The sequence below is a fragment of the Podarcis melisellensis genome (assembly GCF_964234715.1).
Source record: "Podarcis melisellensis genome assembly, chromosome: 8".
In the NCBI taxonomy this organism is placed as follows: Eukaryota; Metazoa; Chordata; class Lepidosauria; order Squamata; family Lacertidae; genus Podarcis; species Podarcis melisellensis.
The window spans coordinates 71674649-71734705 of NC_138540.1; the positions used below are offsets into that span (position 1 = coordinate 71674649).

Sequence of the window (60057 nt, forward strand, 5' to 3'; positions counted from 1 at the left end):
GCTGCCTCAGAACCCATTTTGCCCAGCGCTCTTTGATTACCTGTAAGTCTCTCCATTTAAAATCCACATAAATGGTTAAAACTTTTTTAAAAAATAAAAATCACACTGGTTGGAATGTGGGAAGTTTCAGCCAGAGAGGAAACCCCTCCCAGCTACCGAATACATAGGTTTTTTACCTGAGGCAAGGACAGATGACCCCCCCCCCACTTTCATGAATATTACTTCATTACTGAGGTAGAAAGAAGCTCTTAAGGTTTCTGCTAGCTGCCATTTTATTTGCCCAATACTAATACTACTAATTTTTATTATTGTTATTGTTGTTATTATTATTAACCACCTTTCACCCTAAGGTCCAGGGTAGGTTACAACATTAAAACACAATATTAAAAACAGTTTAAAACAACTTACAATCACAGAAAGGGGGGGGGAGGTGTCTTTAAAATATTCACCTAGAGCAGGCATAGGCAAACTTGGCCCTCCAGATGTTCTGGGACTACAACTCCCATCATCCCTAGCTAACAGAACCAGTGGTCAGGGATGATGGGAGTTGTAGTCCCAAAACATCTGAAGGGCCGAGTTTGCCTATGCCTGACCTAGAGTGTCAAATACCAGGATGGAGAGCTTCATCTTCAGTATTTGCTAGAAGCTTTAGAGAAGGAGTTACACGACTTAGGGGCTGTCACAGAGAACGCCCTCTGCTGGGCCACCACCACCTTGTGCATCTTGGGGGCCAAAGGAACTTCCAAGAGCCCCCCGCCCTTGCCAATCTAAGCACCTGAGAGGGTCTGTATGGAAGAAGGCGGTCTTCTAGATATTTGGGGGGCCTGAATCATTTAAGGCTTTAAACATAAAATGAGCACTCTGCAGTCGGCTCAGAAACCAGTGAAGCTGTTTTAAAACAGAGCTCAGAGCTGGCCTAAAGATGAGGCAGGGGAAAGCACCAGCCTCACATGGTGGAAGCACGGCAGGCACTATCCTGCCCATCCCATTGCTTCTACCACTAGCAGAACGCCAACCCCCTCGTGAGAGGAGAGGCATTCCAGCACACTCTGTTGCCACTCATCCTCCCAGCCCTGGGGTGGAGAAGGTGAACCCAAACACTTTGCAGAACACCCCTTCTCTGGGAAAGTTTGGCAGGAGAAGGGACGTTGTGAAGGACAGGCAGGAGCCCGAAGGGGGGGGCAGAGGAGGAGGAGGGCGGGCATGAGGTAATCAAGGGGAAGGGGCCAGTGATTTGTGGGGTTCTGTGCCACCTGTGAAGCAGGGGAAACAGGAAGAGGCCAGGCAGCCAGAGATGGGAAGAGAGGTGAGGCAGACGATAGAGTTGCAGGAAGGCACAGAGGTGGGAGTGCCTGGCCATTAGAATCTGCTGAAGCTGCCATGCAGGAGAAGTGGCTGGCTGCTTGCATGCATGCGCCATGTCAGAAGAAGGCGTTTAATGTGCTGGTGGAGATGAAGTCACACTGCTGCTCCAACTGTCTGGGTTGGAGCACAGGTCTGAAGACACAGACGCCCAGCTAGCTATTTAGCAGAAGCAGTGCATGCGATTATTTTGCCTTAGAAGCTGATGTAACCAAGTGCCTTGCCAATAAAGAACTAAACCAGGGGTCGGCAACCTAAGGCCCATGGGCCACAAGCGGCCCACGGGGGTTGTTTAACCGGCCCATGAGCCGCCCCCGAACCAAGTGGCCCACTCGGCAAGTCCCCGCGCGTCTACACAGACGCAGATGCTGGAAATCGCAGGTGTGATCTGGCCCACAGAGGGATCTCTGCTGGAGTGAACCGGCCCAGACAACGTAAACCTTTCCAACCCCTGAACTAAACTTTCAATGGTGCGTCCTCATTAGGGAGGCTGGTGTGCTCAGAACAGGCATTCTGGAGTGCTGCGTTGCCAGTGATCTTCCTGCCTCTGGGCTGGAGAAGGCGAGTGAGAGCACCTTGCAGAACATCCCTCCTCTTGCTGAGTTTGGTGAGGTGGGGTGTTCTGATAACAGCAGAAGTGAGGGGTTGCAGCGTGGCAGGGGAGCAGGGCAGGAGGCAGCACTTCCCTCAGGTGGTGAAATGGGAGAGTTATACGAGATCTAAACAGAACCCCAGCCAGCAATCTGGCTGCTGCATTTTGGACAAATTGACGTTTCCAAGTTATATTCAAGGACCACTGCAAGTAACAGTGTATTGCTGTACTCCAGTCTGGAAGTTACCAGAGCATGGAGGACAGCGAACATGTCATCTCTTGCTCAACAAAGAGTGTAGCCAGCAAATCAGCTGGACCTGGAGGGAAAGGTGCTGCTACCACTAAGGCCACCTGAGCCTCCAGACAACAGTCTTGCAGCCAGAGGCATCCGCAAACTGTTAACCTGCTCTTTCCAGGGAAGTGCCACCCCATTCAGGGCAGGTCACGTGAAAACTTGAGACACATGTCACCTCCATCTTTTTGAGATTCACCTTCAGCTTATTGGTCCACATCCAGCCCATCACTGCCCCAGCACAGGCCTAAGACATCAACAACCTCTTCTGGTTCAGTCGGAACAGAGATGGTACCCCGAGTATAACATCATTTTGGGGAGCTTCTAAGGGTGGTTCCAACCAGAAGGAAAACCACTCAGCGCCTCCCAATACATTTCGCTGCCTAAGGCAAATGATAAGATGGCACCCTTCCTCCTCATCTTACCTCCTTCAACTGACAGGACTGGCAATGGAATCTTACTTCAGCACTGGGTTAAGAGAGGCCCTTAAGTTCACTCCTGGCTGCCATCTTATTTTCCCCCAAGATGCCCTGGATGTAGTAACACCATCCTGGTTGGGGAAACGGCAGTCTTCACTGAGGGTAATTAATTAATTAATTAATTAAGTAAGTAAGTAAGTAAGTAAATGTCAGCGGTGGAGGAAAACAGATAAGACTCAAATTACCACAGGTAAGCCCCTCAAACCCTTAAGAAATTTCATGGCTCCCCTTCTGAGGAACTGAATATGGGACAGAGAATTAGGGAGGTGCACTCTGTGACTACTCAAACAGCCATGAATGTCAGGGGCTGGCTGGCTGAGGAAGAGTGGTGGAAACCACCCAACCAAGAGCCGCCACCCCAGGGAAGGCACAGAGGAAGAGGAACCTGGGGACTGGTGGTGGGACATTGGCCACACCTCAGAGGAGGGGATGAGCTGGGAAGTGCTATCAGCAGGGCACTTGAGGGTAAGTAAAGAGACAGAAACTGGCAGAAACTGTCCCAGCACAGGACACAGTGAGGAGGCTTCCAGTTTGGATGCAGGCGCCAGCAGCGATGACAGAGGAGAGGTAGACCCAGCAGTTCTCCCTCAGAGCCACTCTGACAGCTTCTCTGCTCACAGTTTGCTGCTCCGCCATTCCTAGAACGAAGTGTTTGTTGCTTGTTGCCAAGCAGTGAGTCAGGCAGACACAGAGGGAGTCCCCTGGAGCTCACTGGAGCAAAAGATCACAGAGGGAGCAGCCTGATGCAGGGGGCTAGAGAGTGAAGGAGGGGCTACACTCCAGTTTCAAACAACTTCATTGGGCCGCTTTACCTTTTAGAAATCTCTGTTCTTTGTTTTGCAAGTTAACCAAGCATATCTCTCTCTCTCTCTCTCTCTCTCTCTCTCTCTCTCTCTCTCTCTCTCTCTCTCTCTCTCTCTCTCTCTCTCCATGGCCGTTGGCTAATGCAAATAAAGTTTATCTTATATCTTATCTTATCTTAATCTTATTATCTTATCCTATCTTATCCTATCTTATCCTATCCTATCCTATCCTACCCATCATCTTCTCTTCTCTTCTCCTCTCCTCTCCTCTCCTCTCCTCTCCTCTCCTCTCCTCTCCTCTCCTCTCCTCTCCTCTCCTCTCCTCTCCTCTCCTCTCCTATCTCTCTCTCTCTGTCTCTCCTGTGAATGACCTGCTCTGCCTGTCGGCTCCCTGACACCGGAAGGATACACATTTCCAAAATCAACAAATAACAACAACTTAGGAACATAACAAAGAGACCTTATAGATCAGCCCTTCTATTCCACATCACAGTGGCCAACCAGATGCCTATGGGTAGCCTGAAAGAAGGATCTGAGCAGAAGACCACTTCCCATTTGCGATTCCCAGCAACTATTCTCATTGCTCCCAACACTATAGGCACAACAAGGGGGGAAAGGGAAAAAGAAGAAAACAGTGAGCATCGAGCCGTTGCTGCCCCCATGCCACTTTGCTTATTTCCTTACCTCCAGAGCTCATCAGGAGCAGCCCAAACGCCAACAGCTTCATCCTTGCACTGGCAGATCAAGAGACCAGTCTTCCCAAGGAACTTGCTGCAGGGTAAAACATTTACGGTGAACAATTGTGATGGATGGATGTCAGATTGAGTCACTGATACCGGTACCACAGCACACACCCAAATGACGATAATGAACAACATTATCATCAGTAATTGTTTATGTAAACAACTCACCAGTAGTTATTATTCATGATACATTATTGTTAGCGCTTATGCTGAAGCAAACATCAAGCTAAATGCTTCCTGTTTGGTTGAGGACACGTGTGACCCCCCCAGCAGAGTCAGGGCTGAATGGAAAAGAGGATGCGATTTCTTTCCTATCAGCCTAACAACAACACTAATAAAATAAATGAAGGAGGAAAGCAATGATAACAACAGAATAGAAGAATTGCTATGTTGGTTTAACTGGTTGCTAGTTGTTTTGGAGACTGAAGAGCAGAATGAAAAGTTATAAAATGAATAACAAACGCAAGACAAAGCTTTTAAAGCATTTTTAAAATCAGATGTGTTGTCCCTTAGGGTGGTGCATTATTATGAACCAATGCTAGTTCCACTCAGACCAGACCTATTGAAATTAATGGACATGACTAACTTAGGTCAATTGATGTCAATGGTCTACTCTAGGTGGAACTTAGTTGGATGCAACCCCAGGGCAGAGACATTGAAATTAGTGGACCCAAGTTAACCATGTCAATTAATTTCAATGGGTGTACTCTGATGATGGTCAACACTAGATGCAACCCCAGGAATCCAAGTGAGAAAAAAGTGGGGCAGTGTGAAGTGATGAGAGAAAGGTTGGGCAACTTGGGGCCCTCCAGGTGTCGTTGGACTACACCTCTCATCATCCCTGATGAGATGACAGTAGGATAGACAGTAGATACATTCTGTCTGCAGGCAGATGCAAATTCCAGCGGAGTATCATTGCAATCAGGTTGTAATCAGAGAGTATTTTTCATTCAACATCCCTGGTAATTGGGGGAGTAATTTTATGAGAGACAGAGCACTCTGGATTTACCTTGAAGCAGTCACATGGTGAAGAGGCTGCATGGTCAAAATGCAGGTGACTGCTAAAAGCTTTGTTTATTTACATTATGCTGTTGAAGTGAATTCCCTCCTGTCCTTTAATCTTACCTGATTAGTGTATTTAGGAGCTCTTTGATCTTATTGTTATTTTATTGATGTTTAATTATATATTGAGTGCGATCTGGAGGACCAGATGTTGTTGCCCATCTCTGTGTTAAAAGCCCTGGATAGGGGCAAGCCTGGGGACCCTGTGACCCTCTCATTGGTGTTCATCTGGTAGGTTGGGACCTACTGCTGGGTTGCAGCTTAATCTAAGGCAATCTGAGACACAACAGCAGTACTACCACCATACAAATACAAGGGTGAATTATGGAGATGGGGATCCCCCAATGCATGTTTGGACTAAAGGTGGGTCTCAGATCTGAAAAAGTTAGGGAAATCCCTAACTCACCGAGGCTTCGACTACCCTCACGTGGTTTAGTCGGCCAGTTGAAGCCATTCCCAGGGTGTGGCTGCTGTTGCATCTGGACAGCTTCTAGAAGCCACAGGTGAAAGCTAAGCACAGGGTGGGGACCTAAGGTAGACAAGCTACCGCAGAAGGAACTGCCTCTCCCCCACCAGAGGAACTACCTCTCCCCTAACTCCTCATAAGTAAAGGTAAAGGTACCCCTGCCCGTACGGGCCAGTCTTGCCAGACTCTAGGGTTGTGCGCTCATCTCACTCTATAGGCCGGGAGCCAGCGCTGTCCGCAGACAGTTCCAGGTCACGTGGCCAGCTTGACAAGCTGCATCTGGCAAGCCAGCGCAGCACACAGAATGCCGTTTACCTTCCCGCTGGTAAGCGGTCCCTATTTATCTCCTTGCACCCGGGGGTGCTTTTGAACTGCTAGGTTGGCAGGCGCTGGGACCGAACGACGGGAGCGCTCCACGCCGCGGGGATTTGAACCGCCGACCATGCGATCAGCAAGTCCTAGGCGCTGAGGTTTTACCCACAGCGCCACCCGTGTCCCTCCTCATACACCCCTGCTTATATAACTCCTGCGTATTTATAGGCGCACTCTGTATCTAGCAGAAATTCACCCCTACTGAAAGCAAACTAAATTCCAACAAAGGCCCACAGTATAATTACGAAGCATAATTCCAAGAATTAGACAACTTCTTATCCAGGGGTCCATCAATACAACTGTCAATGGTGACCAGAAATGTAATTCTAGTGAACTGAAGGGAAAGCCTGTAGTAAACGCCACTGTGGGAATGATACTTGGGAATATGGTATTATTTTAAAAGCCACTTGGCGGGAGAGAAAGGGGTGGGGAGAGAGAAAATCTTTCAAAGTGACTGTGTCTTTTACCCTTTGCCTTCTGCAATAGTGGCCAAGGTTGCTTTTACTAATAGATAGATAGATAGATAGATAGATAGATAGATAGATAGATAGGCTGCCATTTTGTGGTAGCCACACAGCTTGGCATTCATCAGGCCAGCCAAAAGTTTCAATCAATCAATCAATCAATCAATCAATGATTACGATCACAGATCAGCCATACACATGACATATTTAAAACATTGTCACACCACTTTAACATTCATGGCTTCCTCCCCAAAGAATCCAATGGAATCGTAGTTTGTTAAGGGTTCTTGGAACTGTAGCTCTGTGTGGGGTAAACTATAGTTCCAATGATTCTTTGGGGGAAGCCATGATGGTTAAAGTGGTATAAATGTGTTTCAAATAGAAGGTGTGGAAGTCACTGCAGCCAACTGTGAAAGTTCAGACTCATCTGAATTTTGTGATGCAAGTCTCCAAATCATGTATTTGAAAATTCACAGGCAAAATGGGCATAAATGCATATATTTGGATTTCAGAATTTCACATTTTGGGTTGCACATTCCAACAGAACAATCCAGCAGATGCCTACTCAGAAGTAGGTTCCATTCAGTTCATTAGGGCCTATTCTAAGGGATAGCGTAGCAGTCTAAATCCATGTTCTTATTTTGGAGTAGAATGAACACACACACAGGGAGAGACTACACATATTTTTGTGCCAAGACTTGAGTCCCCAAAACAACAAGAGTAGCAGTGAACAAAACAACCAAATTTCACCAAAATTCCCAGTATGATGATAATCTTAAGAAATTCGTGCATTATGAAATCTCATTGGGATGCTGTAATCATCTGAGTCATCCTTCAGTAAGGAACTCTGAAAACAATGGTGTATGGGTGGTATTCTCAAGTATCAGCTTCATTTCAACTCTGAACTCTGAACTTCAAATTGGAAACATTCACCAGACTCACACACAATGTCGCTTCAACTCTTTGGCTCCAACTACCCTTCGATAAGATCAACCCACCTGTAAGATCAACCCCCTGTAGCTCCATGTTGCATTTCTATCATCCAACTGTATAATCCACGTAGAAGCCAGCTGTGGCATTAAGCAGCATATAAAATAAATAAATAACTACCAGGATATATTTTTTTAAAAGCAACGAAACACAGGGATTTCCCCTTGCAAAATTGCCTTCCAACATCCTGAGAAACAGTAGCCAAGAATGACTCCCAATCTCTCCTATTGTTTGACTGCCAAGGCTTCAAGAGAAGGAAATGTAACATAGGCATGGATGGCGTGATGGATGCCTTTGCAGCTTAGCTCCTTGACAGCCGTGATGACGGATGGGTGTTTTAATTATTTATTTGAGGCTCTCCATCGAAGAGCTCCCCAACGGCAGCCAGCGATATGCCGTTTCATATTTTAAATAGCACTCCCGACGACACACACAGATAACCGGAAATAGCTGAAACAAGAATTGCCTGCTGATTAATAAGCACAGTTTCTTTGCCTCCTGGTTAACATTCTAAACATAACCCTAAGAGCGAATCTATATGTAGGCTTACCTGCCGTTCCTGACGGAGAAGCCCTGGGTGGAAGGAGCTTCAACAGTGATGTCTGGTAGGAGAGCAGGTGAATAACTAGTGGAGAAGTTAGCATTTAAATGCCAGGGGAGCAGGGCGGCCTTGATGGATTCCCTTCCTGGTGCATCACAGCTTTGAAGGCTCTCGCTGTGACTCAAAGCCACGGCTGTCTATCTTCTGATCTCTGAACTTCATCAAGAAAACCCACGTTAAGAGCTGAACGGGCCAGGCTGCTGATGGGTCCACCCTCCACCTCTTCATATGATTGCTCTTGCAGCCTTGCCAAGGGGCATTTGCAGGCAGGGCTCATCCCAGGATATTTATGGCACTATATGCAATGCATGCCCAAGAGATCAGTGGCACCTCCACTGTACCTTTTTCCAGGGAAGGGTGGCGGAGGAAAGGGAAATATGAAAACCATCCTTTGCACTCCTGAAAAGATTGGCACTCGAGAAACCTGAAAGGCAGGCTCTCCTTCACCTCCAAAGGAAAATCTAGATCTCTTGCATGCCCATCGATTTCAGGTATACAATCCACCCTTGTTAGAAGTTTCTATTACGCATGTCTATTTTTCGTTTTCTGCACAGAGCAATGCTTCAGAAGAGACCTGGGCTTTTATCAATGTTCCAGCTAGACTCTTAGTGCAGTTGGATGAACAGTGATTAGGAGGTGACCATCTATTGGAGCATCATGCCTTCAGGTTAAGACTTACAAGATGATTTCTGCATCTTCTGTTCACAGCAGGCATGGTGGGACCTATGCAGCTTTGCTTATCACCTGTGAACACTAGCCATGCTGGCTAAGGATGGGAGAGAACTGTGATTCAGTTCCCATTCAGAGGTATATTGCGTATTGCCACCATAACTTGTTGCAATTTATAAGACTCACCCTCTGTGATTTTGCCTAATCCGCTTTGAAAGCTGTGGTTTTGCCTAATCCGCTTTGAATGCTATCAACACATCTTGCAGAAGCAAATTCCATAACACTGAACCCGTAAAATAATGATACATTGTGTGAATCCTGAGTCTTTTGCCAGCCAGTTTCATTGGATGGTCCCAAGGTCTTCTTTCGTAAGTGTCTAATGAGAAGCCCTTCAAATTGAAGCAGCTGAGTGGTGAAATGGAAGTTGCGATGAGCTGAGTCAACAACCCTGGGCAAAATCAGGAGCTGCTGACACATCCATGCCAGGATGAGAGATGGAGAAGAAAAAGCTGGTGGCTGTCTTTGGTGAGCAGCGTCATTCAAAATACCTTAGAGAAATGCAGTTAGGACAGCCAAGCCAGGATTGATAATCAAAACGTATTGCTCATGTAGGAAGAATCCCTGTGATAACCACCTTGAGACAGTTATAGTGCAGCCAACATATGTTTGTATGTGTGAAGAGGCAGAACCCTTTCTTATGCAATATGGTAAGGGAGGCAGTAGTCTCTAATAATGAGGAATCAACAGTTCTGTGACAGCGTGTGTGGTTGAGCACACTGGTCTTTAGATGGTGGGTTAGGACCCACTAATAGGTCATGACTTGATCTGAGGTGGTTGCTACAATGCACAACTACCAGACGAATATATGGGTTTTTTTAAAAAAACAACAACGAAGAAATGGGCCAATGCATGTTTGAGTTCAAGGTGGTTCCCAGGTCAGGAAAGGTTGAAGATTACAGGTCTATCTCATCCCTATTCCTGGTACATCTATCTAACCCCTCTGGATGACTTACCATTAATTAGAAAATTGTATTTTATGAAAGTTATTATGACCGTTGTGCAAATCATGAATACCAATTGTTTCATAAATGAGGTCACTTCCAGTGACTATCTAGATCAGTGGTTCCCAACCTTTTTTGGCCATGCCTCACCTAAGCATCTCTAAAATCCTGATTCCCCCCCCCCATGACATATAATTCTTAGTATTCAAAAAGTGAACTCCTATTCATGTGGAGGAAGCCTAAAAAGTCATTCACTGTTAATAACTCATTCTTGAATTGTCCCCCTTAAAAATCAAATTGCCCCCCTGTGGGGCTTGTGCCCTACATTGGGAACCACGGACCAGATGAACATACCCAGCACAATACATGCTGGCGTATGAGGCAAGCCATAAAATGGCGGCCCCTCCCTGCCAGAGAAGAAGTGGAGAGTGAGGACCTACATCAGGAAACCAGGGGTGTATAAAGATCTACATCAGGATCTGTGTTCCCAATGAATCCTGCCACCTGAGGTGGTTGCCTTACTTTGCCCCATGGGTGAGCTGGCCTGGAACATACCCAAGCCATGATCAGCATCTGAGACCCAGCTTTCTGGATTAGGGTTAGGTACAGGGCCTTTTCGGTGGTGGTACTGCTGTTGTAGATTTCCCTCCCTGGGGAGCTTTGCCAAGCCCTCATTCCCTATCCTTAGATAGTTTCTGAAAACTCATTTTTATCCAGGCTTTGTGGATTTTTAGTGTTTGTGATATTAATTTATTTTTATTATTGATTTATCATCCATATTAGGGTAGGGAACCTGTGGCTTTCAAGGTGTTGGTGGACTGCAACTCTCATCATCCCTGGCCATTGGCTACACTAACGGGAGTTGGAGTCCAGCAACATTTGGGAAGTCATGGGCTCTCAAGCCTTCCTCTAGAACAGTGTTTCCCAACCTTGGGCCTTCAGCTGTTTTTGGACTACAGTTCCCATCATTCCTTGCCACTGGTCTTGCTAGTCCGGGATGATGGGAGTTGTAGTTCAAAAACAGCTGGAGGCCCAAGGTTGGGAAACACTGCTCTAGAATGATATCCTATATAGATGTTAGGGGTGGACAAATATATCAATTTCAGTTTCTCTCTATTTGCCCTTTTTCAAATCTTAAATTCAGTTATCCACGTTTCCACATCCGTTTGTGATTTCATTTTAGAGCAAATTCCCCCATAAACACATCTCTGCAAAGCAAGTTCCCCTAGTGTAATGCACATTTGTATGTTATTTTCACTAATTTTTAATGTCCCAATATATGATTTTTTTATGCCTTTTGTTTGGCTGAAGAACTGCACTGCAAAATTCAGAAAACTGCAAATTTCAAAGGATGGCTGTGATTCGATTTGCATGTTGTTACAGAAAGTAATAAAGCATTTGTATCAAAATGTGTTTTGGAAGCTGGTTGTGCCAGGAGATCAGTGAGATTACTGTTCAGATGACTTTGGTTCTGTTAAATATGCTTTTGGATAGAAATTTAGATCTTGATCATAAAGAGCTGTTGAACTATTGGCTGCACAAGCAGCGGTAACTCAGAAGTGGAAGTCACTGGACAACATAAACCAGAGGTATCAAAAAGTATGACAATGTGCTCTTTTAGAGAAATTGACACAGAAAATAAAAGCAACCAAGGGGCAAAAGATAAAGAAAATGTGGAGCTTTTGAGTTATCTCTTCACCCCAAAACTCTGCAAACAAAAATCCTGTTAATAAAATATGAAGAAGAAAGAAAGTATGGAGATTATCAGTATATATAGTCATTGGTCAATCTTAAGCCTGTTGTGGTAATAACTCACCCATTGCACCTGTTTAGTTCATTTCATTTTTAATTTGTATCTTCCAGAAAGTTTAATAAAGAATTTTTAAAAGTGTGCATGTGATAAGTTTGCCTTTACATGCAAGCTGAATTTAATTTGTCTTTCCTCCCTAGTAGCTGCACTGATTTACAATTTTACTGGTCCATCCCATCGTGGACCAATATTCAATACAGTATATGCTGTGCCATTTAACATGGCTTGTCTGGTGCCCTTCCGGCCAACCAGAAAACATGTTGCTAGTCATTGCTGTGACTATTTCAGTAATAGCACAACAGTGCAGATAATAACTATGGTTGCAATTGAGGGGAGGGACTGGGTTATAGGTTACAGAAACACGCCCAGGGGCCAGACTGATACTTCGAAATCCCAGCTGAGGTGTTCCAGGGAATCTCTGTGAATGGAGAAGCAGCCTTGATTGGGGTGTTTCTTTGGGCTGTTCTTTGGTGCAGATGAAGATGGAATAGTAAGAAACTCACCAAATTCCTGGAGAGGATGCACCTCCCCAGGTACATACCTCCACATGTGGTGGGAATGTCCCCAAATCCAACTCTTCAGGACATCAATCATACAAGACATATGAAAAATAACTAAGCAAGTATTAGAAGTCACCCCAGAACTGGCACTACTAAACATCTTCCAAGATAATAATGCCCACTCACATCATAAAGAGCTCATAACCCACCTACTCTCAGCAGCCAGAAGCATCATAGCCAGACACTGGAGAGACCTGTCAGGAGTAAGCATGTACCAATGGTATCAAATAGTATGGAAAACAGCCTTATTAGAAAAACTAACCAATAAACTGAAACTGAAATAGAAGAAGACGCCTTTATCACATACACAGCCCAACAAGACAACAAGAAGAATCCGCCAGCAGCATACAATCAATCTGGCTAACCTAATACAGAAGCACGTGCACAGACACACACACACACTCCTCACACACAAAAACGAATCTTACTACAGCCAACCAAAGACAACCAACCAAACCCTAGGCCACCCCAACCTCTCTCACCACCAAGGAAATACAACAAGCCAATAGTAAGAGAACCCACACAAGTGACGCTGACACAAAACCCCACACATAAAGTAGAAGAAGAGAAGCATTGTCACCCAACCGCACCACACTCACCATTCCCCTCCCCCTCTTTTCTTCCTAACCTAACAATGTATGCAACACTAATGTCTCACAACAAATGAAATTGATCTTTAGAAAAAACCCAACTTGAAGAAAGAGACAATGCATGTATTTTTGTAAACAAAGAAATCTTTAATAAAAATATATATTTAAAACAACTAGGAGGAGATTGCTATTGCCTTCTGTGCATTGAGTATCAGTGAGGCAAAAAGATTCCTGCAATGCAGGGGGTGATTCTATGGTTAGTAGAACATAGTGCTGGAGGAGACTCTTGAGAGACCCATGGATTGCAAGAAGATCAAACCTATCCATTCTTAAGGAAATCAGCCCTGAGTGCTCACTGGAAGGACAGATCCTGAAGCTGAGGCTCCAATACTTTGGCCACCTCATAAGAAGAGACAATTCCCTGGAAAAGACCCTGATGTTGGGAAAGATTGAGGGCACAAGGAGAAGGGGACGACAGAGGACGGGATGGTTGGACAATGTTCTCGAAGCTACCAGCATGAGTTTGACCAAACTGCGGGAGGCAGTGGAATACAGGTGTGCCTGGCGTGCTCTGGTCCATGGGGTCACGAAGAGTTGGACACAACTTTTTTTTTAAAAAAAAAACATTTTATTGCATTTTCAATTTAAGACAAAAAAGAAAGAAAAATAAGTAATACTCCAACTTTCAAAATACATTTTAAAGTTATTAACTGGACTTCCCCACATCTCCCTCCCCCTGCGTTCTTTGCAATAAAACCTATCAGCAAATTATTACCTTGGAGAGTTGGACACAACTAAACAACTAAACAATAACAATGTTTAGTAGACTGAAAACCACAACAGCAGTGAATATGGATAGTATTTTCTGGATTGATTCCCATTCAGGATGCGGAACGAATAGGCAGACACTATCAATTTCCATTTCCTTTGGAATCGATATTGAGAACACAGCAAAAGTTTTTTTGTTTTGTCTTTTGCGGATGAGATTATCTTCATCACCTGCCTCCGACCGGATGAGGAGGCTAGAGAAAGAATCAAACGGGAGCAGGAAGTGTGCTGCTGTTGCAAACTTATCTTAAAGATACTTGTTTCATCAGATGATCTGTTAAGTGCATCTAAGGAAGGATTTTAGAAAGATAAAGACGAGGTTGGGGGCATGGAAGGCAACCAGCACAATGGGCAGAGCATCAAGGTTGACTAAGGTCAGTCAGGGATAGGGGATCCGCCTGCCTGTTTTGTCCAAGAAGTCTGACAATGCAGGAAAGATGTAGATGTCTCTAACTGTTGCCAGCCTCAAGGCCCTGTTGCCACATGAGCAGGTACAGAGATAATAATGCAAACACTTGGCCGGGAGGGTGTGGGCAAAGTACATAATTTCTGGGTGTGGTTGTGACAGGTGTTGACGATGGTGACAGATGTCAGGAAAATGGGAAGCATGAATATGGAAAGTAGCAATTGCAAGTATGCAGGCAGGACGGAGTGTACTGGCAATGGAGCAATTACTGCCAGGGATGCCTGAATGATCACAGGAAACCTCTGAACTGCACCAGAAAGTCGTTCCCAGAATTCCTGGGTGAACAGAATGTGAATTAAGTTCATTTGGGAGTAGAACTCTGAACAATTTCTAGTTCCTCTTCCAAGTTCTTTTTCTTACAGGTTATATTTTTACTCTTTGGGCTTACTCCTGGGCCTTTAAAGAATCATATTAGTTGGGGAGAAGAAATTAAGCAATTGACATCCTACTGTGTTTTTGAAAAAGAAGTTTTCTTGGTTTTCTTTTTTAAAAAAATCTTTTTATTGAGTTCTTTGAAACAAAAAACATAAAGACATTGGGGAAAAATACATACAAGGGAAACGAAAACAACACACATAGAAAATAAACAAACAAACAAATGCAAATCAGGTCAACACTGAAACACTAATTGACTTCCCTCCATCTCGGTTTGGGCTATGTAAACACAATACCTTTCTGCAGTTTTATTTTACCAAATCTGTACATCACAGGTTTTATATTCCACCTACTGTGATTTTAATATTTCCTAAATTTGCTTCAATATATGTTATAAATTTATTCCATTCATTAATAAACTTTATACCTTTTTGATGCCTGATTTTTTGTGTCATCTTTGCTAATTCTATATACTCGAATAATTTAATTTGCCATTCTCTAACAGTTGGGATGTTAGGGGTTTTCCAATTTTGCGGCTACCGTTGCGTATTGGAACAATGTTTGGTCTTCTTTCTTAATCTCCTCTCCGATCATTCCCAAGCAGAAAGCTCTTCGGGGTTTTTGGGGAAAGTGTATTTCAATTTTTTTTTTAATTCATCGTAAATAAGTCCCCAAAACCTTTTCACTTCTTCACAGGTCCACCACGTGTGGTGAAAATTACCCTCTTTAGTTTTGCATTTCCAGCATATTTTGTCTCCGGTCTTATACATTTTTTCCAATTTCACAGGTGTGATGTACCATTGGTACATCAATTTTTCCATATTCTCTTGGAGTCCAACACATGCTATGAATTTCATACCCTTGTTCCAAAGTTTCACCTAGCTGTCATACTCTAGGTTGTGTCCAAGATCTATAGCCCATTTAACCATGACTTCCTTTATCTCTTCGTCCTTGTTAAAATATCAATTGGTGATAACCACCAGGGGGTGTCTTTTTCAATAAGTCTTTTTATTCCTGCCCCATACTTCGAGCATACTTGGTCTTCTTATTTTATACTTTAGCACGGCAGCTTGCAACATCCCAGGTTATTGATTGATTGATTGATTGTCGAGGAACATTTGGGTGAACCAGAATTGAACCTTGAACTTAATGTGAACTCAACTAGTCCATTTGATAAAGGGGGGAAACGTGATCCGGAATTAATTCCGTTTTGAGGCCCACCATGTGATTCTGAGAAGCACATAAGATGGATATACTGAGTGGATTGAGCAGCCCCTAGTAAGAACATCATGATGTTTTTTGCACATGACACACAAGCAGAGAGCGCGGGAGTAAGAAACTGAGCATCTCCACCACTGCTGGAAGATACGCTGCTCAATGCTCACAGGTGATACCAAGGATGTCAAAAGAAGCATGCCGGGCCAAAAGTGATGTCTAGACTTGCAAACTCTATTGGCAATCCACCTACGCTCAGAAATCTATGGAGCTGTAGTCTGGCTCAGCTGCCGCCACCGCCACCACCGCAATCCTACATCCTTCCTTCGCCATTTACGTAAACCCAGACAAACAGCACACACTGTGAAGGCAGGGTGGAGAAGAGATGCAGCTGTGGTGGTGGAAGAAAGCTCTTATTCTTGGCATCTTCATCGCTACACAGTGAGGGGAAAGCCAACCTGGGAGTGTTCCTTGGCTGCTCTCATGTCCTTTCTCCCCAGGTACCTACTCACAGGTACTTCCAGGAAATGATGTGGTTGCATTGCTCTGACACGGCTAATAATGTTGTTTGTTTAGTCGTTTAGTCGTGTCCGACTCTTCGTGACAATAATAATAATAACAATAAATAATTTTATTTATACCCCGCCCTCCCCAGCCAAGACTGGGTTCAGGGTGGCTAACACCAAGTATAAAAACAAATTGATTAAATACAACTTAAAAACAAGATTAAAATACAATATTAAAATGCAGCCTCATTTCAGTAGAAACTCAAATCAAATCGCTTATGTGATGATGCCAACTGCTTTGGAGCAGCGATGCATCTGGTTTGTGGTTCTAAAGCAGGGATAGCCAATGGGGGTGCCCTCCAGATGCTGTTGAACTACAACTCCCACCAGCCTCAAGCAGCAGGGCCAATGGGCAGGAATGATGGGAGCTGTAGTCCAACAATATCTCGAATGGCATCACATTGGCTACCCCTTCTTTTAAAATCTGTGTTTTTTGGGGGGAGGGGTGCTAGTGCTACTCAGAGTAGACCCATTGAAGTCAGTGGTCATAGCTAACTTAGGTTTGTTACTTTTAACTGGTCTACTCTGAGTTGGTCTTAGCCTAATACAGCACTATAGATTGTTAGATATTTACGTATTTCATTTTTTGCTATCCGTGATTTGTCTATCTATCTATCTATCTATCATCTATCTATCTATATCTATCTATATCTATCTACCTATCTATCTTTGGAAAGGGCTGTATGCAGCAGAATTCTCCCGAGTAGATCCATTGCAATTAATGGGGCTAACTGTGTCATGCCCATAAATTTCAATGGGCCTATGCTGAGTTGGACTAGCATTAGCTACAACCCTAAGTCTTTAAATAAATGAAGGCAGAGGTGTAGAGGAGACAGACAGACAGACAGACAGACAGACAGACAGACAGACATTCCTGGGGGGTGTCCTCCACTTGGACACCCACGTGTCCCAAATTGACATCCAACTATTCTGTAAATTGTGTACACATTTTGGGGTAGGGTGGGTCCATAAGAGAATTGCGTAGGGCTGCCTTCCAGTTGTTCTCTGGGGCCACATTCTGCCCATCCACTGAATTTATTTTATTTTTATTTATTAAATTTATATGCCACCCTTCACCAAGAGATCTTAGGGCGGTTCACAGAATAAAATACAAGATAAAACACAATCTGTCCAGATGTTCATCCATTGGCCATTGCTTAACCACAAGGTTGCTGTCTCTGATCAATTCAACAGTTCTGTGTACAATAACACATCCCTTACACCAGAGTAGGTAACTACTGGCCCTTTAGATTTTGCTGGGCTACAGCTCCCATCATGCCTGGCCATTGGGCATGCTTCCTGGGGCTGATGGGAGTTTTAGTTTGGCAACACCTGAAGGGCCAAATATTCCCCACACCTGCCTTACGCGTTCATTTTCCTAATAGAATGGATTCCCCTTGATCCTCATCATGCATAACAATGAAGCCATCTGAGAATTCGGGAGCTGGTGATGTAGTCCTGGGTGTGTGAACATGAGGAGAGCGAAATGAAACTATTTGATCAGGTGTCACAGCAAAAAAAAAAAGAATGTAGGCTTTTAATCTTATTTATTTATGCAAACATTGAAATCCCGCCCTTCGGCTGCGAAAGCACCACTTGGGGCTGCTTGCAACATTTAAAATTGCAGTTTGAACCACAATGTGAAACAATGAACCAGGTGTAAAAACACCTGCCACATGCAAGAAAAGCCGGCCAAAATAAAATGGCCATTGGGTATCAAGGCCGAAGGGTGAGTTTTGCAACTCTGTTCCTCCTGCTTCTTTAAATTGTCATCATAACTTGAAAATATCCCGGAAAAACCGGAACAACCCGTTTCCCCCCCACAAGAGCACCAAGGCCATCACATGAGATCTTACCCTGAAAAAAAAACTTTTGGGGGGCTGTGATCCTATGCTACACATGTTTTAGGGTGCCATGAGAGCACAGCCCCCCAAAAGCATGTATTTGGGGCTCCATGATCTCACACGGCTTATGTGACTCATGCAGGATCATGGATGGGAAGACTTGTGTCCTGGTTCTAGGACTCAACATGTTGCAGAGTATGTGATGTTAGCCTCTTATTGCAACAGGCCTCTGTGATCCACCAGCAGTGACGGCTGCCTCAGGAAACAACTCTCTGACAGGCCCCCTTCTGTGTCAGTGAGGTGACTGCGGGTTGCCATTTTATATTTCCCTTAATGTCCCTTAGGGGCATTGTGAGAAATTTAAAATGGCCGCTTAGAGACCTAGCCACCTGGAGTAAAGGACTCGGGGCAGGTGTGAGGTGGCCAAGTGTCTTAAGTTAAAGTCCTTTGCTTTGAAAGGCTTTCATAGGACACGACTGTTTTGGAAATAATCCTCTTTTTTTAAGAAGAAGAAGAAACCTAAAGAAGGGAGAGCAGGAAGGGGCTTGGAGTTGCCTGTCAAGAGTTTGCAGCTGAGAAACAAACGGAGCAGGCACACAGGTCACTCGCTCATAGTTTTCTCAACCACGGTGAGATGTCTTGCATTTCCATCTAAATTGTAGTAATTCTGTCTACATTTTCATCACTACATTTACATAAGCATATGCAAAAAAAACAACAACAATTAGCGCATATGTGCCTTCATTTCTGGTGATGTATTTCCTTTTCTGTGCTGATGCATATGTTGCCACCCAAGCTGCGGTTGCTAAGATAGGGATGAGGAACCCTTTTCTCCCCAAGAGCCACATTCCCTTCTGGGCAACCTTCTGAGGGCCACATGCAAGTGGTGGGCAGGACTAGAGGCAAAGCAGGCGGAGCAATGAATGCAAATTTTACCTTTATACAGCAGGCTAGCTTCTGCACTCACACCTACCTCTCCACCCTCCATCCAGACAAGCAAGAGACATGATGAGCCTTCAAGGACACATTTGAGCCAAGCAGAAAGCTTGGGGTGTGAAGTAGGGCCAGTGAGGGATGTTGCCTGGTGGCGGGGAGTTCCGAGGGCCAAAGAGAAAGGCCTGGTGGGCAACATTTGGCTCCTGAGCCTTAGGTCGCCCATCCCTTCAACTAATGGACAAGGCAATCACGTCACCAGAGACACTGAAAATGTGCAGCTACCAGGCCAAGTGTATGGCAACAAGGAGCAGAGGGAATCTTCCAGGCAAGGGCTGTTGTTCTTGGCAAGTCTCGACAGGTGGTTAAATGAATGGAGCTGCAAAATAATTGGCCAGTGGTGAGCTGCGACACCATTCCTCACCTGCAGCTCTTCTTGAGGCTGGACCTTTCCTGTTTGGGGCGGGCTAGGAAAGCTGACTATGAAGAGCATTGTCCAATGGGGATAAGCATCCTATTAAGTATCTGTGCCCCTCAGTAATACCCTAGTGTGCATTAGCTGAGTTAATTATAATGCCTGCAACACAGCAAGCAACGCCTCTGCTCAGCTGGTGGGTGTGCAATTCCAGCACTGCCTCTGCGTCAACAAGACGATAATTATGCCAACCCGGCGACAACTGCTCACTCAGCAAATCCACACTTCCTGTGCTGGAACATCCTCTCATTCTTACTAAAGCACATTTGAAAGATGGAAGCCAGACGCTGTGCCAAAGCTATCATTAAGATTCCACCTTGGCTTGGCATCCCTTTGCTCCGAGACTCAGGAAGCTGGATTGCATCCTCAAATTTAGCTGGGTTTATATATATGTATATATATATTTAGCTTACAAAATTTTAAAGACATACCACACAAATTATTACATACATATCTTTGTTTGGACTTCCTTCAGCACCTCTGATAATCCTCCGTCTTAATTACTCCTCCTGCCATTCTTAACTTAACATTGCCTTTACATTTTCTAACAAATCATCTCTCCCTTTCCATTTTTACAATATTTCTTAAATTATTCCTCACAGAGCTTCTTGCAAACCTACAAGCGTAATCTGGTCATCGCAAATACTTTTCAAATACTCCATAAATTTAGTCCAGTCTTCAGTGAACCTCTGGTCCCACCGGTCTCGGATCCTTCCTGTTAGTTTATCTAATTCTGCGTAGTCCATTACTTTCACCCTCCATTCTTCTAATGTTGACAATTCTTCTTGCTTCCATTTTTGTTCCAATAATATTCTTGCTGCTGTTACCGCAAATTTAGCTGGTTTAAATGCCTCCTGGTTTGTGCTCATGCTTCCAAACCTGCTCCCTCCTCTCACGTGACTGAGTGCAAATGTTACGAGATGTATCCTTTCTTCCCTGATATACATATAGAGGCGAGAAGCAGCTTCCGAACACACACACCCCATGCAATCTGCATCAGGCAAGTTTTTTCCAGTTACGTTCTGTGCCACTAGAATGGGTGACTAGGTCAATTTTGGTTACTCACAGTTTCTCACTTAAGTTCGTTTCTCCTCATTCCCATATCCGTTTGCATTTTTTTAAAAAAAAGTTCTCAGGGAAATCCATCAGGCTTTTGGTACTTTTCTCTCCTAATATACATATCTTAGTGCAATTTTGCCCAGTGTATGCATTTTTGCAAAGGTTTTTTCCCCCCTTAACACAATGTATTTTGTATGTTAATTGCACTAATATAGGCATTTATATGCACACTTTACCTTACAATAGGCATTCTTGTGCACATAACTTGGCTTGCAAAATTCAGAGAATTGCAAATTTCAGGGGATGGCTGTGTTTGGGTTCACATATTGTTTCAGAAAGTGTGAATTAAGTGTAAACGGAATAAAATTCCCTCCTGGCCCTGTATGCCATTTAAAGTTGCCACTCTTCTTTTTGTCTAACCTCGACTTCTGTGTTTCCAACAACAGCTTAACAGATGTCTGTATGGCAGATGATGCTTTCCCCTTGTAAATGAAGTCATTCAAAAAGTCACGTCCTAAATTTCTTCAGGATTGTGCTGCTGTGAAAGGCACAAGAGGAAGGCAACTAAAACAACACGACATCCCTAGTGTTATTCAAAAGCTGGCTTTCAAAACAGCGTTCCTGAGGAAAATAAGTTAACTAAAGATGAGAAATTAAAAAAGAGGGATTTTTGTTTTTTGTTTTTATGTGCTTTTTTCTTTTTCCTTTTTATGTTAAATGTTTGTATTTTTGTATTTTGTATTTTTGTGCTTTTATGTTTTTATATTTTTCTTGTGCTTTTTCTTTTCTCTGTTTGCTGGTTTAGAATTTATTTGATTGTTAAAACTTAATTTTATATATATATATATATATATGCAGGTTTTGGTGTCCTCGGGTGTCTTCCCGTGTAAAAGTTGGGGTGTCTAGGCGACGTTTCGACGAGGTCTCACTCGTCATCTTCAGGCTGGTGCTTTCGGCTTCTTGTTACTGGAACAGAGCAGGATCTCAGTGTTTGAGTTCCTATAAATACTGTTGAGGGGGTGTGGTGTATAGCCTCCAATGTTCTGGGCAGAGAGGAAGTTCCCAGGCTAGTGTGCCTTTTCTTCTTTTGTTCCTTAATTACTTGAGGGATATCTTGAGTGATTTCTTGAGTGATATCCTGAGTACCACTTAGGTGGGTCATTAGGTGTGGATTAGTTGCTAAAGTCTTTGTGTCTTGACCTCTTGAACTTTGTGAAGAGTTTTTCTGAGAAGATGGCTGTACTGCACTTAGTTGTGCTCTGGCTTGGCTTCGTGTATAGGGGCGAGCTGTGGTTTTGTGGCCTGTGTCAGCCAGATCTGTGTAGGGATTGCAGGGGGGTGCAGCATCCGGAGGTGCCACCATGGTTTGGCTACTGGATGGTGTCTGTAATTTATCTGTGGAGAGGGTCTGGGTTTGGGTCTGGTGTGGTTGATTGGTGATGGCGTTCTGTGTGCCTCTGGATCTGGTGTCAGTTTTTGTGGGGAGGGCTAATTTCCAGATGTCTGGCAAGCGGGATGTGTCGTCACGCTTGTTCATGTTGTGAGGGTGTTTCTCTATCTCGATGGCTTCCATGATTATTCTCTTGTGGTGATGTTCCATGTTAAAGAGCAATTTGGAATCTGCAAAATTAATTTCGTGTCCTGTTTCTTTCATGTGTTGGAAAAGAGAGGAAGTTTTTTCTTCTTTTTTGACGGCATTCTTGTGTTCTGCGATACGTGCATTTATACACCACACCCCCTCAACAGTATTTATAGGAACTCAAACACTGAGATCCTGCTCTGTTCCAGTAACAAGAAGCCGAAAGCACCAGCCTGAAGATGACGAGTGAGACCTCGTCGAAACGTCGCCTAGACACCCCAACTTTTACACGGGAAGACACCCGAGGACACCAAAACCTGCATTCCTGTACCCGTGAAAATCTACGAAAGCATATATATATATATATATATATATATATATATATATATATATACAGCGTTCCTGAGAACTTTGGTGTTTCTTTGCCAGAGATTCCACAACGAAGTCAGCGATGACAGACAAGCGTCTGCAAAATTAACAATCTTTCCTTCACAGGAGGGCAAGGGTGGAGAAGTGTGTGCTTTTTTCCAGCCCAGGGCTGGATTCCCTCAAGGGTCATGGGTCAGGGGCTGCATATTGGCAGTGGGTGAGATCAGAGCCAGCAATAGGTGGCACTACTGCCACTCACCACCCAAGAGCTGTTTATTGAATATTCATTCTGATTTGCTTGCACAAAGCTTACACCCAGCCAGGGTTGATGAGGCCCTAAGCTACTGAAGGTAACGGGGCCCTTTATAGGTCCAGCTGTCCTTTGTCAACAAAAACAAATGGTCGCTGTTTTATGTGTTGAATATATGCTATATTGTAATTTATGGACCTAATAAGTATCTAAAGCATTTGCACATCTTGCCATGAAACCAGTCCATGCAGAATGTAGGCACCCTATATATAGAAAGGAGCAAACCAGCGATATTTTAGGGAGCAGGCTAGCAGGCAAGGCCCATTACTTACATCATAGGAGCCTACACAACACAAAACGCTGTTGCTGTAAGTAGGCTTTATTTTATTTGTTTTTTATCTTATATTTTGGAAATGAACATCCAGGTTTTTTTCCTTTAATTTTTTTTTGGGGGGCGGCCAAGAAAGTGGGGCCCTAAGCTATAGCTTGTTTAGCTTATACATAAATCCGGCACTGCACACAGCTTAGATTATTTTATGCTTTTATTCAGCATTTCTTTGTGGGGTAGATTATACAAGAATGGGCATTCATCCTGATTTGTTTTCAAGATGATTATACACCTTCCTGTTCAACATTCATTCAGCACACACCTTTCTGTGCAATTTCTGTGTACTTTCCCAACTGAGAACAGACTGTTGTTTTTTTTAAAAATGATTTTTTTACACAATAGACACAGAGCACGTCAATTCACTTTAACTGCAAAACTGCAAAGCCGGCAACTTCTCCATCACATCATGAATCTTTGCACCTGGAACACAGCAAACCTCCCAAGACATCCTGTTACCTCCACACACTGCCCCATCCTCCTCTCTGCTGAATTCCACAATGGCAAGGCTGAGAATAAGAAGGAAGAAGAGGACAGGCAATGCCACCTCCTGGACTGGAAGGAAGTAAAAGGGCAAGCAGATGGTAGCTGGCTGAGGGCAACCTGAGGTCAGTGATGTGGTGTCCCTCTCACCCTAATGAACCAGGTGAACCAACATCATTAGGTGAACCAACACCTAATGAACCAACATCTGGAAGGGCACAAAAGGCAAAGAGACAATACCAAAGATGGAAAGTACAAGATATACCAACTATTCAGGAGTGGCAGGCGAAGTTGACAGAATATGCAGAACTTGCCAAACTGTCAGGGAGGATCCGGGACCAGGGAGATCAAAGATACCAAAGTAACTGGAGTAAATTTATTGAATATTTAAAGAAGAATTGTAAAGAGGTCAAGACACCAGCAGGATTGACATAATACCTCCAATGTATAATAGTACTAATATGAGAGTGATGTGTGCGATGGAAAAGGGTTAAATATACCAGTTGTGGGGAGGGAGGGCGGTCGTGACTCGGCAGAGTCAAAGGGAATGTATGGTGTTATTACAATTTGTTGGAAAAGAATATGTAAGGAAAACAATAAAAATTTACTTGGCAAAAGGCAAAGAGACAATACGCAATACTTCTTTCAAGAGCTTTATTTTGCAACCTGTGACAGGAGGGATACTAGGTTGTATTCCTCAGAGATGTTAAGCCAAAGCCATTGTCTCCTGCAGCCAATTAATGTAGTTGCAGACCTTGACAAAGACGCTGGGGCTTTCTACCTGAGAGCATTTTTCAAAGCCCCAGGATGTGATGCCTTGCAGTGTGTTATCACAGACAAGGGGTGAGCCAGGGTCTCCCTGCAGAGGCAAAGAATAAATGTTGTTATGGAGTAAAAAAAATCCATCAAGGTTCCAGTAAGGTAAAGGTAAAGGGACCCCTGACCATCAGGTCCAGTCGTGGCCGACTCTGGGGTTGCGGTGCTCATCTCACTTTATTGGCCAAGGGAGCAGCTTCCGGGTCATGTGGCCAGCATAACTAAGCCGTTTCTGGCTAACCAGAGCAGTGCACGGAAATGCTGGAGCAGTACCTATTTATCTACTTGCACTGGCATGCTTTCGAACTGCTAGGTTGGCAGGAGCAGGGACTGAGCAACGGGACCTCACCCCGTAGCGGGGATTCGAACTGCCAACCTTTTGATCGGCAAGTCCTAGGCTCTGAGGTTTAACCCACAGCGCCACCCGTGTCCCCTCAAGGTGCCAGTACTGGGATATAAAGCCTGGGACCTACAGCAACTAAAGGTATGCCTCGCCTCTCATTTCAGGGGGGGAGGCCGAATCTTAATCTCATCACCCACGATCCTGGGAAATCCTGGGAACTGTAGTTTGTTAAGATTGCTGGAAACAGTTGGTTTTTGAGGGGGAAACTACAGTTTCCAGGATTCTTTGGCCATGCGTTTTAAAAGTATTTTTGTGTAAACAGCCCTGGGCCCCATGCTTCCTGTCATCAGCCATGTGCAAGTAAGTATCAAAGACTCTAGGAATAAATCAGGAGACACAGGCATTGGGGTGACAGTGGTGTTTTATGGCTGGGAGAGGGTGGTAGGAATGGCCATGCTCACCTGGCAGGAATCAGATCCACCCATCTTGACAGTGGCACATAGCATGTGGCCCAAGTGGACAGCAGGATAGGCAGCCAAACATTCCTGGTCAGTCAGGGTGGTGATATTTCCACAGTAGAGGATGTCTGGTGGGTAATCTAATGGGGCAAGGGTAAGGGAGAGAGGAATGGATGAAGTAGTTATTTAACATGCTGCAAGAAAAGCTCACTCTCTAATTATTTGCTGGATTCCCCACCCCCGCCAACACACTTTCGCCTTTTCTCATGGGGCTGATTCACACAGAGTTTGTGGCCAGTTCCTAGGTGTAAGAAGGCATCATTTTCCACTCCAAACCCATGCCTAGTCGCATGCAGTGCTGTTTCCATTCCACTGCAATGCGGCTTCCAATTTTTTTTTTATTCGTCTCAGTGTTCACTGCAGCAGAATTTCAAGGAATAAACTACACAGGCGCGGATCCAACTAAGTTTCACTCAGTGTAGACCCCTTGAAATCAATAGTCCTTCGTCATATCCCTTAAATTCAGTGGGTCTCCTCTGAGCAGGACTAGCAGACAATCCATAATTAATCATGTATTTATCACGGTATTCCACACCATTCATTTCAATGCAAAGGAAACACAATGCAAATGTGAGGGGGAAGTAATCAATTGTGTGTCATTTGTGGACTGAAACCAACTACAGCAGCAAATACCGATTGTATTTGCTGGATTGAGTTTTGGGCTGAATGTGGGATGTCTCAGAAAAACATTGGCCATTTCTCCTCCCATTTCCATTTGAACTCTCTGACAACTGTAGACCTCAAGCTAAATGCCTCCAGTCACTGTCACTACTGCCCATTTTCATGACCTTCTGCTCCGGGCCCAATGTCAGACTCCTGCACCCTCTTTCTCAGCCAGCTAGGGAGTGTTAGGATGTTAATCCTTACAGAAAACCTAAGCTATAACTGCTGTTTGTAGATGCTTAATGGATTTTGGTGAGGTAGAAGTTGAGGAACTTAGAGAAGTGAGGAACAGGGAATTATAAGACATTATACAGCCTAAACAATGGGAAATTGCTATAGGATCTGTACGAAATATTTCCTTGGACCTGAAAATTGAGATTGATGCAGCAAGAATGAATATTTCAAGTATAAGAGGGCACTGTTTAATGTAGGAGGTGTAAAGCTGGGAATGTCTATTTGATGCCTATGGAGTGGGTTTGTACAGTGATATATATTCCTTTTGGTCTGAAGTTGTTAGTCACATCAATTTAGTATTGGCAAAATCTTCGATATTTGCAGCTGTTCATGTACTTTCAAACTGTATCCCTGTAGTATGGGGATTAATCGTAGTACAACAAGTGGGGTTTTCGTGAGCCCTTATGGTGACTAATAAAGTTACATTTGAAACCTGGAAGGATACATACCCACTGTCTATTGCACAACGGTCTGAGCACCCTCACTGTCCTGGCTGCATGTGACCATATTGCATACAGGCATCAGCAGTGCTGTTTTTCTAGAAAAAGAGGTGCCAGAACTCACCATGAACGCCTCCCTCTTTCTCTTATAATTGCAATGGCACCCATCTGAGAGGTGCCAGAACTCACTTGATAGGTTCCGGAACCCACCTGAGAGGTGCCAAAACCGAGTTTTGGCAAGTTCCCTCTGAAAAAAAGCCCTGGGCATCAGTGTTGTGTGGCTACCTATCAGAACATCTGGAGGGCTTATATTAAATTGTGTTTAATTTAAGATACATATACCGTATTATTCACTCTATAAGATGCACTTTTCCCCTCCTAAAAAGTAAGGGGAAATGTGTGTGTCTTATGGAGTGAATGCAGGCTGCGCAGCTATCCCAGAAGCCAGAACAGCGAGAGGGATCCTTGCGCACTGATCCCTCTTGCTCTTCTGGCTTCAGGGATAGTCATGCAAAGCCTCTTGAGTGCAGCGGGAGCACTCCTCCCTCTTCGCTCAAGAGGCTTTGCGTTGCTTTCTTGTTTCTTGTTTCCACCTCTAAAAACTAGGTGCGTCTTATGGTCGGGTGCGTCTTATAGAGTGAAAAATACGGTGCTGATGGTCACTGTGTCCACAATGTGAACTGATCATGGTCTAGTATTATTTGTATATTCAGCAGCAGCAGCATCTCTCTTTCTTCTTTAATTTTATTTGACTTTTTCTCTTTTTTCCGTTGCTCACTAAGTTTTCAAATAAAAAATTCTACCGCATGGTGCACCAGGGAAAGGGTGAACAGTGGGACTTGGAAGATAAGAAAGTGCAGTGATAGAGGCTTCTCCCACTTCATCAGTAATAGGGATTCAACCCCACCCCAACTTTAGTACACATTTCCCCCTAATGAGCACATTTTGTATGAAATTTTGCCAAATGTACACATTTTTGCAAAATAAATTGTCATTGTGCAATGCATTTTTGTGTGCTATTTCCACTAATATCAGCATTTTCATGCGGACTAATTTTTGCACCCATTTACTTGGCTATACACATTTTTGCACCCATTTACTTGGCTGAAGAACTGTGTTGCAAAATTCAGAGAATTGCGAATAGGTAGGTCTGCCTTTAAAAGCAAATTGAGTCAGAGTTCTCCCCCATCCCTGTTCACATCCTAGGTTCCTTCCAGCTCCCCACCCCCACTACCTTTCTGCAGAATGGGGGTGCCCCATCCAGCGACGACACAGTAGCTGCCAGGATCAACACAGCTGCTGGGCAAGGCAAGTGGCCGGACGCTGTCAGTCAACCTGATGGGGGTCAGGAGTTTGACCAACATGATGTCGTTATCCTTGTTGAAGCTGTTGTAAAAAGGGTGGCGGATTGCATTGATTCCGATCTTCAGCTGCTCTGTCCCTTCAAAGCTCCGCAGGCTGTTTTCTCCAAGAGCCACATAGAAGAAACTGTGGTACAAGGAGCAGGTGTAAAGGACAAAGAGGCACCCAAAGGCATTGGAGCAGGTATGGCCCTCCAGGTCTCTTTCTCTCTGGCCCTTGGGAGTCTCCCTAGACCACACCCTCTCTCCAGCCACGCCCATCTTCCCAGGCCACTCCCCCTCACCAGCCCTGCTTTGTACCCTCTTGAGTGCTTTGGCATGGCTAGAATGTGTCCTGGATGCTGATAATGCTTTTGGCTTGCCTGGATGAAGGACAGTTTGTCTTCAGTGTCAGTATATATAAAAACTCCATTTCTCTGACCACTTTTGCCTCTTGTCTCACCAGGGCCAGCACATACCCTGGCACTGCTTGGCAAAACAGGAAGTCCTGCCCTGCTGTTGCCACTGCTGCCACCACCACCAAAGTACCATGCCTGCTCCTGCTTCCATCTTCACTGTACATTATGCCACCTCCACCATTAGCAGAGAAGCAGCACAGGCACTGGTGCCAATTTCGGGCGAGATTCCAGGGAGAGATCTCAGAAAATATCACACGAGAGACCTTGCACACCCCACAATATATTGGGCCATTTCGGCCAAGATCTCACCAGAAATTGCCAAGATGTCTCCTGAAATCAGTGCTGATTCTGGCACTTCTCCATTGCTGGTGGAGGTGGTGGCAGCCTCACCCCACCGAATGACTGTGCTGCTCTTGGGTCTCACCCACCACTGACATATGGCCCTCGGATGATTGCCCAGAAAGGAATGTTGACCTCAGGCCAAAAATTACTCCCCACCCTTGTTTTAGAGCACAAGGCTGCCCTCGCTACATTTGGTTCAGATATATCTATTCCTTTCCCCAGGATTAAAGTCTGCCTCTAAAAATGGTCTGATCCTCTTCTAAGGTCATCCAAGTGGTCACTCTGGATTTCGCCTTTGGCAGCCTTCTCCAAGCTGGTGCCCTCCATATGTTGTTGGGCTACAACTTCCATCAACCCCAGATAGGGATGTCAGAGGATTCTGACGAAAACGGGAATGGGAGGGGGAATTGCCAATATTCATTTTTGCTGTTGCTTTGAGCCCACAAACAATTATTTAATTGATTACACACACCCCACTTCCCATTTGCATTGTACCTCATTGGCACTGAAATGAATGGAGCCGGAATAATACAAAATGGCAATGCGATTTATGCAATAAATTGTACAAGTTACGTAGTTTTGCCACCGTGGACAGCAAGCTGAATAACAGACAAACTGCCTTAAACAGAAACAGGACTAATACAGGGAAGAATTAACAATTATGCCTTTTTACATCCATAGCCCCAATCAGCATGGCCAATGGTCAGGGGTTGGTGGGAGTTGTACTCCAAAAACATTTGGAGAGCACAACTTTGGGGAAAAGCTGACATGGGAAGAACGTGGCTGTTTGCCATTGGAAAATTGTGTAAGAGCTAAGTTGAGCCAGAGGACAGTGAGCTGGAATCTCCCAAGTTGTTTGTGATTAATGACAAGTCAAGGCAAACAACTTCTTGGCACGCCAATAAAATTTTCCCCCAAAGGGCTTCATGGCACTTCAAAGGGCATTCTGAAGCAGGGTGGCCCAATTTGCTCCCCATCCTGCTCCTGCACACCTTTGAACAGCAGCCTGACATAAAGGCATTGAGCAGGAGAAGCTTTTTTGTAGCATAGTGATGCACAAGGGGAGGGCCAGAACTCAATGGAAGAGCATAGGCTTCGCATGCAGATGGTCCCAGGTTCAATCCACAGCATCTCCAGGTAGGGATGGGAGAAATTTGCTGCTGGAACCCTGGAGAGCTGCTGCCAGTCAGTGTAGACAATAGTGAACTAGGTGGGCCGATGGTGTGACTCTTTACTGGGCATCCCAAGACTGACTCAATGCCTGGGGTATTCAGGGGGAAACAAGGTTCTATCAAGAGCAGCCACCAATGCAAACCCACTGAAGACTGGCAAGCACCTCACATCTGAAAGGCACAAATGGGGATCCCCAAGAGTGTCATTTACTCTCCAGGGTGAGTTCTTCTCAAAAAAGCTCAACAATGTGGCTGGGTAAAAAGCCCTGGGTCTAACCTTCGTAGACTTGGTTGCATTCCAGCCACACAAAAGCCAATAGATGCACTCCCCTCTCCATCCTGCATCCAGACAAGCAAGAGGCAACATCACAGTTCAAGGACACATTCCAGCCAGGCAGAGGCATGCAAGGAGGGTGTGGAGCAGGGCTGGTGAGGGGTGTGGCCTTGGCAGAGGGGGTGTGGCCTAGGGAGATGCCCAAGAGCTGGGCAGAGAGGTCTGAAGAGCTGCATTTGGCCCCCATAACTGAGGTCCTCACCCCCCTCAATATCTACCCTTCCCTCTCTCAACTAGGGCAGTTCTGAATCTCTGAATAGCAGAATTTCTCAGGCTCTCCTTAATTCTCGGGACCAGGACCTGCCAAGCTCCCCTTCTTTACTGACGGCCCCATCTGCACTATACATTTGAAGCTCAGTGGTACAGTTTGAAACAGCCATTGCTTCCCCCAAAAGAATCCTGGGAAGCCTCGTTCCTTGATGGTGCTGAGAGCTGGTAAAGGTAAAGGGTAAAGGGACCCCTGACCATTAGGTCCAGTAAAGGATGACTCTGGAGTTGTGGCGCTCATCTCGCTTTATTGGCCGAGGGAGCCAGCGTACAGCTTCCGGGTCATGTGGCCAGCATGACTAAGCCACTTCTGGCAAACCAGAGCAGCACCTGGAAATGCTGTTTACCTTCCCGCCAGAGCGGTACCTATTTATCTACTTGTACTTTGATGTGCTTTCAAACTGCTAGGTTGGCAGGAGCAGGGACCGAGCACCAGGAGCTCACCCCATCGCAGGGATGCGAACTGCCGACCTTCTGATCGGCAAGTCCTAGGCTCTGTGGTTTAGCCCAGAGGCCCCTATTCCCCCGAGAGAGCTGCAATTCTCAGAGTGAGTGAACAGTTGCCCGGTTTCTTTGGAGGGAGCTATAACCAGGGCTGTCCAGCCCATGATGCTGGGTGAGGCATTGGGACAGCTGAGAAGGATGGCAGATCCGGGCCCACGAGGACCATGTTGCTCACTGCCTCCTGTGCTTGTCACCTGCTGCCACTGACTCCTCCTCCTTCTCCACCACTAGCGACAATCCATCCCTGCCTCTTCTTCCACCCTTGCCCACCCACCAACTGGCCTCCTTTTCAGCCTTCTTTTTTCTCCCTTGCCACCTTCAGCATACTGGGGCTTCCTTGGGCCACCTCAGGTGGTGGAGGCAGTGGCGACAGAGTGGAGGAGTCATGGTCATTAGTGGTAGTGGCAGGGGAACATGGTGGCAGTGGTGGAGGAGGAGAAGGCTGTTTTCTGTTTTGCTTCAGGCAGCAAAACGTCTTGGTTCAGCCCTGGCTATGATGGTGCAATGTGATAAGATGCAGCTTTGACTGTATAGACCAGACAGAGCCATAGTTCCACAATAACAGGCCTCTAGCTTGTCCTTCTCAAGAAATGCAGCCCCTGCCTCCCAGTCACACATACCGATTTGTGAAGCACTGAGCAGCGGTGACCAGCCACTGGCTGTTAATCAGAGTCCCTGTGCAGTGGAACTCCCAGCCATCAAACAGTGCTGCTGTCCAGGGCTGGGAGTTTTTGTTGCAGTGGAAACCCCTGAGCAAGCCGGGTCCGTTCTGTGCAGCCACTATAATGAAAAAATAAATGGACAGGGATGTCACAGCAAAGGGCTGGGAATGGAGGAAAGCAAATAATGTTCTTCTAGCTCTGCTGCAGCAAGGCATGGTCACATCTACACACCCATCCACCCTCCCAGCTGAGTGAAGAATACTGGCTTGCCTCCCTCGCCCCCTCCATTTCAGTGTTGCCCTGTATAACTCAGCAGGGGGAAGATGGAGTCAAAACTAGAATAAGTTGGCTCTGTTTGTCATTGGCTCTGGCACCACCCACTGTTGGTCTTCCTGCCTTCTGTCCCGCCAGTCCCAAAGGGCACCAGCCACCAGCGATACTGATCAAAAATGGTGCTCATTTGTCCAGGTCAGCACCAGTGGCTTGGCATTGTTGGGCACTTGCTAAGAGCAACTCGCCAGGAAGAGAACAGGCATTGCCCATCTTTAGAGGCCCCTAGGCCCTGTTGCTTAAGAACACAGGAAGCTGCTGTATGCTTGGGAATGAATCTGGGACCTTCTGCATGCAAAGCAGATGTTCTGCTGTTGAGCTATGGCTCATCCCCAAAGGAGTAGAGACACAGGAAGCTGTCTTATACAGACCATTGGTCTGTCTAGCTCATCTCTACACTAACTGACAGCAGTTCTCCAAGATTTCCAACCAAGTTCTCTCCCAATGCCACCTGAAGATGCCGGGGATTGAACTTGGGACCTTCTGATTGCAAAGCTGATGCTCTACCACTAAGGTATAGCCAGTCTCCTCTTTGCTCCCCCTTCCTGTTCACCTGCACTCTCTGAATGCACAAGCCAAGAAGCATGTATTGCCTATCTTGAATTCCTTTTGGAAGTAAGGCTGTATATAGTTTTCAAAAATAAATAAACAAGCATATCTGCTCTTCAAGTCTGACTCCCATATGCATGATCTCACCTGCTGTGACCAGAAGTCCAGCCATTGCTAGAAGCTCCATTCCTATCATCAGAACAGGCAGCAAGAGTAGGCTGTTGGGTCAACAGACGCCGGAAATTTTCTGAAGGATTGAAGGAGAACTCTCATTGCCAGCTTGGGAACAAGGCTGTACAAAAGGGGTGGCCAATGGAGTGCCCTCTAGATGCCCTCATCCTCCTGACCTCTGGTCATCCATTTTTGCTGCTGCACATCAGGTCAGGGAGGGTTGAGGTCAGCATGGTTCAAAGGCACCAGTGGGAATGCCAAATTAGCCCCACTGATGCATTTTGGCTGTGATGAACTCATCAGTGCCTTGCATTAAGTGACAACACATAGTATACATAAGCAAACGAAAGAAAGAAATAAAAAATAAAAAAATTGTCCAGTAAAACCTTAGAGACCAACTACCATAAGTTTGTTCTGGGTATAAGCTTTCATGTGCATGCACACTTCTTCAGATACATTGAAACAGAAGTCACCAGACCCTTATACATAGTGGGAGGGTGGGGTGGGGTTTTTCTCAGAAGGGTAGTGGGAGATGGGTGATTGACTCAATGGGTATGGTAAACCTGTTGATGACTGTTAACGACTGCAGTTAGTCCTACAGGAAAAAGCAAGGGATAGTATGCAAATGACCAAAAATAGCTTTAGCATATGTAATGAGACAAGAATCCAATAACTCTATTCAGACCAGGTCTCTCCATAGTTTTCAGTTTAGTAATAAGTTGTAATTCAGCAACTTCTCTTTCAAGTCTATTTCTGAAATTCTTTTGTAATAAGACAGCTGTTTTGAGATCCTGTATTGAATGTCATAAGCAGTCCTTCATATATTGTTATTCGTTCAACGGTACACACACACAACGAATAGCACTCCTCCTGTTTCCAATGTTCAGGCTGTGGGTGCCATTTTTTAATGTAACCTGGTTGTGGGGAATCTTTGGCCCTCCAGATGTTGCTGAACTACAACTCCCATCAGCCCCAACAAGCATGACCAGTGCCCACCCACCCCCACCCACCACCCACAGAAGAAGAGATTAGTTGGTTGGGGGGGGACACCTCCAGTTTTGCAGAAGTACAACAAAAAACTTTAGGAGGAAGAAATCTAAGAGGATAGACACTAAAGAAATCCTAGTGAGGACTGAGCATGCTCAGTGGGCACAGGCCGCTGACTAACAGTTGGGGAGGGGGAACGGAATGGAGTGGCCGGAAAAGGAGAATGGAAGGAGAGAAACATAGCTTGATAAGGTCCACCCATCCCCTCACTCTCTCGTCACCCCACTCCTGCCTAAGAACCAAGAGGTTTGAAGGCTTCCCTCAGGCAAATGCACAACATTTGTTATGGGCCCCCACGAACTTCAAAAGGTGGTATTCAACTAGGTTTTGCTCAGAATAGTTCCATTACTGAAATTAAGGGACCTAGCTTCATTCATTTCAATGGGTCTACACTTTACAAAACTTAGTTGAATACCACACCCATAATCATGAACACCCAGCCATGATCCAGCATGCCACTCAAAATGCCCACCACCACCCTGAAACAGCAGCTCAAAGAAGATGTAAACCCGTCAAGTCACCTGAGGTCCCAATTTGGGATTTTGCTTTGAGGGAGGCTGTGATGGTCAGAAGCAGAATCCACAGGTAACAGATGATGGGGAGAGAGGTTCTCTTGGGCTGATCTCATGCAATGGGTTAGAGAAGCAACCATTCAGAGCAGAGCTTCACTTTCCTCCCCGCCCCTTTCACTGCCCAATGCCCATTCCACTGTTTGGAAGCCCAACCTGTCCCTCCTTCCATAACTACACACTCCTTAGATTTTTAACTAGCTGTGCAGGTCAAGGGCTTCAAGCAGCTGGTGGAACCTCTGGGATACCTCCCCCTCCATCATTAAAACTCTTGTGCTCGTTTCAAAAATTCTGCACGGTGACTCATTTTTATTTGGGGTGTCGCTGCTGCTTGGCCAAACTCACAAAGTGGGATTACGCCACTGATCTCATTCTGCAAACATGCACCGGTTGAGGAAACGCAGCAGCTGATTTGCTTCTTCCTCACGTTGAGCACAACCAATAATTGCCAAGCGTGTTGGGGAGAACCAGGGACAAGGGATGGAGTGGCAGGCAACACCCCACAACGAAAATTAAGGTTGGAAGCTTCCATTCCTGGTCTCCTCAAATTGCACGGCAGTTAAATGCAGAAGAGCGAGTCTGGCTATTTTATCGTCTGATCAGGTGGCAACTCTGAGCAATGGCATTCCAAGTGATGGAGAACAACGAAGCAGATTGAAGATGGGATTCACACGGACATGTCCAATAGGGCTGCACCAAGTGTTGTGTGTATGTATCAGGGGTGGGAGACCTCAGGCTCAATGGGGGTCAAAAGTGGCCCTCCCAAGCTGTACCCCACCCCCAGAACACACCTTCCACTGACTTTGCTCATTTACCAAAGCAGAATGCAACCTGAAACTGCGATAATCACTGATGCTTGCCTGGATGGAGGGTAGAGAGGGATGCGCATGTGTAGAAAGGAACATCCTGAACTTTGGTAAAATTTAAATCCATTGCTCCATGCCCACTTTTGCCTCTGACCCCGCCTGCTACTGGAATGTGGCCCCTGGGAGGTTCCCCAGAGGGAAATGGTGGACCTCAGGCTGAAAAATGTCCCCTACCCCTTGTATAAATAATCAGTGCTAGGGTTGTGGAGGGCAAACAGGCCTGTGAGCAGTGGCAACAGAAATGCTCTGCATCAGCCCCAGGCAGCTGGGATTTGCCCTTCTGAATTTCCCTGTGCTATTCAGGAAGAGTTTGGATTTGATATCCCGCCTTTCACTCCTTTTGAAGGAGTCTCAAAGCGGCTAACATTCTCCTTTCCCTTCCTCCCCCACAACAAACACTCTGTGAGGTGAGTGGGGCTGAGAGACTTCAAAGAAGTGTGACTGGCCCAAGGTCACCCAGCAGCTGCATGTGGAGGAGTGGAGACGCGAACCCGGTTCCCCAGATTACGAGACTACCGCTCTTAACCACTACACCACACTGGCTCTCACACTGGAGACATTGAGGGTAACTAAATTGGCAACTCTCAGACTCAGCCGCTTATTTAAAGGAGCGCAGGTGTAAACAGAGGGCTCTGCTTGGCTCTTGCTGCGCTGCCCAAGCCTGCTGGTGCCAGGATTCCAATAATTACTATGTTTGTGGCATTTTACAGAGGCAAAGAAAGACGAGGTCCCTGCCTTGAGGATCTTACAATCTAAACCACATTATTTATTTAAATAAATTCCAGCAGTGGGCGTGAGGCTACAGAGGGTGAGGAAGGAAGGGAGTGGCAAAAGGATGGAGGATTGTTTGCATCAATGTGCTTAATAATAGTTTAATTTCTCTTTGCGTTCTAATACAGTCTGCTTATTTGTTTTAAAAAGGCTGGCAAGCAGGTATGGGCAATGCAATCAGGTATGTGCAACTTGGCCCTCAGAGATTACCAAACATGTAGGATGGGGTCAGTCACATGGCATCATGTGACGTCACATAGCCCTGACATTCCATCATAAATTTGCACAGTGCACACTCTAAGGTTCCCAGTGGTTCCTTTGCCTCTGTGGCTTCACTAGACACACCGTTGACATCAGATGGCACCAGGTGAGTGACAGGTGGGTGTGGCGGGGTAAATGGTCTTGTGGTCCTCATTTGTCCTGTGGGCCAGAGGTTCCCCATGCCCATTATAGGGAAAGATCAGGAGATCTTATTACATTTTAATATCTTGAGTACTATCAATGGCCAGGTGGTGAATAGCCAGGGATTTAATGAACATTTAATGTTAATTTAATGAACTGATGTTCGTGTTGGAAAGGAGCACACACTCTCCTGCAGAGAGTTGCGAGCTGAGAGTTGACTGAAGAGGAAGCTCTTTGAGATCCCAGGAATCTGATCCAGCTTAGGGACTCAACTATACTGCTGCAAATAAAATGTTTTAAGCGTGTTGTAAGGTGCAGTATACAAATGTGACACTAGATGGTGAAAGAGAGCTATGGCAGATTCAATATATTTTTCAAAACGTTTTTTTTTTTATAAAGCATTTTCACAGCGTTTTTTTATATATGTGTAGATTCCACCTAGGGTTTAACCACAGAGCCTAGGACTTGCCGATCAGAAGGTCAGTAGTTCGAATCCCCATGACAGGGTGAGCTCCTGTTGCTCAGTCCCTGCTCCTGCCAACCTAGCAGTTCAAAAGCACGTCAAAGTGCAAGTAGATAAATAGGTACCGCTCAGGCAGGAAGGTAAACAGCGTTTCCATGTGCTGCTCTGGTTCACCAGAAGCGGCTTAGTCATGCTGGCCACATGACCCAGAAGCTGTACGTCAGCTCCCTCGGCCAATAAAGCAAGATGAGCGCCACAATCCCAGAGTCGGTCACGACTGGACCTAATGGTCAGGGGTCCCTTTACCTTTACCTAGATTCCACCTAGGAGTGTTTGCTGCCTGCCGGAGGAGTCTCTGCTTGCATTGTTATAAATAAAACAATACTGCCTCAGGACCAGCAGCCACACATTTCCAAGCTCATCTTTTGTAGGCGCGCTAGTTGGGGCTAATGGGAACTGGAGCACACCAGGTCTGCGAAGGCTGATCTTAATGTGATAAATAATTGTGGGACTCATCCACTTTGGATTTGCCCTGGAGCTTGTGTAAACTCATGGTTTGGGTGCTAAAGTTCAAATTCCTTGGTGTTGGGACACTGTGTGACAGTTTCTTTATGCATGGAACAATTGTCCCAGTCACTCCCTTCTCCTTCTTGTGAGGAGAGGAGTGGTTGGTCACCCACGGCTATGGGTGATCTCACACTTCCAAGTTGTCATTCAGGGTGTTCCAACCCGGGGCATTGTTTCAGGGGATCATTAATGCATGTTTTATGATTTACTGTGCTGTAGAAGAAGCACAATGACAAGATATTGTTGAACACCTCCCCAACCTCTGGTGCAAATTCCAGGGCCCACGGGGCCAGGGAGGAAACGGTTCTGAGCACAAAAGTGTTGGTGTTGATCTTTAAAGCCCTAAATGGCCTTGGCCCTGGATACCTGAAGGAGTGTCTCCACTCCCATCATTCAACCAGGACACTGAGGTCCAGCTCCGAGGGCCTTCTGGCGGTTTCCTCACTGCGGGAAGTGATGTTTCAGAGAACCAGGCAGAGGGCCTTCTTGGTAGTGGCGTCCACCCTGTGGAATGCCCTTCCATCACATGTCAAGCAGAAAACCATTTATATGGCTTTCCATAGACATCTGAAGGCAGCCTGTATCGGGAAGCTTTTAATGTCTGGTGTATCCTGTGTTTTTTATATTCTGTTGGAAGCTGCCCAGAGTGGCGGGGGCAATCCAATCAGATGGGTGGGATACAAGTAAATAATAATAATAATAATAATAATAATAATAATAATAATAATAATAAGGTTCCAAAACACACAGGAGCCTCCATAAGTATAGACTTACTGCACACGGTTGCCCTTGAAAATGTGGAGAGTGCTGAGGACAGGGGGTGATTGTGCATGCTCCCCCTTTCTTGTCTGCTTATTTAAGTTAGGGGTGGGACACTTCAGACCTGGGGGCCACATCCACCCCTTGAGCATAGCTGTCAACCTTCCCTTTTTTTGCGGGAAATTCCCTTATTCCAGAGCCGTTTCCTGCTGCTTCCCGCTGCTATCCCGGATTGTTAGATATCCCGTAGACTGTCCCCGGGACAGGTGAGGCTGCTGATCCCTTATTTTTGAGGCTCCCCAGAACAGGTGAGGCTGCTGATCTCTTATTTTCGAGGCTGCTGATCCCTTATTTTCAAATCTGAAAGTTGACAGCTATGCCCTTGAGCCTCTTTATCTGGCCCTCAGGCCACCCTTCAGGCCCTTTCTCCTCAGGCCACTGGCTCTGCTTCCCACCCTGAGTGTTCTTGCCTGACTGGAATATGTCCTTGAACTCTGATAATGCCTCTTGCTTGTCTGGATGGCTTATAGAGAGTGGTTTTTGAGCATGTAGAAACTAGACTACTCTACAAAGGCAACATTTACATTCATTACTCTACTTGCTTTTGTTTCTGGCGCCGCTCACCACAATAATGTGGTCCTTAGAATGTTGCCCAGAAGAGAACACAGCCCTCAGGCCCAAAATGGTTCTCCTTTACTGAGGTAATTCCTATTATGAACTCATAAATAGGGCTTGTGAGTTTGTGTATATGTGCACGTGTAACAAACAGATAAATCTAGCTAGAGACCAACTGCCATTTTTCCCCCACCAAGAGGTTCTGGGAACTGTAGTTCTGTAAAGGAGCTGGGGATCTCAAATAGAGAATTTTGGATGCCCTAACAAAAAAGTGGGAGTTTTTGCATAGCTTGATCAAAAGTCTTCCTGTTGTTAAAAATGAGATACTCTGGATTTCAGGCAATAAGAGTCACATCACTGAGAGCTGCTATTGTGAGAGAGTTAGAGTCAAACTAAACCCAAAGCCTAACAATTGTGTGAATGGGTTTTTTAAAGTAAATTGCTGGTGGGGATAAAGGTTCAAACCTGGTATGAATAAATCTGCCAGTTATGTGTGTCTGCATTTCTTATCTTTCCCATCTTAAATTCAGTTTTTCACATTTCTGCAGCAATTTGTGATTTATTTTAAAAACGCATGAAAATATGTCAGCATTTTAGTGTGAAATTCTCCTAATAAACACAATTTCACAGACAATTTTGACTTGAATTAGGACTGCCATAAGTCCGGAATTTCCCAGACATAACCGGGATCTGCCCATCGAAAATAGCGTCTGGGTGGAATTTCCGGTCAGAGGTGTTGAATTTTGGGGGGCAATTTTCCCTTTAAAAATAGGTTAAAAACTTCAATTTTTTTCTCCGAGATTTTGCAAAAATAGTTCAATAGCTTTGGCAAAAAAAAAGGGGGGGTCTGGATTGAAATATGGCAACCCTACTAGAATACATTTCTTTTTCAAACAATTTCCCCTTACACAATGCATTTCTTTGTGTTATTTTCACTAATATATGCATTTACACATACACACACTTTACACTAGTATATGTGTTTTTGTACACAACACATGACTGCAGAAATGCATTGTAAAGTTTTGGATTTTGAAAGATGGCTGTATTTCAGTTCAGATCTTGTTTTGGAAAGTGCAGATTAGATAAGTTTGCTTTTAAATGTGCCAGGAATCAAATTTCTCCTCCATCCCTACCCCCAACCTGCATGCTAGGGTCCCGTTCAGACTAGGAGCCCCACACCTGCAATTTACCTTTCAAAAGGCATTTGTTGTTAATTGCACAAAAGGTGGTGTGTCTAATTTGGCCCTTTAGCAAAAAGCATTCATCAGCTTGAGGTGGTTTCAGAGGGCAGCAGAAGATTTGGTGGTCAAGACCAGGTTTTATTATAGTACATTTTTACATAGCGCCAAAGAAGTGTCACAAACACCGCCAACCAATTTAGGGGAGTCTAGTGAAGTCCATAACAAAACATCAAATGTGTTCCCCCCTCACTTCAGAGTTTGTTCAGGGCTGGAGGAGCAGCCGTAGCTTAGTGGTAGAGCACTTGGTGATGGGTTCAGTCTCTGGGATCTCCAGGAAAGGGTGGGATTGACCTCTGCCTTAAAACAACGGAGAGCTGCTTCTGGTCAGTGTAAACAGTACTGAACTTGATGGAGCAGTGCTCCAATTTGGTATAAAGCAGCTTCCTTTGCTCCAACTGCCACAGGATCATCAGTTATTGCGGATAGTTTCTCGGATCCAGTCCACATATCTGCATACATTCACATAGACGCCAGGCCTCCTAGGTTGTGCACAAATCTGGGGGCCCCAAGATACAAGCCCTTGCAGCTTCCCGTTGCAGACAAGGGGGCCACCTGAATCACCCTGCAGGAAAAAAAACAACAAAGCACTATCACTTCTCCAGATCCTTCACTGACAGTTCACCTGTGAGGTAAATAAAGCTCAGGGAGAATGATTTGCACAAGGCCTGTGGCAGATCTTTAAAGTTTCTTATAACTAATTAGTGGTGTGTGTTTATTGATGGGACAGGGCCTGTCCTACTATTAGGCAGATTTGGACAGCCGCCTCAGGTGGCAAATGCTGGAGGGCAGTATTGAGGTGCAGCAGACGAACAAGCTCCATGTACTATATGGCTTGCCATCCTCATGGGTAGTGGAAGACTATGGGTTGTAAACAACTAAGTTTTACTCTGAGTAGATCAATCAAAATCAGGCAAAGGCAAACTCGGCCCTTCAGATGTTTTGAGACTACAATTCCCATCATCCCTGACCACTGGTCCTGTTAGCCAGGGATGATGGGAGTTGTAGTCCCTAAACATCTGGAGGGTCGAGTTTGCCTATGCCTGATCAAAATGAATGGATCTAACTTACACATGTTTGTTCATTTCAATGGGTCTACTCAGAGTAGGACTAGTCTTACCTACAACCCTATCAGCAGTATTGAAGTAAGATTCAGCTGCCACTTTGTTTAGTTTCTGTATGTGAAGTGGTGAGGGCACCATTCTGTCTTTCATCTCAGGCAGCTTGTTAGAAACATCAAGGGTGAATCTAGAACAGAAGATGTTTTGAAGACTGCACTGGGAGTGAGGGATTTCCATCCCATAGGCTGAATGTGACTCTCTCTCTGGCCCTTGGGACTCTCACTGGGACATACACACACAACCCTCAAGGCTTTGCCCCTTCTCACTAAGGCAAGCCCCTCACTGGTCCTAATGCTCATTGAGGAGGAATGATGTCACTTTGGGGAGGCCAGCTTCGTGGCTCAACCCTACCAAACAGAGCTATAGTGAAACAGGAAACCCAAATCACACCACAGGTTTAATTAACCACCAAGATGACACTGATAAAAGCCCAGATAAATGAGAGAAATCGCAGAAGGAGCAAGCAATTATCTTTCAGTGGCTAATTCTGGTGGTTAATTCAGTTTGTCGTATGGTTCCGTTTCTTGTTTTACTGCTTTTGGTGGTTAATTTTATCACTTGATTCAATTTGCTCTGTGGTTTCATTTCTTGTTTCACTGCATCTCTGCCTCATTTGGCTTGTAGAGTTGGTTTCCTGCTGTATGGGAAGCGTAATTATATAGTTTCATCACTAGGTGGCACTGGACTTATTTCTATCTGCTGTTCTGTTCTTCTTCAAGAGGAACAATAAAGTTCTTGTTTAGCTTCCTGACTAGTACAGGTCTTCAACTGGTAGGATGTGACCCAACACTGGATCTTAACCTAAGACAGATCACAACAGCAGAGCTATCACAATAAGATCTAAAAACCTGAAGAACTGGGTCCTCAAATGCTTGATTAGGCTAAAGGTGGATTGTCTTAAAAGGTTAAAGATTGCTAATCTACAAGATTCCAGAAAACACTTTTATCCACTGGCATTCACCTAGTCCTCAAGAATATTCTCAGGCTTAGTGGGAATCAATTCAACTCACCTGGCAAGCATCTGTGCCTCCTTCCATAGAGCCAGCGCAAACCATGTTCTCATTGATATAATTAGGGTAAATGGACCGACAGACGTCTTGACCAACAATGGTGACGTTTGCACAATGCAAAACACTGGGGAAGCTTGCTGTAAAACAACAACAACACAGTGTTTGGAGAGAGCGTCAAACATTACAGAATGGGTGGGGACAGAGCAGTATTCCCCCCTCCTTCTCATAGGAGCGTCTCCAGCCCCATCGTTCCACAATGCTTCTCCAGCCCCATCACTGAGGTCCAGCACCGAAGGCCTTCTGGCGGTTCCCTCACTGCGAGAAGCTAAGTTACAGGGAACCAGGCAGAGGACCTTCTCAGTAGTGGCACCCTCCCTGTGGAACGCCCTCCCACCAGATGCCAAAGAGAACAACAACTACCAGACTTTTAGAAGACATCTGAAGTCAGCCCTGTTTAGGGAAGCTTTTAATGTTTGATGTTTTACAGTATTTTAATATTTTCTTGGAAGCTGCCCAGAGTGGGCGGGGTATAAATAATAAATTATTATTATTATTATTATTATTATTATTATTATTATTATTATACTAGGACTTGGGGTCATTTGGTCCGATGACTGGAAGAAGATGCAGGACCTGACATCTTATGCATTTCTGAACACCTTTTTTCTCAAAGCATGCATTTCTAAATGCACTTTATGCTAACATACATACACGCCTTTGTTTGTTTTTTAAAAAATGAAACTGCAGCACAAAGTCAGAGAAGTATGAAATCTGCATTCCATTCTGCAGGTTTTACTGGAGATGGCAGTTCAGATTAATTCGTATCAGAATCCACAAATTCCTCAAGCATGCAGACCGTCATCACAGCCATCTCATTCACCCAATGATGTCTGTCCTGTTCTTATTTATGCCTTCAGAAGAGGAAGTCCATAAGAGAAATGGTGGGTTTGGGATAGGGATAGGGATAGGGATAGGCACTAACAAATGAAATGAGTAAAGGATTGCAGCCTTTATGGTACAAGTGGGGAAGTACCAATCTATTCATTCTGTTTCTCTCAGTTTCTCATTTTTTTCAATCTTAAATTCAGTTCTCCACATTTCCACAAAGGCTTTCGATTTTTTTTTAAGTCCTCTTGAAAACTCATCAACATTTTAGCACAAATTTCTGCCAATGTACACAACTTTGTAGGCAACTTTCACAAATATACACATTTTACCAAAGACTCTTCTTTTCTTATCTCTGCAGCTGCAATCACCTGGGTGATGCGGATGCCATTAGGCAGTTGAATGCGCATGCGTACTCCGTTAGTTTCCCTCCCTACAACCCTCCTGCTGTGTGGCTCCGGACACTACGCCACTGGTTAGAAGTATTTAGTGGTGAAGATTGTTTGTAAAATGGGTATTATTACTTTGTTTTTAACTGTTTTGTAATTTGCCATCCTGTGCTCCTTTGAGAGGAAGGGCGGGAATAAAATGTCGTGAAATAAAATAAGAAATAAATGTTAGGTTGAAAGGACATGCTTTAAAAGGCAACATACCTTGGGGGCTTGTCGTGGTGCCCCACCCTGAAACAAGGCATTGGGTCTCGGGCAGGGGGCAGCTGGTGGGCAAATCAATGACGTTGACTTTTTTGTTTAAGCAAACCGGGGTCAGCAACTTGACAAGCATGATATCGTTGTTCTTGGTCCGAGAATCGTAGTCCGGGTGCACAATGACTTTTGAGGCTAGTTTCAGCTGCTCAGACCAGTCCAGTTGTTTGAGGTGATGTTCCCCGAGACGGACAGGAAAAGGACTAGGAGCAAATAAATATAAATGGCAAGTTAGGCTGGTAGGAGTGCTGCCAACAGTGCTTTGCTTTGTTTTTCTTACTGGACTTAATCCTGCACTTTTAACAGCATCGCAGAAGTCCAGCAGATGCAACGTTTTCCAACATGCATGCCAGACTGTTGCTAAAAGAATAGGAGCAGCACCTTTAGAAAAGTTGGCAACTCTACCCGGCAGTGAAAAAAGAGATGATGGTGGTGGTGATTTAAATTTATATACTGCCCTATATCCAGAGGTTTCAGGACGATTCACAGAGATGGTCAAGTATATCCACTTTTTTCACAGGAGGGATGGGGAAGCTGTGACCCTCCAGATACTGCTAGACTCCAACTCCCATCAGTCCTGAGCATTGGCCATCCTTCCTGAAGCTGATAGGAGTTAGAGTTGAACAGATTCTGGATGGCCGCAAACTCCCCTATCTATGCTTTGTATAAATTGCAGTGAGACATTGCAGGCGAAGCTCATCAAACATTCAAAAGCACTGCGCAAATGCTCTTTATTATTAGGTCTTTTGGATGCAGATGCTGGACGCCACATATGCAAGATTGAGAACAGAAGCAAGACTCCATTGCCAAGTAAGATCACTCATGATGACTGTACGTGAAATTTACATTAATGCTGTGTGGGAATGCCTTCCATGCTGAAGTTTCGTAATGCGGGGCCTTCAGCTTGGTCGACGCATGTTTGCATATGATTTGCAGGGGCCTTGCTAGGTACTTAAAGGCTTGTGTCACAAGACTGCAACACATTTGCATATCCTAATTTGTCTCTATCGATGCCTCTGGAATATGAAGACTGTGGGTGGCTGGAAATGCAACAATACAGTGCCCAGCCTTCCTATAATCAAAGTAAAAACAATGTTTGATTTTTTTTCATTAAAGAAAAAAGCAGGGGTGAGGCCCTACTGTAACAATGCCCCTGAGATTAGATGTGATGAGTTCCCTGGGGAAAGGGATTGGTTATTAAGACTACTCTGGAAAATGAAGTTCTGTGAGGGGAATTTAGGGCTCTCCTAACAACTCTCAGGTGCGACGCGGGTGGCGCTGTGGGTTAAACCACAGAGCCTAGGACTTGCCGATCGGAAGGTCGGCGGTTCGAATCCCTGCAACGGGGTGAGCTCCCATTGTTCGGTCCCAGCTCCTGCCAACCTAGCAGTTTGAAAGCACGTCAAAGTGCAAGTAGATAAATAGGTACCACTCTGGCGGGAAGGTAAATGGCGTTTCTGTGCGCTGCTCTGGTTCATCAGAAGCGGCTTAGTCATGCTGGCCACATGACCCGGAATCTGTACGCTGGCTCCCTCAGCCAATAAAGCGAGATGAGTGCCGCAACCCCAGAGTCGGCCACAACTGGACCTAATGGTCAGGGGTCCCTTTACCTTTACTTTTAACAACTCTCAGTGCCTTTAACAAACCACAGCTCCCATAATTATTTGGGGGGGGAACCACGACTGTTTGAAGAGGTAGCATAGTGCTTTAAGTGAGTGTAATAATACGGTGCCTCTCATGTCCACAAACGCGCAAATATTGATATTCGTATGTGTGCGCATGCACACACAAACCCCCAGCCCTCTCCCTGCCCGTGTACACTTACACTCCCATTTTACAATGCGCAGCAGTGAGCACCCATCTGTTGGTGATCAGGGTCCCTCCACAGTGCAGTCTGAAGCCTGAAAAAAGTGCGGCCTGCCAGGGCTGGGAATTGATCGGACAAGGCCCCCCGCCAATTATCCGGTTTTCATCTGCTGTGGCAGCTGGAAGAACATAAAACCACAAATCATTAGAATCTTGCCACATAAAGGAAGCTCTATATGTTGCTACAGACCTCCAAGTGTCCCTATTTTCCACGGACGTCCCCAATTTATTCTTTTTAAGTACTGTTGATTTTAATCATCTTCTGAATATTTTCAAATACCTGTTTTTATCAATCATTTCAATGTTTCGTTTTATATTTTTGTAAACCGCTCAGAGGTTCCCTTACAACCAAGCAGCAATCTGAATGTTCTTAAATAAATTAGACAAATCAAACAACTTTGTGTGATCACAGGTCTGTTCACCCAGTGGACAGAATGCGGTCACAAGCTGTCTCTGCACACGTACAAGCATTTGTGTGAAAGAGTGTACACTAGCTGATTTGTACAGCTCAGCTATTATGCAGACAGACACACAGACGGTACACTTGCTAAACATGTTGAATATGACATGTGAATAACTGTGCAAATGTACATCTCCGCTTTTTGGGTATGCTAGGATTGACATATTTCAAAAAGTGAAAATCCGGACAGAAAATTAATTTTTTTTGGGGGGGCGGGGGACGAAAGTTGTTGAGCTTTTTTTTTTAAGGAAAATCACCAAAAGCAACACTGCCAACATAGGTTGCCAAACAACATCCGGATTTTCCCAGGCATTCTAGTGATTTCTGCCCGGACACTGCTTCCAATGGCTGACTGCTGGCTATGTCTGGGAAATTCATGTATACATGCACACACAGACGGTACACTAGTCAAATGTAATTTGTGAACACCCCCTAAGTTACACTTTGTGAGGAATAGGTGCACGACCAAGGCCTGTTTCACAAGTTATGTTTTTAGGAGATACCAGCTGCAATACTAGAAAAAGAAACATATATATTGGGGTTTGATGGAGGAGGCAATTTTGGGGCGGAGGGAATTTTGGCAGATATGTTCAACTTCTAAAAGAGACATTTATTATCTACATATTTAGGATATTTGTATCCTGCTTTTCCGACTAACCTCACAAGGCGGATTACATAAAAATATTGAGACAAAAAGCATGAATTAAAACAAATAAGACAAGCAACTGGGGATAGCCTTTATGAAAGCTAGATCTCTCCTTTCCTCAAAACATAATGGTTCTTGGGTAGCCTTGTGATGGCAATTGAAGGAAGAAGAGGCCACATCCGCATCAATACTGGGAAACCATGTTGTTGTTAAAGATGGGGAAATCTGCCAGTTTTGGTTTCCCTCAGTTTCTCATTTTTAGTCCAGTCTTAAGATCAGTTCTTCACATTACCACATCAAAAAGATTAAAAGTAAAATCTCCAGGGAGAAAAAAGTCCACTCCCTGTTGGGCTTGTTCTTAATATCACCCTCCTGTAGTCTAAAAGGGTGCAGTCCACCCTCCTACCTCAGGATTCCAGCACCACATTCTGCTGGAAAAGAATGTCTAAATCAGTGCTACTTTCCCGGCCCTCAATTCTGCTGTCACTATTCCCTGCCCACGTGGCTCTATTGATCTAACCTCAGTGGTTGTCCAAAAAAACACCAACAAACAGCTTAAAAATGTTTCCATGTGTTTTTCAACCACTAGATACATCCTGTGCTGTACACTCTCAAACATATTTACCACACCTAAAAATACAACAGCTTCACACACTTATTTTGCCTGCCCTGCAGATCTTACCAGGAGACACCAGGAACAAAATGGCAGCCAGCAATTCCAGTAAATGAGACGACATGGTGGTTGGGGGTGGGATGCAATTCTTTCCAGGAATAAGCTGTCCTGTAAGAGAGGAGATAATAATGCAATCGTTCCATTGTTCTAGGAGTTCCAGAGACACGGAGAAAGCAATGGGAGAAAGGAGGGCGGTTGAAGATAGCAAAAAACCTGCTCCTATTCTTTTCACCACAACTCCACAAATGTGAGATGGGAATCAAAATAACTGAGAGCCATTCTGCCCTTTACACAGAATGAGGTGTTGTTGTTGTTGTTAATTACTGGCCCTTCACCCCAAGGTCCCAGCATGGGTTACAACAATTGGAAATGCAGCATGAAAACAGTTTTTAAGACATACAATTCTGAAAAGCGCAACCACAAAAAATAGGGTGGGTCATAAAAATTTACCTCTCAGGTGTCCAAAGCTAGAGGAAAGAGGTGCACCTTTAGCATTTACTGAAAGCTGCAGAGTGAAGAAGCCAGACGCACCTCTGTGGGGAGGGAATTCCACAACAAAGGGGCTGCCACAGAGAAGGCCACCTCCCGGACAACCCCACCTCACAAGCTTCTGAGAGCAGTGGTTTACTTAGGGCATTAAGCACTAATGTGAGCAACTAAAATTGGGCCTGAAAACAAACTGGCCAACCAAGGCAGGTGTTTTAAAATAAAGTTTAGTGTAATCTAAATGTAGTGTAATCTAAAATAAAGTTAAAATAAAGTTTAGTGTAATCTAAATGGAACCCCAGCCAGTTACCTGGCTGCTGTATTTTGGACCAGTAGACTAAGATGGAAGGATGACAGACTCTGCCATTTTATATCACAGGTAGGAGGTCCTGTTTTCAATTGTTCCTGCACATATATGCTCCTTATATTCCCTGCATGGTAAACTAGGACATCACAGAGAAAGGTTAAGTGCAGCCACTTGTCCCTGGTGTGCTCTAGATTACTATAGGTAGAAAAATTCTTTTGCGGAGGAGCATTCAAAAGTATCTCACTCACACACAGAGAGACCCCTGCACTCTGAAACAGTACCATTCGGATTTTACCACTTCATTCTGAACAATGAGTAGGACAGTGGAGTTAGTAATTGGCTTGAAGTCCATCTCCAGCCACTTGGGTGGCTGTTCTGCTATAAGAGGGTTGTGGATTAGCAACTCAGCTTCCACACTTCTGGAATCCAAATAACAACCTGTTGTAACCAAGAGGGCAGTTTGCCTCTCCCCAGCTTTAGTTGTCAGGGTGGATTTTCATTAGGATCACACCGTGGAGGGGGAAAGGATTAAATACTCTCTTCCCCATCACTGCATTCCTGATCATGAGCCCCACTCTCTGTAAGCACACAAGGTGCTTCCAGGCTTAATGTTGTAAATGGGTCATTCAGATTTTCGAAAAAAGCTGCTGGCAAGAGGTGCTTGTTAAAAAGGTGGGGTGGGTGGGTTCCCCAGTCCAAAAGGGTACATCCAGATTAAAGGGGATTCTGGCATTCTGGTGTCAAAGATGGCATGTGGACCCTACAATAAAAAACCCACAACAACTTGCATGCATAAGGAACATTCATCCCACAATATAAACCTGTCTGGAAGCAAGCACATACACACTTCAATTTAGGGACTGAATATAGATATATATAAATGTCAATGTGATCTGGAAATGATTTGCTGCTCAGAACCAGCGCATCATGCAGGGCTGGTTCTTGGTGGCCACAGCCTCTCCTCCTCCTCACCTACTGCGACAGGGATCAGCAAGGTTTACCTCGCCTCGGACGGTTCACTCCCGCAGAGATCGCTCCATGGGCCGGATCACGTATGCGCAGACACGATTTCTGGCATCTGCGTCTGCACAGATGCAATTTCCGCACCACAGAAGCGAGTCCCTGCTCCACACTGCGCCGGTTTAGCGCAGTGCATGGGGACTGACCGAGCAGGCAGCTCAGTTCGGGGGTGGCTTGTGGGCCATTTAAACAAACTCTGTGGGCCACTTGTGGCCCATGGGCTGCAGGTTGCCGACCCCTGCACTATGAGCTGCTCAAGGGAGGAAGTCACCAGCGTCGGCCATGGAGAGGCTATGGAGAGGCAACAGGATGCTCCCTCTCAGCCGCCACTCAGGGCAAGTATCAGCTCACCCTCCTCCCCAAGGTTGGTGGCAGCAACATTGTCAGCGGAATTAGGGACATTCCAGGATCAAATCCGGTGGAAGACAGGAGTGCCTGGCATGCTCTGGTCCATGGGGTCACGAAGAGTCAGACACGACTAAACAACTAAACAACAACAACAAGGATCAAATCAGAACCCAGGGTGGCTTTTGTAATTCTTAGACTGTCCCTGAAAAATTGGGACACTTAGAAGGTATGTCATCTCCGCCTGAGCAAATTCTGCTGCTGTCAGATTTTCTGTGGTCTGGGTTTAAAAAGAAAAGAAACTGAACAGAGAAAACATGAGCGGAGGATGTTCTGATTTCTGCATCATGCAGATGCCCTCTAGAAAGAGAGCAACTAAAGATGCCAGGATCTAGATCTAATCAATCAATAGTTCTTGCGGGGCAACAAGCAGAACAAAGAAACAATATAAATCACTCCGGAGTGACTCAGTCTGTGCCATTCTTATCATGCAACATAACAAACCTTTTCAAATCCTGCACAGAAAGCTGTTGAGTAGACAGCCTAGAGATATATCTATGGTTTGCAGACTCCAACAAGAAAGCAGAAAGACGTATCAATTTGAGTCAACAGCAGGCAGCTCCTCGCTGAGAGGTTATGCTGGGGAGACGCTCCTTGACTGCAGGCTGCATGCAGAGGAATTTGTACAGCCTGCCCAGATCTGTTCAGATTCACCAAGTTGCAGATATTTCAGATAAGGAAACAAATAAATCAGGGTGTTGGCTATCAAGACGGAGATCTCCTGTCAGCTAACTCCCACTGCCTCCAGAGGAGAACCTTAAAGAGATGTCCCGGAGAAAATGCACTACCCAGAAAACAATACACCTAAGGTGGTTTTCAGACCTTGAAAACAGAAAGCCATAGAAGCATAGAGATGTCTTACCCCCAAAGGCTGCCGGAATCCAAGACACTGTCTCTCAGGCCCTTCTTGGCTTTTATTTCAACTAGTCCTGCCCTGGATTTACCGGGCTTTGGCTTTTCAGGAAGTGTTTGTTAACACCCCCGCCTTGCTCTTTCATAGCCGAGTGACTAGGACCAAATCCATTGTTCAGATTAATGCAGACTTCCCGATGATATAACAGGTGATTGTTAGAGGAGGAGGAAGAAGAAGATGCCCTCAGAAATCGCCTGTGTTGAGGGCTGAATCACACAGGCTCTCTCTGCTCACCACCGGACACCTGTTCTCCCTTGAGCAAGTTGTCTGAATCACTTGCCCTGTAGCATCAGCCAAAGATGGGCTTGCCCCACACTACCTGAAGCAGAGCCGGCCCTCCCATGAGACAAGGTGAGGTGGTTGCCCTCAAGCAGTATATTATGTCGGCGCTGTTATTTATGTGTGCATTCATTCATTCATTTTACAACATTTATTCACAACATCTATTTTCTAGGCTACTGTCCATGTCCTCTCTGACCCTCAAAGCAGTGTATACCCAGCCTCCATAAAACAATAAACAAATTCAGTTTTAAAACACACCATTCCCAAATCTTGAAAGAAGAGAAAACCAACAGGGTGATCTCCAAATTATAACCCTGTTGTTGAACTCCAGTTCCCATCCGTGCCAGCCAGCATGGCCAGTGGTCTGGGGTGCTTAGTGGGTATGTGACTTCATAATAAGTGATGGATGGGTCTGGGATGATGGGAGTTGGAGTCCAGCAACATTTGGAAGCCACCACATGGGCTTCCTCTGTCCTAAAGAATGATTTTAGGATAATCAATAGCCATAATTCAAGCATCAGTAACCTTCAAGACATAAGCCTCCTTCACCTGTGAATTTCATGGTGGGACTTTGGGGCTGCACCTCTAACCCTGACCTTGAGGCCACATGGCTCCCCAACTCCCATCCCCAATATCTGTGTATTATGTCTGGACATCTGCAGGGGAAAGCTAATGGATGAAGATCTCTACATGCGTTGGCTTTCTGGTACTGATTGCTCTGGGTTTGCATGAAAAACCTATGCGTGATGAAGTCTACAAGCATAGGTCATTCCTCAATATGTCCATGCCTACCTCATGAATGCCCAAGGTGGAGCCAAAGAGACACATCCTCTCAGGAGCTGTGATGTGTCTTCATGAGATTTCTGCACAGGTAGCACTTCAAAGGACTGCACAGATCCATCAGTTTGTGGGATGCTATCATTAAAATAGATACAAACTTCCTGTGGATCATCCAAGATTTGATCTCCCTCTGCAACATCAGAGCTTTCTTTAAAAGAAGATAAAATGCCTCCCATGGCCCCTGGGATGTCCTCACAGGGTCTATAGAATTGTAGGGCCAGTCTCACCCCCAAAAGAGCAACTAACATATCAACTCACACAGAAGGTCAATAAAACGCTACGTGGAAGACAGAAATTTTAAAGTCCATTTACGGAACGGATGCATACAACATGAACATTGTCAGTAGTACATGTGTACAGGATCTAGAGGCCTTAGTAGAGCACAAGCTTAACACAAGTCAACAGTGTGACGCAGCAGCAAAAAGGGTCCTGCTATTCTAGTCTGCATCAGCAAAAGTATAGCGTCATGATCAAGGAAAGCATTATTACCAATCTAATATACCTTGGTCAAACCACACCTAGAGTACTGTGTCTATTTCTGGGCACCACAATTTATGCCGGATATTGGCAAGCTGGAACGTATGCGGAGGAGGGTGACCAAGAAGATCAAGGGTTTGGAAAGCAAGCCTTATGAGGAACAGTTGAGGGAGTTAGGTGTGTTTAGGCTGGAAAAGAGGAGACTGAGAGGAAATAAGATAGCCATCTTCAAATATCTAAAGGGTTTTCACATGGAGGATGGAGCTAACTTGTTTTCTCCTGCTCCAAAGACTAGGACCCAAACCAATGGCTCCAAGTTACAAGAAAGGAGACTCCAAATAAACATCAAGAATAAGTTTCTTATGGTAAGAGCTGTTCAACTGTGGAACCGGACACTGAGGTCCCGTGCCGAGGTCCTTCTGGCAGTTCCCTCCCTGTGAGAAGCAAAGTTACAGGGAACCAGGCAAGAGGGCCTTCTCGGTAGTGGCACCTGCCCTGTGGAACGCCCTCCCACCAGATGTCAAAGAGAAAAACAACTACCAGACTTTTAGAAGACATCTGAAGGCAGCCCTCTTTAGGGAAGCTTTTAATGTTTAATAGACTATTGTATTTTAATATTCTGTTGGAATCTGCCCAGAGTGGCTGGGGAAACCCAGCCAGATGGGCAGGGTATAAATAATAAATTATTATTATTATTATTATTAGTAGTAGTAGTAGTAGTAGTAGTAGTAGTATAACTGAAGTTGGTGGACTACACTTCATTGGGGAGTTTTAAGCAGAGGTTGGATGGCCATCTGTCATGTATGCTTTAGCTGAGATTCCTGCATTGCAGGGAGTTGGACGAGATGACCCTGATGATTCTATGATAGAAGCACATATAAAGTTCCATCACCTCCTGGTTCCATCACCTCCTGGCAAATCGAAGGGGAAGAAATGGAGTCAGTGAGAGATTTTACTTTCTTGAGCTCCTTGATCACTGCAGATGGTGAGAGTAGTCACGAAATTAAAAGATGCCTGCTTCTTGAGAGAAAAGCAATGACAAACCTAGACAGCATCTTAAAAAGCAGAGACATCACCTTGCCAACAAAGGTCCATATAGTTAAAGCTATGGTTTTCCCAGTAGTGATGTATGGAAGTGAGAGCTGGACCATAAAGAAGGCTGTTCGCCGAAGAATTGATGCTTTTGAATTATGGTGCTGGAGGAGACTCTTGAGAGTCCCATGGACTGCAAGAAGATCAAACCTATCCATTCTTCAGGAAATCAGCCCTGGGTGCTCACTGGGAGGACAGATCGTGAAGCTGAGGCTCCAATACTTTGGCCACCTCATGAGAAGAGAAGACTCCCTGGAAAAGACCCTGATGTTGGGAAATATGGAGGGCACAAGGAGAAGGGGGCGACAGAGGACGAGATGGTTGGACAGTGTTCTCGAAGCTACGAACATGAGTTTGACCAAACTGTGGGAGGCAGTGGAAGACAGGAGTGCCTGGCATGCTCTGGTCCATGGGATCATGAAGAGTCGGACACAACTAAACAACAACATGTTCCTGTGCTCTTGTTTCCTTCTGAGGTGTGTTTGGTGTACTCAGCTGGCTTTGCTCTATATTTCTTTCTATACAGAAGCTTACTATGTTGGGCATGCTGTGAGTTTGGGGGCAAGGTTCTGAATATTCTGGAAAAGCCATGTGAAGCTCCTTCATTTTCCAGAAGTAGAGCCCTGCTGGACCAGACCAAAGGCCCATCTGATCCAGCAGTCTGTTCTCACAGAGGCCAAGCAGAACGCCATTGGAAAGGCTCACAAGCAGGACTCGTATCCAGGATGGAAAGGAGCAACCAAAAACTGGGTCATTGCATGAAACAGCCCCTGTTTAATGGCATTCACTTTCAGGTGACTTGACTAACAGAACACCAAAACAGCGCCACTAGTTATGATTCATGGAGGACGTATGCAGGGAACCAGCAAAAAGGGCGGTAATTTGTTACCATCAAATTACCCAGCAGTGCTTTGGGTTTCTCTATTTCTTTGACTTAATTACAATATATTTACTTCCCAGGGCCCTGACATCTAAGGGTTGCTCAACAAATTCAGTTCCAGTGCCTCCTGTGAAAGGGAACCCCCAAAGCTGGGAGACAGTGGCGAAACAACTCTCCCTGTGTCCGATGAAATGAATAAATTGGCCAGACCACATTATTACAGCCACTTTTAAAAGATGTCTTCTGTTGGCTGTCTAAGGGCTGATCTTCAACTTGACACCTATCCTTACAGGAACCTGGGGTTGATGTGGGTGTGAGAGCCTGTGGCGAAGCTCTGCATACTTCATCAGAACTTCTTATGACTTGTAATTGGAAAGATTTGGAAAGGCTGCAACAGGTTATTTATTCTAACACCTGTCCTAAGGCTGCTTGTGCACTAGGTATTTAGTGTGGAGCTGGCATGCCTCTTTTGATCACATTTTGCAGGGGTCCACGTGACGTTGTCGTCCATTTGCAACCCGCCTGCATTTCCCCAGCAATATGTCAGTGAGAGTTGGAGAGCTTCTCTAAACAGTGATGTGCTATGGAGATTCTGATTTCCCCCCCAAAAAGTATACTGTTGATTCTCTGATGTGTTGCATTCTGATTTTGTAGGTGTGGTTTTTTTTAACATGCATCCCAGTGCATTTATGAATAGGAAGGAGTCCCACAAAGAAGAATTCAGAACCTCAGTTGAAGCATTATTGGAAACAATTAAAACAGTAAAACTGTTCTGAAATCAGACAACAGCTCAGTTTAAACACACTTTTCTGATTCCTGTGTGGGGAGGTTATCTGACAACAAGCATTAATCTTGATTTGCTTGTGGGGTGTTAACACATCTTCCCATTAGTCATTTGTGCATTCCATACTTTTCAGTGTCCTTCTCTGCCGCTTTTCCAAACCACAGAAAGTCCAATTCTTTTTTTAAAATAGATTTGTTGTTCTAGAGCAAGCACCCCCAAACTTGGCCCTCCAGATGTTTTGGAACTACAGTTTCCATCATCCCTGACCACTGGTCCTGTTAGCTAGGGATGATGGGAGTTGTAGTCCCAAAACAGCTGGAGGGCCGAGTTTGGGGGTGCCTGCTCTAGAGCAACAGAGAGCTCAAATCCACTTTAACTGAGCAAACCTCCGTGTGTTTTTTTATAGGTGCTTGAATTCTTCCCACAAAACTATGACAGTCTGGAGGCAAAAGCTCTTTCATTTTAGGCATTGCATCATGCTATGTGTCACAGCCTTGTCACCTGAGAAAGGAGAATTTTTTCCCTTCCCACACAGAAGGGATCCTTCTTTCAAGATGGTGCTTCTCGTTGGCAGCTTTTATAACTACTTACATCTACTAAAAACATCCTAGTGATTAGCCGGAGCTACATTTTCAGTTGATCAGAATTATTTAAATTGATTGAACTGATTCATCTTCTGAACGCTGCAGCCCTGGTGGTTACTGTATGTGATCTGGTGGTCAGATTTATCTGTAGGCAGATAGGAGCACATGAAATTTCCTTACACCCATTCAGGCTATTTGTGCATCTAGCTCAATATTGTCTACAGGAGGGATGGGAGAGAATTTCACAATCATCACACATTAATGTGGTCTCTGCAGCTGTCCATTCATTCACCAAGCCGGCAATTCAGTCGCTTTCCATGCTGAGTGATTTGCTTTGGATCACATGTGCTGAAATGTGTATTCTATTGAATGCAGTTTCGCTGATGTGATAATGGTGGTGGTGGTGGTGGTGGTGGTGGTGGTGATGATGATGATGATGATGATGATAATTTTATTATTTATACCCTGGCCATCAGGCTGGGTTTCCTGATATACAATACATATAAAACATAATGAAACACCAAACATTAAAAACGTCCCGATGCAGGGCTGCCTTCAGATGTCTTCTAAAAGCTGTGTAGTTCTTTATCTCCTTGACATCTGAAGGGAGGCCATTCCACAAGGAGGGTCCCACTACCGAGAAGGCCCTCTGCCTGTAAATTCACTTCTTGCAGTGAGGGAACTGCCAGAAGACCTCAGTGTCTAGACTGAGTGATGGGGGTGGAGACACTCCTTCAGGTATACTGGGTCGATGGCATTTAGGGCATTAACATTCATTGTTTATTTCTTATCCTGTCTCCTTATTTACATAGCGCTTCAGTACATGGGGTTCTTTTGGGGGGGGTGTTGTTGTTGACATCTCTCTGTCTCAAGAGACAATGACAGAGTGCACCTTTGGGGGTAAAGTCAGACCATTGGAGAGAGACAACGCCTGCTTTGGCTATGTAGACTGATAGAGGAGAGACATGTTTTATTGCAGGTGGGGCAGATGAAGGTGTTCAGTTTTGCTACTACAGGAGCACCATGGCGTTTCTTCTCTGGGTGTGGAGTTAAGGTAAGAATATAAGATAAGCTTGCTGAACCAGGCCAGAGGTCCATCTAGCCCTATTCTCACAGTGGCCAACCAGATGCTTATGGGAAGCGCTTGTGCAGTAAGCTAGCAACATTTAGGGATTTAGGGATTTTCCACACTTCTGCTTGTCCCATGCCTAGGAAACATGGGTTCTGGGGCAGTTCCCCCTTTCCCCACTCCTTTCCCAGGGAAAACCCACTCTTTAGTGCTAAATCAGAGCAAACAGCAATCCGGAGAAAACCTAAAATTGCCGTTTTCTCTGAATGAGCGCCAAAGAGCGGTTCCCACCCCACCCCATCTCCTGAGGGAAAGCAGCGGGACAAGAGGAAGGTGTGGGAAAGCCTTTAATTGTGGTATCGTCTTCACAAAGAAATAAGCAAAAGCATTTTAACAAAGATAATTGTTCTCTGAGCTTCTCGGGGTCACAGCCTCATGCGTTGCTGTACAAAAGCTATGTCAGTTTCACAACCCCAAAATACCTAAGGAAAAAGTCAGCCAGCTCAGTTCACCAAGTCTCTTCATCATTTTGCTGTTTGGGGGTGGGGGGGGGTGCAATCCCAGCCACGTATGCTTCATGCCCTTGCTTTCATCATCATCCGTGAGCCTCATCCTGTCACACATGCACCCCCATCCAAAATATTGGCAAATGTTTAAAAGAGTTGTCAGGGTAAATTGCACAATAACAAGAAATGGAGCCTTTGGTGTCATCAGCCCAGTATTGTGGAATACTATGCCAACAGAGATTTAGCAGGTGCCTTCTGCTTCAACTATTTTTTTTTTATGCGCAGTGACTCAAGGGAGCTTTTGCAGGGATGACGGAAGAGAACAACTCCTCAGGTGCTTTGCCCTTGTCACTTCCGAGGGCCACACCTGCCTCGACCTCACGGTGGCAGGTGGCAAACCCAGCTCAATGGCACCCTTGCCTGCCCTTGTTGAACCTGACTGTCAAAAATGCCATGTTGTTCGCACAGGCAAGCAATGTCATTCAGAGCCATAATTACAGTGCCTGCAACCTTTTCGCCAGGGTCCCATTTGCATAACGTCTTCGTGGTATGCAGAAATCGACAGCCAAAGCTTCCTCTTCCTTCCCAGTCTCCCCCACCCAATTGCCACACAACACTTTGTTGTTGTTTAGTCGTTTAGTCATGTCCGACTCTTCATGACCCCATGGACTGAGTGATGGCCAGGCACTCCTGTCTTCCACTGCCTCCCGCAGTTTGGTCAGACTCATGCTGGTAGCCTTGAGAACACTGTCCAACCATCTCGTCCTCTGTCGTCCCCTTCTCCTTGTGCCCTCCATCTTTCCCAACATCAGGGTCTTTTCCAGGGAGTCTTCTCTTCTCATGAGGTGGCCAAAGTATTGGAGTCTCGGCTTCACGATCTGTCCTTCCAGTGAGCACTCAGGGCTGATTCCACACAGCACTGCATTTATGCAAAGAAATGAAACGAACCTCTATTGCCAAGGAATGTAGTGCCAGGGACTGGCTGGACATTGAGGAGGATGAATGGTGTGTGGCTGGATGAGTGGGCACCCGGAGAACAATAGATGGAAACTCTGGTTGAAGAAGGGATCTTGCCATTTCAAGTAACCCAAAAGGCAATGCCCTGTTTCAGAAACAGGGTCCTTAACTTTGCCAATTAGATGCAGCAGTCTCTAGGCCTGGTCCTTAACATTGCGGTATATGACCAGCTAAACATCACAAAATATTGATATATTGATATCTCGCCCAGCCCTAGCAATGTCATAATCCAAAATTAACTATAACCAGAGACCTTTAATCCGCCCATCAGCAGCACTATGGCAAAAGTCCCCCAAAGTCTGTAACTTCCAAAACGACAGAGTCTTGCGGTGCCTTTGAAAAAACTGGTGCATAATGGCAGAAACACTTGTGGGCAGCTATCCTATGCTTGTCTATTCAGATGTGAGCCCCATTGAGTGCAATTGTGCTTACTCCTGGGTAGATGTGCATAGGATTGCAGTCTCAATCGGTTTGTCCTGAACGTGCCTCTTCATTGTGTTTGTTTTGATGCACCACAATGGAAATTGTGAGTTCCGTTTAATATGTTTTTATTTATTTGTATAATAAGCTGCAAATGGAGGAGAGATTAATACTGGTTCTCAATCTTCTGGTAGGGATGAGGGTATTTATTGCCCTAAAATGGGTGGCGGGGGGAGTAGCTCAAATCGCCGTCAGTTTTCAGTTGGTGGCAAAATATGAAATAGAAATGGCATGATGACCATGCAAAGGAGGAACCGTTGCTCAATGGCAGGGCAAATGCTTGGCATGCAGAAGTTCTCACCAAGGGCTGTCTTAAGCATATGTGGTGCCAGGGTGCAAAGATCCGCCTGGCACCCCCCTCCCCAGGTTGCCCAGTCCCAGGCACGCAGGAGGGAGCAGATGGCCGGCCGCCTCAGCATCTCACTGGCTTGGTCGCCCCCAAACTTGCGGCACAAAGCCGCCTGCAGCAGAAGAACCTGGCGCAGCAGTCTGACTGACCGGCGGGCTCTTCCCCGGACTCAACTCTCAGGCCCCGAACTCTCAGCCTGGTGCCCCTGAGAGCCCAGCGCCTGGGTGCCCCGCACCCCTAGCACCTATGGGTAAGATGGCCCTGTTCTCACCTTCTGCCCCAACTTTTCAAGCTTAGAAGGAATCAGCTGGTAGGTGGTGAGATTGACCTCTTCCCGGCTGATATCCTGGAAAACGGCAGAGATTGCGAGGAGGGAATTCCCTGCTAAGGATCTTTGGGAAAGGAATGAAAAATACAACTCCCAATAACCACAGTGTCGCTATGTAAATCTACAGTGGTGCCGCGCTTGGAATATTGAGCATGGTTCCGGATACTGCCCCTCAAAAAGGATATTACAGAGCTGCAAGTGGTTCAGATAAGGGCATCCTAATTGATCAAGTGGGTGGAACAACTCCTTATGAGAAAAGGCTGGAGGATTTTCAGTTTGGGGGGGGGGAGGTGAGTAATATGGTGGTCGTGATCATACCAGGTGTGTAAGATTGTGAAGACGGTTGATCAAGGTAGATTTTTCTTCCACTCTTGTAAAATTCGAACTCAGGGCCACTCAACGACTCTGAATGTTGGAAGTTTCGGGTGAAAACAGCGCTTTCTTCTGCCAATGCCATCTGTTATTCGAAAAGTACAAGCAGGTCACAAGGACACGTTTAGGGTGCATTGGGTTGTAGTGTTTCGGAACCATACCTACCCTAAAGAAAACATTTGCACAACTAGGTTATCAGTGCCATCAGTTCAACTCTTCTGAAAGTTAATGATTTGTACGTGCTTCTAGGAGCATAAAGAGTTGCTTTTCACCAAGTCAGACGGTTCTCCTTCCAGCCCCTAATTGTCCAGAGCTTCAAGCAGGAGTCTCATGCCCTCTGCTCTTTGATACTTTCCCATGGTACAGGGGTAAATTTTGAAGTGCAGGACACAAAAACATTTGGAGGGGGGGCAG

At 45.2% G+C, this 60057-nt stretch overlaps 3 protein-coding genes across 5 annotated transcripts in view; all 3 read right to left on the reverse strand.

Moving 5' to 3' along the window:
• LOC309375272 (trypsin-3-like) overlaps positions 1 to 8341 on the reverse strand; it is a 13259-nt gene extending 4918 nt beyond the window's left edge. The window contains exons 1-2 of one of the 2 annotated variants that reach the window (XM_081920925.1): positions 8176 to 8341; positions 4213 to 4299 (exon numbers count right to left, since the gene is read on the reverse strand). In XM_081920925.1, the coding sequence (XP_081777051.1) occupies positions 4213 to 4255 (43 nt within the window). In that variant the 5' untranslated portion in view covers positions 4256 to 4299; positions 8176 to 8341. Of the gene's footprint in view, positions 1 to 4212; positions 4300 to 7633; positions 7654 to 8175 lie in introns of those variants that run through there. The other variant, XM_081920926.1, reaches the window with a different exon arrangement.
• A 16048-nt stretch (positions 8342 to 24389) lies between these two features.
• LOC309375861 (trypsin-like) lies at positions 24390 to 32788 on the reverse strand (the record flags this gene model as incomplete). Its single annotated transcript, XM_081921780.1, has 5 exons — positions 24390 to 24542; positions 25304 to 25440; positions 27932 to 28380; positions 31696 to 31855; positions 32764 to 32788. 5 exons carry the CDS (start codon positions 32786 to 32788, stop codon positions 24390 to 24392), a joined length of 924 nt encoding a protein of 307 aa, XP_081777906.1.
• Positions 32789 to 40147: 7359 nt separating this feature from the next.
• On the reverse strand, positions 40148 to 50749 carry LOC309375275 (trypsin-like). Of its 2 annotated transcripts, none has more exons than XM_081920929.1 (6): positions 50533 to 50749; positions 47462 to 47560; positions 45633 to 45792; positions 43757 to 44010; positions 42219 to 42355; positions 40148 to 40652 (listed from the first exon to the last, which is right to left on the reverse strand). In XM_081920929.1, the coding sequence occupies exons 2-6, from the start codon at positions 47514 to 47516 to the stop codon at positions 40500 to 40502; spliced, it is 759 nt and encodes a 252-aa protein (XP_081777055.1). In that variant the 5' UTR covers positions 47517 to 47560; positions 50533 to 50749; the 3' UTR covers positions 40148 to 40499. The 2 variants fall into 2 exon arrangements, with proteins under 2 accessions (XP_081777055.1, XP_081777056.1); XM_081920930.1 differs by lacking the exon at positions 50533 to 50749 and adding an exon at positions 50115 to 50399.
• Between the last annotated feature and the right edge of the window lie 9308 nt (positions 50750 to 60057).

What these genes read in the sequence shown, in the direction of transcription:
- LOC309375275 (XM_081920929.1), bottom strand. Translation starts at nt 47,516, where the DNA reads ATGTCGTCTCATTTACTGGAATTGCTGGCTGCCATTTTGTTCCTGGTG. An exon ending in CACCACGACAAGCCCCCAAG is followed by an intron (nt 42,356 to 43,756) that starts GTATGTTGCCTT and finishes GTTGTTTTACAG; the next exon opens with CAAGCTTCCCCAGTGTTTTG. An exon ending in GAGGCACAGATGCTTGCCAG is followed by an intron (nt 40,653 to 42,218) that starts GTGAGTTGAATT and finishes TTTTTCCTGCAG; the next exon opens with GGTGATTCAGGTGGCCCCCT.